At 35.1% G+C, this 72,089-nt stretch overlaps 3 protein-coding genes across 4 annotated transcripts; 2 read left to right on the top strand and 1 right to left on the bottom strand.

Moving 5' to 3' along the window:
- The first annotated feature begins 31,661 nt into the window (after positions 1-31,661).
- LOC122019975 (ABC transporter F family member 5-like) lies at positions 31,662-37,090 on the top strand. Its single transcript, XM_042577644.1, has 9 exons — positions 31,662-32,655; positions 33,380-33,721; positions 34,442-34,582; positions 34,739-34,918; positions 35,113-35,268; positions 35,858-35,959; positions 36,058-36,186; positions 36,475-36,579; positions 36,669-37,090. The coding sequence occupies exons 1-9, from the start codon at positions 31,774-31,776 to the stop codon at positions 36,762-36,764; spliced, it is 2,133 nt and encodes a 710-aa protein (XP_042433578.1). The 5' UTR covers positions 31,662-31,773; the 3' UTR covers positions 36,765-37,090.
- Positions 37,091-44,200: 7,110 nt separating this feature from the next.
- On the top strand, positions 44,201-49,922 carry LOC122020669. 2 transcript variants are annotated; one of them, XM_042578678.1, is made up of 3 exons: positions 44,228-44,579; positions 45,870-45,952; positions 47,249-49,922. In XM_042578678.1, exon 3 carries the CDS (start codon positions 47,629-47,631, stop codon positions 49,552-49,554), a length of 1,926 nt encoding a protein of 641 aa, XP_042434612.1. In that variant the 5' UTR covers positions 44,228-44,579; positions 45,870-45,952; positions 47,249-47,628; the 3' UTR covers positions 49,555-49,922. The 2 variants fall into 2 exon arrangements, with proteins under 2 accessions (XP_042434611.1, XP_042434612.1); XM_042578677.1 differs by lacking the exon at positions 45,870-45,952 and having other exon boundaries at positions 44,201-44,579.
- Positions 49,923-51,499: 1,577 nt separating this feature from the next.
- On the bottom strand, positions 51,500-53,931 carry LOC122020671 (probable serine/threonine-protein kinase PBL3). Its single transcript, XM_042578679.1, has 6 exons — positions 53,618-53,931; positions 52,858-53,228; positions 52,642-52,777; positions 52,358-52,494; positions 52,152-52,275; positions 51,500-52,075 (listed from the first exon to the last, which is right to left on the bottom strand). Exons 1-6 carry the CDS (start codon positions 53,679-53,681, stop codon positions 51,621-51,623), a joined length of 1,287 nt encoding a protein of 428 aa, XP_042434613.1. The 5' UTR covers positions 53,682-53,931; the 3' UTR covers positions 51,500-51,620.
- Between the last annotated feature and the right edge of the window lie 18,158 nt (positions 53,932-72,089).

Genomic DNA, 72,089 nt, shown 5'->3' with positions numbered 1-72,089 from the left:
ATACCTTGAAACTTCCTAAAATGTCACCTTTTGCCATGATTAGGTTAACTACCTATCCAAATAAGGTGGGCACACCCTAAACCATCTAGCGTGATGAAATCATGCTCCTAGGAACCCAAAACCTATTTGAGCTCATTGGGTTCACTAAATATTCACTAGGGATGACTTCCCTAGCAACCTTCCTAATGACCCTCCTAGGCTTTAAAGCCTTGGTCATTTGGGACTCATCAAGATCGACTCTAGGGGTGACTCCCCTTGTGACCTTGGTGATGGTCTTCCTAGCCCTAGGTCTTGTTCCATAATCGAATGGAACATTATGGTAAGTGGGCTTGACCACTTGAGACTTAGGTTTGTGACTCAAACCTCTCATGTCCTTGGGCTTTTGCTTTTGACCCTTAGACCATAGAGTTGACTTCTCCAAATTCTTATGAGTCTTTTCTAAGGTGTCAAGTCTTGACCTCAAGACTTGATTTTCCTTCTCTAATACCTCAAGTTTTAATTTGTCATTTTTCTTTGAGGTATTCCTAGGCATATGTCTAGTTGTTTTGGGATTCCTATCTAGGTTTTCCTTAACCTTAGATGAGTTAATTCTAGGGTTGGCATTTCTAGTATTATCCTTACCTAGACTAACATGTTTGGCACCTAAGCACATGTATCGGATTCTATGGTTATCATGCTTATCATCATTGGCAATTGCAATAAAGCTACTAGCATGTTTCTTATTAGAATTGCAATAATATGCCTTAAAGGGTACCTTAGGGTTTGTCTTAGCTCCCCCTATAAATGTGCTTGGTCTCTTGTCCTTGTGAGGTTGCCTCCCCCTCGGACATTGGATCCTATAATGTCCCCTTTGCTTGCATTGGAAGCACACCACGTGCTCCTTGCCCTTGCGTATCGGGACTCCGGCTTCCTTGACCTTTGGCGCCGATGGAGTCTTCCTAATCCTCTTTGGACATTTACTCTTGTAATGCCCATATTCCCTACACTCAAAGCACATTATATGTAATTTATTTGAAATTAAGTTGCTTGAGTTACCTAGGGTTGAGGATGGATATACGCTCTCTTCTTCATCCCTTCCGGAGGTAGAGACTTCTTCTTCTTGCTCCAATCTTGAAGAAGAACTCTTCTCCTCTTCTTCCTTAGATGTTGAGTAGCCCTCAACTTCTAATTCCATACCTCCATGATGTGAGCTACTTGGCTCACTTGACTCCTCTTCATGACTTGAATTGGAGCTCTCCTCATGGAACTTAGCCAAGTTGTTCCACAACTCCTTGGTATCGTTGTATCCACCTATCTTACGCAAGACATCATTAGGTAATGAAAATTCAAAGATTTTCATTACCTCGTCGTTGATCATGGATCGGTGGATTTGTTCCTTCGTCCACTTCTTCTTCTCAAGAGGTTCTCCTTCTTTATCCACCGGAGGAATAAAACCTACTTGTACACAATTCCAATTTACTAGGTTAGTCATAAGAAAATACTTCATTCTTACCTTCCAATACGCGAAGTCGTCGCGATCGTAGAAGGGTGGAATCGTGATGTCTTCTCCAAGTCGATCCATTCTCTAGCTTGTGCTCCCCCGGGTGTTAATCCGACGAAGAGCAACCTTGCTCTGATACCACTTGTTAAGACCTTCGGATGGCTAGAGAGGGAAGGTGTGAATAGCCGACCTCAAATTATCGTTTCTTCCTACAATTTAGGTTAGCGCAGCGGAAATATAATGTAGAAACGAAAGTGGAGAAGATCAAACCTCAAACACGATGATGTAACGAGGTTCGGAGATGATACTCCTACTCCTCGGCGTGTCCGTAAGGTGGACGAAGCCTATCAATCTGTCGGTGGATGAGACCCTGGATAACCGGCTAATATGAACTCCTTCTGGGTGGAGAAACCTCGCCACAATCTCTTTTGCAACAGCAATAAAGGAGTACAAGAAATAAAGCAAGAAACAATAGATAATATGAATGTAAATACACTCTACCAAGTTTGCTTGCCTTCTTCTCGACGACTGGAGTCCGTTGATGAAGCAGCAACTTCACGGATGATGCCAACAGCAGCTGATCAACCAGTCGAGGGAAGCTCACACGAAGCTTCAGCAAAGAGGAGCTCAGCAAAGCTCAAATCACAGTAAGGAGGAAGAGCAAGAATTGTTACTGTAGAGTCCCTCGACCTTGATATATATCCTGCACCTGCTGCACCTGTGAAGAAGACAAAGAGCAACACAGAAATCTAGCCGTTGTGTCGCAACGGCTAGGCCTGGACCGATCAGGCTCCACCCTGATCGGTCTGGGAGGCTCCTGATCGGTCCCCAGACCGATCCCCATACTTGTTCTCGTTTCTGATCGCTTCCTGATCGGTCTGTGGACCGATCAGTAGGCTTCTTGATCGGTCTACAGACCGATCAAATAACTCACAGTGACCTTGGTTACTGATCGGTCACCAGACCGATTAGATAAACCTGAGTATCACTAGATCGGTCTGCTGATCGATCCAATGCCCATGTGGATTTAGAGCTTCTCATCCCTAAATCCTAAGGCCTTCCTGGTCTTGAGAACGAGCTACCGAGCCCTCTCTGACCTAGTCTGGAGAACGAGCTACCGAACCCTCTCCGACTTCCATGTCCGGTCCAGAGAACGAGCTACCGAGCCCTCTCTGACCTAGTCCAGAGAACGAGCTACCGAGCCCTCTCCGACTTCCATGTCCGGTCCAGAGAACGAGCTACCGAGCCCTCTCTGACTTAGTCCGGAGAACGAGCTACCGAGCCCTCTCCGACTTCCACGTCCGGTCCAGAGAACGAGCTACCGAGCCCTCTCTGACCTAGTCCGGAGAACGAGCTACCGAGCCCTCTCCGACTTCATCCGGTCCAGAGAACGAGCTACCGAGCCCTCTCTGACCTAGTCCGGAGAACGAGCTGCCGAGCCCTCTCCGACTTCGTCTGGTCCAGAGAACGAGCTCCCGAGCCCTCTCTGACCTAGTCCGGAGAACGAGCTGCCGAGCCCTCTCCGACTTCCCATGCCAAGCTTCCATACTTGGACTTCTCCCGTGCCAAGCTCCCTGCTTGGACTTTTCCGTGCCAAGTCTCCATACTTGGACTTTTCCCGTGCCAAGCTCCCTACTTGGACTTTTCCGTGCCAAGTCTCCATACTTGGACTTTTCCCCGTGCCAAGTCTCCATACTTGGACTTTACCGAATCAAGTCAACTCAAGTCGGGTCAACCAGGTCAACCTTGACCGAAGGTTGCACCCACAATCTCTCAAGTTTGTATTCTTGTCAAACATCAAGATACAACTTTTCTATTCTCGTCAAACATCAAAATACAACTCGAGTCAGGTCAACTCGAGTCGGGTCAACCAGGTCAACCTTGACCTAAGGTTGCACCACCACTTAGAAGGTTCCACGCTTTGCAAGATTCGATCCGCGACATAAATAGAATTTTACATTTTTGATCCTATATTCCATAAAAGGAATATACATGTATCTAGATCAAAAATAAAATCCTAATAAAACTAAATACAGCTCCTGCTGTATTTTAATACAATCATGCACACACAGATAAATGCCCTTGACATGTCCAAGGGTCCAATCACACACATAATAACTAAAAGCCATAATAGTTGGATCCTGCATCCACAAAGTTAGCACATCCTACTATTAACCTGCCTAAATTATGTATGACATGTGCATAATTAAACTAATACCAAATACACAGAGGCAAAACCCTAGCTCTGATACCAATTGTTGGTTGCTACTCGAAAAGCCTAGAGGTTCCACTGTACAAAAATTTTGTACAAAGGTCTGAACCTTTTCCTAGCTACCATGTGTTCTTTTAAATTAAATTTTGGATCGCCTGCGGAACTTAACACGTTTGATCCAAAACTTAATCTATTCGTTCTTTTAGGTTTTGACTTGGGTCTCCTGCGGAACTTAACACGTTCGACCCAAATCACCTTAAGTTATTAATTCCATTAAATATTAATTTCCATAATCGGTTCCCAGTACTGACGTGGCGAGGCACATGACCTTCTTGGATATGGGAGCAACCACCACCGACTAGACAAAACCTTTTATAGAAAGCTAATATTTAATTTCCTAAAATAACTTTAGGTTAACCGAAAAGAACAATCAAATCACAAGGAAAAGAAAAAAATAAAAGAACACAACATCGAAAAACATATTCGAAATTCTAGAATCGTAAGCCTCTTGTATTTGGTATTATTTCCAAAAATAACTAGTATGATGCGGAAAGAAAAATTACTAGTTATACCTTTTAGAAAGACCTCTTGATCTTCTACCGTATTCCTCTTCTAACCTCGGACGTTGTGTGGGCAACGATCTTCCGAGATGAGAAACCACCAACCACCTTCTTCTCCTCCTAGCTAGGTTCGACCACAAAAAGCTTAACCAAGGATGAAGAACAAAACACCAACCAAGCTCCAAGAGATGCTAGCTTTCTCTCCTTCTTCTTCTTCTTCTTCTTCTCCAAGTAGTATCCGGCCGCCACAAGAGCTCCAAGCCTTTGAGAGTTTCGGCCACCACAAAGAGGGAGAGAGGAAGAGGATGGCCGGCCACTCCAAGGAATAAAAGAGGGAGAGAAATAATAGAGGTTGGGTATCATGAAGGCACCCTCACCCCTTCTTTTATATTCCTTGGCCTAGGCAAATTAGGAAATTTAATTTTAATAAAATTTCCTTAATTCCCTAGACATGATTTAATTGAGAAAAATAAAATAAAATTTCCTCAATTAATCTCTAATGGCCAGCCACATTAAAAGAGATAAATTAGACAAGTTTTAATCAACAATTAAAACTTCCTAATTTGTTTCCGGAAATTTTAAAATTAAAATTTATCTTTAAAAATCTCTTCATGGTTGATAAAAAGAAATTTCTATAATTTTAATTTTATCAACATGTGGATAATTTTTAAGAGAAAATAAAATATCTCACCAATCTACAAATAAGGAAAGAGATCTAATCTCTTTCTTTAATCTTTTATAGATCTTTTAGATATTTTAATTTTAATTCTCTTTAATAAATTATTTCTTCCACATAATAAAAATTAAAATTAAAATTCTTTTTTAATTTAATTTGGTCGGCCCCCACTAGCTTGGGTTCAAGCTAGGGCCGGCCACCCCAATTTATACCTAGGCCGGCCCTAGCTTGGTTCCCAAGCTAGCTTGGCCGGCCCCTTATTGGTGGGTATAGAAGGTGGGTATAGGTGAGTATAGTACTCTATAAATAAGAGGCTACGATAGGGACCGAGAGGAGGATTTGGTTTTGGTCTCCCGATAAAATTAAGCATCCCGTGTTCGCCCCGAACACACAACTTAATTTTATCAATAATAATTCATTCCACTAGAGAACTATTATTGAACTACCGCACCAATCCCAAATTATATTTTTTTGGGCTCCTTCTTATTATGAGTGTGTTAGTCTCCCCGTGTTTAAGATATCGAATGTCCACTAATTAAGTGAGTTACTGACAACTCATTTAATTAATATCTTAGTCCAAGAGTAGTACCACTCAACCTTATCATCATGTCGGACTAAGTCCACCTGCAGGGTTTAACATGACAATCCTTATGAGCTCCTTTTGAGGACATTATCAACCTAGTATCTCTAGGACACAGTTTCCTTCTATAATCAACAACACACACTATAAGTGATACTATTTCCCAACTTATCGGGTTTATTGATTCATCGAACTAAATCTCACCCATTGATAAATTAAAGAAATAAATATCAAATATATGTGCTTGTTATTATATTAGGATTAAGAGCACACACTTCCATAATAACTGAAGTCTTTGTTCCTTTATAAAGTCAGTATAAAAGAAACAACCTCAAATGGTCCTACTCAATACACTATGAGTGTACTAGTGTAATTATATAGTCAAGATAAACTAATACCTAATTACACTACGACCTTCTAATGGTTTGTTCCTTTCCATTTTGGCCGTGAGCTACTGTTTATAATTTATAAGGTACTGATAACATTATCTTCTGCATGTGACACCACATACTATGTTATCTACAATATAAATTAATTGAACAACTACAACTAAATGTAGACAATTTGACCAAATGTGATTCTTTATTCATAATGAATGTTTACAAAGCTTAGGCTTTCAGTATACACTCCAACATTTCGACCTGAATCCTGGCCAACAACACTGTTCCGGTGGGGAAATCAGAGATATACAAGTGTAAGTTGTATGGTTTAGAAGTGGTGGATTAAGATTGAGTCTTATGTTCAAAGGTTAAAGTATTATTTGCGTTTTTAGGATATTTTTGTGTTGTAGATGAGCAATCCCACCTTGCTGTAGCCACTGAATCCGGGCAGCAACCATCTCTTGGCAGTGGATCAATATTAGGGGTTGTGAGATTGAGGTAAGATACTTAATTGGGTTGAATTAGGTATGAGTTGGATTGTATAATTAGAGGTTTTATCTTTTAGGGTTTTGCCCTAAATAGTTTTTAAGGATTTTATTTAGCTATTCATTTGAGTTATAGCTAAATAAAAAAAAAATATATATTGGTGACACAGGACTTTGACGCGAGACGAGCATCTTGACGTCGGATTTGGATCGGATCGGACACGATCTTCTTATTGGAGGCGGGTACTTTGACTTACCTTTTTAGATATGTCATTTGATACGCATAGTAGTGTTTTTAACAAATAGTAATGATTATGTTTCTTATTTGCATCGGTTGGTCACGACCCGATACCTGTTACATGCTTATTTTGTGCACTTCATGTTAGTACCTACCTGATTATATATGCTTATAGGGGTAGTGACATAACCATGCTTTATTATGTTCAGGACCTAGGTTTTTATATCTTATCCGATCTGTGTACCTTTGATTTGATTCTTTGTCCTATGGTACACATTTTGTAGAGATGGATAGGTTTAGGATATTCCCATGCTTAGTATCATGCATCATCTCGTAATCAGCATGCTGTGCGATAGTCGACTCTATTATTGTTGAACACATCACCAGTTACATAGATCTGCATATACCATCACTCATGGGTTAGTGGTATGTCAGGCAGGTGTGTGCCAGTTATGCTGTTAGGCTCCGCTGATCCGGTGACTCAGCGTGGTAGTCGGCAGACAGTTCTTTTCTGTTAGGCTCCGCTGGTCTGGAGACGCAGCGTGGTAGCCGACAGATAGTTTGCTCTGTTTGGCTCCGTTGGTCTGCTCATGGGTAGTGTGACGCAGCGTGGTAGCCGGCAGGGATCCCTCCTCTGGACTTGCTCAGGGAGATGAGAGCATTGAGTTCCCCCCACGTATGATTTGGGGTAGGAGGATAGGTGTACTTTGACAGCATCCCGTCCACTTGGTCACTCATCAGGAGTAGTGATGGAAGAGTGCATTGTTGTCACAGCCGTACCCACTCGGTCTCACCATCGTGTATGAGACAGCTGGCTGGAGAGTAGGGGTGACTAGGACATGTCATTGGCATCATACGCATTGATACATTTATTGTTTGTGTTTGCTGCACTTGTATGCTACATATTGGATGTATGCATTTGTTTGACATGCATACAGGATTCCTATTCCTCTCTGTTGATTATCCATACACCAGGTCTTGGTTAGTACAGTTTTCTCCTGTTTATTTCAGTTGCATTTATCATTCTTATATCAGGAGACTGTACACATAATTAATGCTAGTTGTTATTTTCTTACTATGCATGTCAATATTACTCGCTGAGGAGTTGACTCACCCCATGGATATTTACTATTTTCATGTTGAGGCTGTCCGGAGGAGTTCCAGTCGTTAGTCCCCTGCAGATCGCGAGGATGTGTTTTTATCTTTTGGCTTTCTTATTGTACTTTTTAGACTTGTTCTAGTTTTGACACTTGGATATTGTATGGTTTACTTTATTGTCGATGGATTTTTATTCGATATGTTCTACTACATGTCTGCATGGATGGCAGAAGAGGTAAGATCGTTGTGATTTGTGTTTTATGGGTGTAGTGGAATAGGATATCAGTTTTGAGCTTTATGGGTGTAGTTGAGTAGGATTTTTGATTTGGTTTCCTTATTGTTGCATTTGTTTAGTTTTTACTATTAAACTACGTGGTGATTGCTTGTTTCTATATATATTGTTCCGGTCGTGTTGGCCGAGGTATCTGGATGATGTAGTAAGTTTCAGATTGTCACCTGTACAGGGGAGACGCTGCCGAAATTTCTTCTGCCGATATTCCCAGTAGCAACCAACAGTATCCCGGCCTGTGTGCGGATATCATATCCCAGTTTACGTGCCAATATCATATCTCGGCTTACGTGTCGATGTCATATCCCGACCTGCGTGCCGAGGTCGCATCCGGTTTCGTGCCACTACGTTCGACTCCGCGTCGCCAGACCCAACTCCACATCCGGCTCGCATTCATCTACTATTCCAAGTCACGACAACTCGGTCGGTGACACCACCAGCTCACCAATCCACCAAAAGGCGTCCCCTGAGCCAGGGTACGTTATCGTACTCACTCTCCATTCATTTTATTATTCTAGTATTAGTCTGTTACTTATATATTCATTGGATTTGCCTCGAGGATCAGGGTACCAGAGACCGGGGTGACCCGATTGCTGGCTGCAGGTAGCGTTGACTAGAGGACTTCTGACAACTTGATCAACATAGAAGTCATCTCAACATACCCCCCTCCGGGACATCGTGATTCGGTCAATATTCTATTCACCTCACCTGGCGGTGCGTCTGACTCAATTTCCCGACATGATCAAATATAATCATGAGAGATAGACGAATACATAGGAACTAGTTTCATGTCAATTTAAAGTCATTTGATCCATTAGTCGATTTTGGGCAAAATAGGTTGATGGATCAAACAATCTCGTATTGACATGAATCTAGCTCCTATATGTTTGTCTACCTCTCCTGATTATATTCATGCCCTCAAAAATCAATTTGACTCAATATATCGAGAGCAACAAATTTTTTTAATACGAATATGTTTGAAAAAAATAATTCGTGTTCAAAACATCATTGATATTAATATATTAGGTCAAATTGATATTTGAGGGCATATATATAATCAGAAGAACTAGCTGAATAAATATGATATAATTTTATGTCAATTCGAGGTCTATAAGTAAAATTTTTTAAACATGAATTAAAATTTTCAAATATTTTCATGTTCACAAAATCATTGTTCTCAATATATTAAGTCAAATTGACTTTTGAGTGTATGGATATAGTGAGGAGAGGTAAACAAACACATAGAAACTAATTTCATGTCAATCCGAGATCATTTAGTCTGTCAGCTAGTTTTACCCGTCCATTCGTTAGTTTTGGATAAAATCGACTGACGGATCAAATGATTTCAGATTGACATGAAACTAATTCTATGTATTCATCTATTTTTTATTATTATATCTACACACTCAAATATCAATTTGACTTAATATATTAAGAGAAATAATATTTTAAATATAAATATATTTAAAAAATATAATTTATATTAAAAAAATATTCTTCTTAACATATTTAATTAAATTAATATATTAAATTAAATTGATATATTTTTTTAATACGATTTCATTTCATTCCGATTTTCTCTGAAGTCGATGTCTGGCTTTCTGCATATGGGAGGGGCCTGCGTGTAAAAAACGGATGAGCTGTGAATATCTCTAGCTGTTGAAATTTGAAAATGACACAATTAACACAAAGGTCCAAATCAGGCCCAGAATTCTTCGACCGTGGCAGAGAGACGAGTCGTCGTCGACGTCTTTGGGCCCACTCGTTGTCTGCTTCTGAAATTTCCAACCAAGCAATGCAAGTTTGTGTTGCCGCCAGCCGCGGACAATTCTGACCATTCAATCGAGGAGGAAGCCCACACGGTCTGGATCAGTCGCTCAGCAGCAAAATTCTACGTGTACGTCCAAAACGACACCCAACTACTCTCCTCTGCCAATTGAAAAATTAGTCTTGAATACCAATTATCAGAAATTATTATTATTTTAAAATACGTAATATCTAAAATTATTCGGGGGCATGGGTGAATATGAGTCGGTGTAAGATTAAAAATTGAAAGATTTCTAGGACGCCTAATAATTGTACGTGAAAGAAGGTAGTGTTGATTGACATTGAAGTGTTTGGAAAATTGGCTTTTCGTAATTAATAAATTGAATGCAGGAATAATATCTCTGTTTATTTGAGTAACGAAGGATTGATATTAACTATCATACGATGGACTTTATCTTTAGAAGCTAGATATATCACCATCTTACTTGGACAAATCACTCGTACAACTGTATCCTTAAATGTTAAGGAGATAGATAACCCAATTGCAATGGTGTTATCGACAATATGACTGAGATCGATTCCTAATGGATATAGAATATCCCGCTGATTATCTTAATTTCTCTTTATATGTTGCTGTTGTTGAATGAAGTCCCTCGAACCATCAACTTGGCTTCTTTGAAGGAATCGTCATGATTTCATCTACTTTCACTGTCAACGAACATAAATATCCGAGTGTTAACTCATCAATTGCCGTGAATCATGTAGAGTTGATGAAACGTTAATAACAATTAATTTTACTATAAAATAAATTAAAAAATAAAATCAATTATCAATTAATTATTTAATCAGTTTTTTTTTAACATGCTACAGCTCAGAGATTAAAAGGATTAATTGATTTAAATGTTTTTCCCACCCGCTTTAACCTTGTAAATAATTCGCCTTTGTTTTTTTTCTCAACCCACAACAAGCAACATAAGTTAGATTTCTTATTGTGCTTTCATCATGATGTGTGTTTGGAGGGGGAGGGGGAGGGAGGGCCCCCTCCCCCATTTACCCTCCATTTCCATACACTTACACCTTTTACATTAAAAATTTGAATTTCACTATGTTTACTAACACTAAACTCTGACATATATTCGAAGAGAATAGGGGTAATTATCGGAGTAGAAAGAAAGACTACATAATTTTTTGTGAGTAATAATGCTCTATCAAAAGTCAATAAAAATTTGGATCCTAAAATTAAGTGGATATTCTCATAGGCCAGTGGAGCATGACCTATAATTGAGAAAACAAAATTGGAGAACTAAATGTGCCAGAATTGATATAGAAACAAAGTTGAACATTCTTGATAAATTTATTGCAAGAAAATTTTTGGTCATCAAATTGGATACGTTATGGAGTATTTGTCGTTTTAATTAGATGGGTCGGGAGAAAGAAAAAAAGAAATATTTCATCAATAGTCAAATTTGTTGCTTCACTATTTATAAAGGCACGTAGAGTGAGTTCATGTTCTTAAGACTGGCTATGTCAAACTCAAGTAAATTCAGTCTTGTTTCAAATACTGAGACTCGAGTTTTGAATAGTATTTGTACTCCCTTGGACAGTATAAACATTAAGAATAATAACTTGAAAGATTTGTTCTAAGTAGAGATTGCAACATTGCCTTTTGCAAAGTTTGTAATTTCTCTTTTTGTGATAGAGGCATAAAAACCACATATAAAACAAGGAATAGTATTTGTTCCTTCCTTAAGTAACCATTCATAAGAGCAAGTACTTTGATTAGATCTTAAGTTGGTTAAATTTTGTGGTATAAACTGATGATACATCAAGTCAAAATCCTCTGATTGTTCAAGTGTTCTTCTAAGTTTATTAGCTCAGTTTGACATGAAGGATGAGTCATGCCATATTTTTCTCCAATTCCAAAACGATGTTAGAGAAAAGAGTTAACTAATGTTTAATATGAAAAAGAAGGTATTTCTTCCATATCTCCAATAGGCATAATAGAGTAAATAAAAAAATGTATCAAATACATTTTATTATGCTCTACTAAGTCTAAATTTATATAGCCTACCATTTTTACTTCTTAAGTATAAAGATTGTTTCTATTTGAATAGACAAAAGGTTAATATCCAAGTTCATTATATGCAAGACATGTTATCATGTTGCATACATTTTCTTTGGTTTTTATTTCCTGATATGTTTATTTTTGTTAAGATAAGACTTTTTAGTCTTGCTCTTTCTCATATAATAATTTTTCTTTGGTTTCATTTTAGGTTTAGAAGTTCTCATAGGTCTTCTCTTTCTATGTTGACGTTGATTTAGAGACTCATATCGTTAGGGCATATAAATCTGACTACAAAAATCATATTGTTAAGTTTTCGATTGTCTCTAACTGAATATAACTACCTTTTTCTTTAAGTTTATTAATAATATGTTGTATCCTAACTCCTATGTTATCATAGAGTGCAAGAATATTCTAATCAATCTATGACTTATGAATTTCTTTTCCTAAGTCTCTAGGTAGTTTACTGAATAGCCTTTCTTCCAAGGTCAAGTTATAGTAATTCCTTGATATTGCCATAAGTGCTAAAATTTCATTACAGAAGGGCTTTATCCAATTCCAACTATAGAATTAGAGTTGTTCTAAGTCTTGCATTGCTTCTTTTTGTCTTATGTTTAATCTTGTATTTGCATCCCTAACTATTAACAATCTATGGATGACATTGTAGATAAAAAAATGCATGCGTGAATTGGGGGGGGGGGGGGGGGGGTGAATAATGCACGTTGCTTTTTCAATTTTTCATAAAATGAGAGTTAAAGCTATGGTTCAAAGCCTTCAACGACTTCTACTTTAAGGTTCACACTCACTGAGTACTTTTGTTGGATAATTCATTATAAACTCAAATATTATAATAATGTATGAAATTGAAAGTACAAATAAAAATAGTTATGCCAGTGACTTTTGTTAAAGCTTGGAAGTAATCGTCGAAGTAGTGTTTCGGCATCGTAGAGTAGTTTTTGGGGCAACACACAAGTATGAAAGTTATAGCAATTAATGATCTGAAGCTGTCGGTTGAAGCTTCTTTTATAGGCTTTTCCAGGCACTTGAACCACCTCCGGGCACCTCTATTGAAGTCTATCCGTTCCACCTTTATCATCGAGATTATCCATTTTCGGGCGGCAGGATCCCTTTCAGGTGTCTAGGTTGCTGATGTGGCTATACCTCGGTGAAGTTCTATCCAACTCGCCTCTATCCCTTCCCGGGCGCCTGGATCATTTCTGAGCTCCTGGTGTGGTATGAAATTCGAAATTTGGGAATCGTGTTTCTATACCCTATGCATATTGGAAGTTTAAGATTTGTTTTATAATTTAACAATTAAATCAAAGAAGTGTTCATATGATTTTTTTAAAAACAAACATGAGTATGGTCTTTAATCTAAGTATGCATTACAATCTAATCATTCAAATAAGATTCTTGAAGCATAATAAAGATAAACTATCAATTGATTGATTTATCTAATGTCAATTTAATATTTTTTATTTTGACATGCAAAATTATCTAATTTAAACATTCTAGATCATTTAAGCATAGTCTAAATAAAACTATTAACATATGCATCAATATATAAATTAATTAAAACATAAGAGAAAGCATACCTCCCAAACAACCTTTATTTGGGGATGACTCTAACTATTTCGGGTTTAGCAAAATAGTTCTTTTTTGTTTGTCTTGAATTTGTGCTTCCTCCATCTAATCAGTCCACGATCAGAGTCCCCTTTCCAACACTTGTGACAAAAGGTGATTCACCCTCTTTCCAACACTTGATTGTACTAGAGATCAAGTGTCATTTTTCATTGAGACAGTCATAACGACTTCCTCAAAGATGAGGAAATTGCTACCCAACCACCCCTTCACAAGGGGTTGCCAAAAGAGCCTTCAACAAGGGGCAACACCAACAAAGATATGCAAGAGAAGTGGGCAGCAACAATTCTTCATGGAGAAGAAAAATAAGTGACAAAGAGATGAATTTCTTTTGATGGAAGATATGAGAAGATCTCTATCTTTTTCTCTTGAGAGGGGGTGGAAACCTGAAAGAATACAACCTCTTGATAACTCCAAGGATGACTACTCTCCTTATATGTCATCAACTGTCCAAGAAAGATGAAGAGATATGTGTCTCTTCACATCTCCAAGGATAATGAAGAGATATGTCTCTTCACCTCTCTAAGGAAGATGAAGAGATTGTTTGTCTCTTCATCTCTCCAAGGAAGATGAAGAGATATGCGGCTATACAAATTAAACCTAGTCATTTTCTTTCTTTCATCTTTGCCCATTAGATATTAGAACTTTTCTAAAACCTAATAACATTAGTCCATCATAATCATATTAATGATAACATTTGATCATATCAAATTTTAGTTATCAATTCACTATTTGATTACATCAAACTTTATTCATCAAATTCAACTACTTGAATTTGACTTTCTCAACGAAAAATAGGAAAATTAATACTTGTGTGACCCTCAATGGTTTAAGGATATAGTTAGCAGTGGGTTTACAATTCTTTGTGATTCAGGACGATGTTCATCCTTTATTTGGGCTTACCCTTAATAGTATCATCCTATGATCAACTACTTTATTATAAGATGTCAAAACTGATTCTAATTAATATCCAACGAATCATGGTAAGAGCGTCTAGTAGCACCACCCCATGACTCCCTAGGTATCACTAAATATTGCTTATAAGAACTAATCGATTATAGTTAACGTATAGTTTGATCCTTTCATCTCATCTATCTTGATTGTATCTACAACTATTGGTACATCGAGAGTTGTATATTGATTCGACAAGCATATGATGTATCTTATAGCGACATCACAACTCTCAAGGCGTAGCGTAGACTATGTGCACACGACATCTCTAGCATAATGACCAAGGGTCGATTCTCAGAAATTGATGATCTGAGATTTACCCCACCATGTGTCTGATGTCTGTGTACCTACATTTATCTCCCTCTATATCCGTGGAGCCGACACTAGGGGGCCATTAAGATAACAGATTTATCTTTTTATAGTGACTAGGAAACTCCTTTTCTAAAGCACATCTTATAACCCTGATCAGAGACTTCATATATTCTAGAACAATACATTACATAGGATATCCACACCTATGTGTGTGTAGTGATTCCTCGACTGCAATACACTAACTCCCATATATTTCTTTACTACACCCAATTTCACCACCTAATGACCCTAAGGAGTCAGTAAATGAGTCAAAGTGCAGTCCCAACATATAGAGCCTCAGTATTGTCCCGGATTATAAGGACTACTAGTGTACAATCACAACTAAGGATTTATCCACTCAATAAATGATAACCACTTGAAAAATCCGTATGAAGGTTGTTTGATAAACTCATCGTATAAGCATCCATATATATGCTTGAACATCTTTATGTGCTTACCAATAAAACATGGTACATTACATCATAGATGCTAGTCTTTAACTTGAATGACCTTTTATCCTTATTTATTAGATGACCTAATTGACTAGGAATTTGTTTAGAATATCCAACGAATATTGATGTATTTCATAATAGTCATCATAAGTGTCGGTGCAGTAAATATCAATGATCAAACATAGGTTTTGATAAATAACAAATGAATTAAAGTTAGATATCGGGTTATCTAACCTTATTACCAAGTATGAAAGACTTGACTGTCTGGAGGACCTGATACTAGGCTAAAATATAACTAGATCTGCTGGACCTATAGTTGGTGGAAAGTCCAGATAGGTCAAGGAGTGATCCGATATCTGGCAGGAAGTCCGGTTAATTCTATGGTGCCAGATCGAGAAGCGCTAGAGGGGGGGGGGGTGAATAGCGCTCGTGGCTATTTTGCGCTTCGGAGTCGAAAATCGTTCGAGAGTTAAAGCAGCGGAAACAAAAAGACAATCACACAAGAACTCAAAGAGTTACTTGGTTTGGAGTCTGTGGCGACTTCTACTCTAAGGCCCACGATCGTTGATCACTTCCGGTGGACAACAACTATAAGCTCGTTAATGTGTTTACAAGATGAAGTACAATGATTAAAAGAAGCGACTAAATTATACCAACGACAGTAGGAAAAACTGAAGATTCGGAGCTCCGGGTCATCGGTGTCGATTCGCAGCACTTCTAGGTCGTCTCGTTGGCAGCACGTTGAAGAAAGGAAGCTTAGAACTTGATTTTCTGAGTTTTGCCTCGAGACCATCTTTTATACTGTGCTGAAGGCGCCTCAAGTCTGTCCAAGGCGCCTCCAGGCTGTCGAGTCGCACGCGTAGATCAGCACAGAACTGGTCACACCTTATCTGGTTTAAGGCGCCTTCAAGCCTCTTCAAGACGCCTTCAAGCCTTGGTCCAAGGCGCCTCCTGCTACGTCCGAGGCACCTCCAACTCCTCTGGACAGCTGACTTCGGCTTGCACCCGAAACGCCTCCAAGCTCCAGGGAGGCGCCTCGGATACTATTTATCCGAGGCTTAACTGTGGTTTTTTGTACTTGCAAGATGTGTTGCTCCAAAACAATAACCTACTCTGCAAGACAAATATTAGCACACATAAAATATAGTAAAGACAGTAAATGATAGTCTCCGAACTGTTCGGGTCTGACTTCAGATTTCCGATCGGAAACCCTAGGTCAATTCGATGCCTACTGTTCCCTCTACGGGGAACGCGTCCTCACCTACTCCGCTCAAGAGAGTTACCTGATGCCAGTCCAGTCCTCCAGACCGACTGGACTTTCTGCCTAGGGTTAGCACCCCCTAGGACCTAGGGTTATCACCCCTTAGGATTTTTCTCCATCTAGGGTTACCACCCCCTAGGACTTAAGGTTACCGCCCCTTAGGATTTTTCTCCACCTAGGGTTACCACCCCCTATGACCTAAGGTTGCCCCCCTTAGGTTTTTTCCTTCACCTAGGGTTACCACCCTAGGACCTAAGGTTACCACCCCCTAGAGTTTTCACCTTCACCTAGAGTTACCACCCCCTAGGACCTAGGGTTATCACCCCCTAGGGTTTTCACCTTGTCTAACCGCAGCTAGGACTTTTACCTAAGTATCACTTAGGACTTTCCTGCAAGCTCCATGAACATATTAGATAACAAATAATCTTAACTTTGAATCCCTTTGCCATTATCAAAACTAAAGTTCGATCATCGGATGCTTCCCGCACCAACAATCTCCTCCTTTTTTATTATGGCAACCGAAATTCAAAGTTAAGAAAAAAATGCAATAAAAAAAGGCATAACTAGCCTAAATTTAGCACAAGGAAAAAAAATAAGTTAGTCCAAGAGTTTTATAAATTTTGTAGAATGCTCCCCCTTAATAAAAGTTCTCCTTAAATTTATAAATTTTCAAACTTTCTTTAATTCAAACTTTCTTTAATTTCCTTTTGAATTTCTTCTATTTTCCCCCTTTGCCATATATCAAAAATAAATAAGTAAGAATGATCAATGACCTTAGCTTATTTTGAGAAACTTAACTTTTCAAAAAAGCTTAGAGAAGGAAAAATAGAGGGTTGACCAAAATTTGATAAGCACTTAGCTTTTTTTTTTTTTTTTTGAATTAATAATCATTGTAGAACCTTTAGCTAAGTGAGAGAATTTTTTTTTTTTTGAAAACATAACTTTTTCGTTTAAAACTAGCTAAGATAAAATTATATTGACTTTGAAAAGTAACTTAGCTAATTTTTTATATCAAAACATTTAATTAAACTTTGAACAAATACTTAGCAAATCTTGAAAAAACTTTTTGGAAAGATATTTAGTTAGATTTGAAATCTCTTTGAAAAATATTTAGCTGCTAAAACTTGAAATGCTTTTGAAAGTACTTAGTTTTGAAAGGTACTTAGCCAAAATTTGTGCAAACTTAGGTTAAGTTTTGAAAGATTGAAACAAACGATTTTCGAAAGGAAAATTTCAAAAATAGTAGGCTAAGTTTTGCAATTGGAGAGGCCTTTTTGAAAAAATATTTCGTAAATTTTTTTTAAAGCTTTTAAAAAGTTGGGTTAACTTAATTTTTGAAATAAAATTCAAAAAGACCTTTCATATGATGGCTCTAGAAGTTGAAAATAAATTTTTAAGAAATTGAAAATCCTTAAAGGCAATGGAGGAGTAATAAGCTTAAGACCCTAATGTCCAAGCATGAGCTGGGTTAAATAGATTGTAAATTATTCAATTTTCTTTTGCAAGGTATCAGAGCCCTAAAGCGCTAGCTGAGTCAATTTGCAGTGTTAATATTCTTAACCAACTATCTAACCCTTTAGCTACTGACTGAATGCCTAGGGGGCAACAATTTTCACTTGGTTAGTCAAGTTAAGTTAGTAATCCAGTTAGTTTTGACTAATACTAGATCATTTAACTTGATTAATGTAAAGTTGGTTTTTAACGCTCAGACTCACTATGATGCACAGAAATAAGTATTCTGGAGTCCAGGCTGAACCCTATGCATCTCACACCGTTTTAAGTTTTGCAAGCATAAACAAGTTAAGCTTAGTGTGCTTATGAGATGCTCTGGCTGAAACTAAGAGAACATGGTTTCTAGGGGAAATTCCTAGTCTAAGTCCAAATTTAAAAAACTAATAAAACTGAGATTTTGAAAATATTATTTTCCTAGAATATAATTTAAAAAAAAACATTTAAGATAGATGTAGGAAATTTGTTTGAAAATCAAGATCTATTCTACTCAATCACATTTCTATGTGTGCAGAATTAAGCAAAAGAAGACTGGTAAGTAGCTGAATGTTACTAAGCACAAGTACGACTGGTAAGCACAAAATAAGTAGAGTAACTGAGTACAACTAGACTGGAAGATGAAGGTGTCTGTGTCTAAAATCCAGGGTACAATGCATGAGATGATAGCGTCAAAGAGTGGGGTCATCAGCTGGAGGATCGTCAGTTGGAGGTGGTGCAAGAGGCTACTCGGATGCTGGCTGTCCCTGGCGACATATCTCACCTCGGAGAGAAGCGAATTTATCTAGGTCAGCCACTTAGGTTTGAGAGTTTAGATCATCCTGACCATGTATTTAAACTTAAGAAAGCCTTATATGGTCTTAAACAAGCACCTAGGGTATGGTATAGAAGGTGAACCTCTTACCTAATTTTCAAATGGTTCAACCAATGACAAATTGACCCAACTCTATTTTTCAAATCAATCAACCAAGATATTTTTATAGCTTAAGTATATGTAGTGTTGGTGCGGGTAGCACTAACGGTCTAACCCAAGTTTTGATGAATGACAAATAGGTTAAGTTAGTTATGTTGTTGTCTGACACTTTGATCAAGTGTGTAGGAAAAGTCCAGACAGGTCGACGGGCTGGCCGGATGTCTGGCACGAAGTCCAGCTAGGTCGACGGGCTGACCGGATAGCTGGCAAGAAGTCCAAGCGGGTCGACGGGCTGACCGGACGCTTGGCGAGAAGTCCAGCTAGGTCGACGGGCTGACCGGATAGCTGGCGAGAAGTCCAAGCGGGTCGACGGGCTGACCGGACGCTTGGCGAGAAGTCCAGCTAGGTCGACGGGCTGACCGGATAGCTGGCGAGAAGTCCAGACGGGTCGAAGGGCTGACCTCACTAGAGGGGAGTGACTGCGAGGACGCGTTCCCGGGAAGGGAACATTAGGCGTCGATCCGGCTTAGATCCATTTCGGATATCTAAGTCGAGATCGTGACTAGATTCCGGTCTTGGAAAGACGGAATCTAAGTCATACTCTTTGCTATTACTTTGTTGAACTTTAATTGTGCTAACAATCTGTTTTACAGGATATATATTTGCCTCCGGACTAACGTTTGTCTTGCAGGACGGATTCTGCGGGAAAAGGGTCCGGGCGCCGGAAGGAATCCAGCCGCCGGAAGGGATCCGGCGCCCGGAGGCAAACTTTATCCCAGTCGCCACGTGGAGCTCACCGGTTGGACTGCCACGTCTCACCAGGGCGAAGGGATCCGGCGCCCAAGCTTCATATAAAAGAAGGGCAGGGTGGAGCTTCATATCAACTAAGAATCCAAGATCTGCTGCTCTGCGTTGCGACGCCATGAAAAGCTCTCCGACTCAGTCTTGGTTTTGTTTCAATTCTATTGTCGGTATTTTCTTTATCTATCAATTCTTGTACTTAACTCCGTAATATTCGAATTGATAGTGATTGCCAACGAAAGTGGTCAAGGACCACGGGCCTTCGAGAGTCGTCACAGGCTCCGAACGAAGTAAAAACAACCGTGTTCGTTTACTTTTCCGCTGCGTTTAAACTCTTGTTTTTGAATCGATATTCACCCCTCTATCGAATCTAACGGTCCTACAAGTGGTATCGAGTACCGCTCTGATTTGGTGCAACCACCAATCGATAAAGAGGGGTTCTTTTAAAGAAAATTATATATCGTTCGTTTTTAAAATAAAACCTTACGCCTTTCGTTTTTCCCTCCAAAACTGGTTTTGAAAAATACATCGTCATCTTTTCACTATTATTTAGTATCGACAAAATATTACATTTTCAAAAATTTGAGATAATATTTTTTATTAATATTTTAATAATATTTTATTATTTAAAAAAAAATTTTGTAGTGAAATATTATTTTTTTTCAGCACTGCTAATCCAAGACCAAGTCTTGGGATTTTGTCTTTGTTTCATTGTGTGCAAGAACAATGTCTTTTCAAGAAGGATGGAACCCCAATGAACCACCACCGTACGATGAAGATTTCAACTACTGGAGGCGAAGAATGGAATGCTTCTTAGGAAGCGTAGATATCGATTATATGCTAATATTGAAAAAACCTTCTCACAACTCGGAGCTGAATAAAAACGTAAGTAAAATTATTTATAATATTTTACCTAACAATATTATATGCAGACTAGAAAAATACAAGAATGCATATGAGCTATGGACCCAGTTGATCAAGCTTCACGAGACGCCAATGGAGCTAGAAGATCAAGTTAAAGTCGAATCCGGACTCGAGTCAGATCCAACGGAGAAGCTTGCTGAATTAGGGGTTGCGCTCAAGGTTAGTAATAATTACCAAAACACCCTTGCTAGTAGTAGTTTAAAATATGTGCATGTTAATTTGGATATGTCTGAAAGTATATGTGAAAATAGTATACATGACAATACTTGCGAAAATACCCCTAGGATATTTTCTGATAAAATAAATATAATTAATTTAGAAAATACAGAAAATCTAAAAATAATCAATAAATCTAAAAATTCGAATTTAAACCTAAACAAATTTGAAAATTCGAACAAAAAGGATGACAAGGTCAATATTAATCTAGACATAATTAATAAATTATTTAATAATCTAGACAATATCAATCTAGAAAATTCTATCCAAACCCAAGATAATTTAATTAAAAAAAATTAAATTTTAATGATAAGACTTATTTAATAAATTCCACTAATTATATCAACTTAAAAGGTAAAGAAAATATAAGGATAAAATCAAACACTTTGATAAAATTAAAACGGAAGTTAACAAACTTAAAATTAAATGTTAAAGATAACATATTAAACAAAAATAATCTAGAAAATTCAAAATTAACAATTAATAAAAAGTTAAAAGATAAACCCTTAAAGAAATATAATTCAAACAATTTAATTAACTCAAAATTAAATAAAAACCTAAACTTTAAAAATAAGCTACTAAAGAAAGATAAGTCAATTAACCCAATAAAATTAAAAATGAAAGAAAATTTAAATATTAAATATACTCTTTTAAAGAAAGATAATTTGACCAATTTAATTAATTCAAAATTAAAAACTTAAATTTAAATTACAAATTAAACATTAAAACTTAACTAAAACTAACTCTAATTATACAAGAAATCTTAAAAATAAAAATCAACAATTTAGGGGGAGGCTCCAGAATAGCTGGCACCTCCAAAAATAATTTACCCGACAAGGGTAAAATAAGAGTAGACTACCTGGCAGGGTAGTTAGGAATAGAATAAACAGGGACAAAAAGTTTAACTTGACAAGTAGTACTGGTGAAGTTTTGGATGATAGTACGTTGGGGAAACTTGGGCATCACATGTCTAGAAAGATATGACTTCGATCTGGTGCATTTGGCCAAGTGGAACTGACCGAAGCTACCCCTTACGGATCCTAACTAGGTAGACCAAGGTTTGGTACTAAGCTCCGTGGATAGGACTATTTGGAAAACCTCGAAGGGTTGGTTACTTCTAATGATGTCCAGGTGACTCACCAAGCTTAGAAGTTTATCCGAAGAATGCCTATTTGTTGAGACCAAAGCTAAACCTGAATCTAACACAAGTTAAACCAAACTCTATAATTAAATCTAATTCATCTCACAAAATTATAGGATTCCCTGATTGATAATCTAGATCGGGTGAGATGAATAAGGATTAAATTAAATAATTTTCAAATTAAAATTAATTTTCAAATTTCAAATTAAATTAAAATTAATTAAAATTAAATTTCGAATTTCAAATTAAATTAAAATTAATTTTCAAATTTCAAATTAAATTAAATTTAATTAAAATTAAATTTCAAATTTCAAATTCAAATTATAATATCTTTAAAATCTATTTTAAAAATTCTTTAAAAACTATTTTAAAAAATTCTTTAAAAAACTATTTTAAAAAAATTCTTTAAAAACTATTTTAAAAATTCTTTAAAATCTATTTTAAAAATTCTTTAAAAAACTATTTTAAATTCTTTAAAAACTATTTTAAAAATTCTTTAAAATCTATTTTAAAAATTCTTTAAAAAACTATTTTAAAAATTCTTTAAAAACTATATTTAAAAATTATTTTCAAAATTCTTTAAAAACTATTTTAAAAATTCTTTAAAAACTATTTTAAAAATTCTTTAAAATCTATTTTAAAAATTCTTTAAAAACTATTTTTAAAATTCTTTAAAAACTATTTTTAAAATTCTTTAAAAACTATTTTTAAAATTCTTTAAAAACTATTTTAAAAATTCTTTAAAAACTATTTTAAAAATTCTTTAAAATCTATTTTAAAAATTCTTTAAAAACTATTTTTAAAATTCTTTAAAAACTATTTTTAAAATTCTTTAAAAACTATTTTTAAAATTCTTTAAGAATTATTTGAAAAATTCTTTAAAAAACTATTTGTAAAATTCTTTAAAAACTATTTTTAAAATTCTTTAAAAACTATTTTTAAATTTCTTTAAAAAACTATTTTTAAAATTCTTTAAAAACTATTTTTTAAAATTCTTTAAAAAACTTTTTAAAAATTCTTTAAAAACTCTTTAAAAAATTCTTTTAAAAATTATTTTAAAACATTTTAAAAATTATTTTAAAAACTCTTTTAAAAATCATTTTAAACTTTAAAAAATTATTTTAAAAATTATTTTAAAACATTTTAAAAACTATTTTAAAAATCATTTTAAACTTTAAAAAATTCTTTTAAAAAATTATTTTAAAACATTTTAAAAATTATTTTAAAAACTCTTTTAAAAAATCATTTAAAATTTTTTTTTAAAAATTATTTTAAAACATTTTTAAAAATTATTTTAAAAACTCTTTTAAAAATCATTTAATAAAAAAAAAAACTTTAAAAATTCTTTTAAAAACTTTTAAAAATTATTGTTATTTTAAAAATTATTTTAACTTAAAAATTATTTTAACTTAAAAATTATTTCAAAAATTATTTAAAAAAAAACTTTTAAAAATCATTTAAAAAATATTTTAAAAATCATTTTAAAACTATCTAAAAATTTTGTATCATTTTGAATGAAATTTTGTTAACTTAAAAATAGTAATAATAAATTATTTCTATAGATTATTTTCACTTTAAAAATTATTATTTTGACTTTAAACTCATTTTTAATCTTAAACATCATTTTAACCTTAAAATTAATTTTTAATTTGACTTAACTAAAAATTAAATCTTAAATTAAAAGTTAATATTGAAATTAAAATTAAAATTAAAATTTTTAACTTAGAACTTGAAATTAAACTTAAACTTAAATTAACCACTAATATTAATTTAAATCTAAAATCAAAACTGAATCAAACATATGTTAATTGACATAAAACATATTATAAAAATTATTTTAAATTCCTTTTAAATGCTGTTTTAGTAATCCCTTTAAAATTTTTTTTAATAATCATAATTATAACGAACACTTTCATTGACCAGCTCAATAAGTAATATGAAATTTAAATTATTTCACTAAGTATTAAATTATTAAATCAAGTGAAAACTAATCAATAAATTATTGATAATGCTTAACTGTTATTGAATTAATAAAATCTGATCTTATTTAACCTTAAACTAAAGTTAAGCACCTGAATCTAAAATTAATTAATAATTGATTAATCAAATTCAAATAAACAGTTATACCAAGGATACAGAGATAATAATATATGTATTACTAAATTAGACAAATGTGTTAGGGCTTTGAAATTTAACACAACCAAACCTTAGTATTAAAGGGGAGATATTAAATTAAGGGGAGTAATCAATTCAGGGGGAGGTTCAATTTCTTTTAAATCCCCTAGAAAAATTAATAAATAAGGAGGATTAATAAATTAAAGGAATATCAAATTAAAGGAATATCAAATTCAGGGGGAGGTTTATTTTTTAATTATCTCCTTAAGCGTTATTTTTTTAATCTTCTCTTTAAAATCTCTCTAGAAAATTCTACCTCATTTAAAAAAAAAAAAATTACTTTGAATATTTTTAGCAAATATTTTCAAACTTTTAAGTATCAAGTTCAGGGGGAGAAATTAATTAAAATTTTGTGTATTTGAAAAATACTTTTTTACATCTATTTTAAAACTAACTTATTTTTAAAACACCAGTTTTCAAAAAGTTAAATTTAACTAAGTTTAATCCCACCTAATTTTCAAACCTGAATTGAAAAATTAACTATTTCCAAAATTAGCCTTAAAAATTAATTTTGGCAAAAAATTTATTTCTTGAAAAGTTTAATTTTTGCTTTGTTTGAAAAATCGAAGTTGAAAAATTTACCTTTTTGAAAATTAAATGTTACTTAAACATAAAAAGTAAATTTGAAAAACCTGTCTTGAAAATTTCTACACGCTTGAAAAGTTAAACTTGATTAACTTTAACTTTTCAAAACTCAACTTGTCTACCCCAAGTCAACTTGACTATTTTTTAACTTGGTGTTAAAAATTGCACTTTTATCTTTCAAATTTTGAACCAAACTTAGTTATCTTTCAAAATTTGATTACCTGTTACAGTAAGTCTTCACTATGATTATTTACCTTTGTTCATTTTTTGATGAATGCCAAAGGGGGAGGAGGGTTAGGTGGTTAAGTTAGCTAAACCAATTTGAAAATACAAACTAACAAACTTAAAAACCACATAAATGCATGTTGTTTCTTGCATATGTTTTCACTAACTTAACCAGGTTGTCATTCCATCAAAAAGGGGGAGATTGTTGGTGCGGGTAGCACTAACGGTCTAACCCAAGTTTTGATGAATGACAAATAGGTTAAGTTAGTTATGTTGTTGTCTGACACTTTGATCAAGTGTGTAGGAAAAGTCCAGACAGGTCGACGGGCTGGCCGGATGTCTGGCACGAAGTCCAGCTAGGTCGACGGGCTGACCGGATAGCTGGCAAGAAGTCCAAGCGGGTCGACGGGCTGACCGGACGCTTGGCGAGAAGTCCAGCTAGGTCGACGGGCTGACCGGATAGCTGGCGAGAAGTCCAAGCGGGTCGACGGGCTGACCGGACGCTTGGCGAGAAGTCCAGCTAGGTCGACGGGCTGACCGGATAGCTGGCGAGAAGTCCAGACGGGTCGAAGGGCTGACCGGACGTCTGGCAGGTAAGTAAGGTAAGTCACTGGAGGGGAGTGACTGCGAGGACGCGTTCCCGGGAAGGGAACATTAGGCGTCGATCCGGCTTAGATCCATTTCGGATATCTAAGTCGAGATCGTGACTAGATTCCGGTCTCGGAAAGACGGAATCTAAGTCATACTCTTTGCTATTACTTTGTTGAACTTTAATTGTGCTAACAATCTATTTTACAGGATATATATTTGCCTCCGGACTAACGTTTGTCTTGCAGGACGGATTCTGCGGGAAAACAGGGTCCGGGCGCCCGGAAGGAATCCAGGCGCCCGGGAGGCAAACTTTATCCTGATTGCGCGTCGCCACGTGGAGCTCACTGGTTGGACCTGCCACGTCTCACCAGGGCGCCTGGAAGGGATCCGGGGCGCCCTGAGCTTCATATAAAAGAAGGGGCAAGGGTGGAGCTTCATATCAACTAAGAATCCAAGATCTGTTGCTCTGTGCTCTTGCGACGCTACGAAAAGCTCTCCGACTCAGTGCTGGTTTTGTTTCAATTCTATTGTCGGTATTTTCTTTATCTGTCAATTCTTGTACTTAACTCTGTAATATTCGAATTGATAGTGATTGCCCAACGAAAGTGGTCAAGGACCACGGGCCTTCGAGTAGGAGTCGTCACAGGCTCCGAACGAAGTAAAAAACAACTGTGTTCGTTTACTTTTCCGCTGCGTTTAAACTCTTGTTTTTTCGAATCGATATTCACCCCCCCTCTATCGAATCTAACGGTCCTACATGTAGATGATATAATCTTTGGGTCAATCAATTCAAAATTTTTACAAGAATTTATAACCCTAATGGAACAAGAATTTAAAATGAGCTTAGTAGGTAAACTAACTTACTTTTTAAGATTACAAATTCAACAAACAGATGAAGGCAATTACATTGATAAACAAAAATATATTAAGGAATTACTTAAAAAATTTGGAATGAAAAATACTAAAGAAATAAAGACACCTATGACAACTAACACAACCTTAGATGATGACCCAAATAGAAAATCAGTTGACTTAAAATATTATAGGAGTGTCATAGGTAGTCTTCTATACTTAACTGCAAGTCGACTTGATATTTTATTTGTAGTTAGTATGTGTGCTAGATACCAAACCTGTGCTAAAGAATCACATTTGACTAATGTCAAAAGAATTTTTAGATATCTCAAAGGAACATCAAATGTAGGAATATGGTATTATAGAATACCCAATTTTGAACTCATAGGCTACTCTGACTCAGACTGCGCTGTTTGTAAATTGGACCATAAAAGTATAAGTAGTGGGTGTCAACTACTTGACCCATCACTTGTCAGCTGGTTTAATAGGAAGCAACACTGTGTTGTCTTATCTACTACTGAGGTAGAATATATAGCTATAGGAGAATGTGTTGTCCAATTATTATGAATGATGCACACTTTAAAAGACTTCAATTTAAACTTTACAAATACAAAAGTACTAATTGATAATATCAGTTCAATTAATTTAACCAAAAGTTATGTGCATCATTCAAGAACTAAATACATCGAAATAAAACTTCACTTTATCAGGGATCATGTCATTAAGGGTGACATTGAACTCAAATACATTGAGTCCAAGTCAAACCTAGCTAACATATTCACTAAACCCCTCCATGAAAGTGAATTTAGTAACATACGTTGACAATTAGGAATATGCTTAATAGATTAGGACTCTTAATTTTAAAATTAATTTCAAAAATTATTTTTTTTAATTCTAGGGTAAAATTCTTTATTTATCTTTCGCAAAACTTCCCTTATTTTTAGGATTTTTAAAATTACTTTTAGTTGTAGTCTAGATCAAACCCTTAGAAAACATGCTTCTGTAGATCTAGGACTTAAGCATCTCACCAACACACTAGGTCTACCTTGTTTGTATATTGCTAAACTTAGAAAGGGGTGAGATGCATAGACAAATTACCTGGACTTAAGATGCTTATATCAGTGCATCAATACAAGTCTGGGTAGTAAATACCGAACTAACAGTAATTAGGTTAAGTTTTTCAGCTTAGTCAAACACTAACTGGATAAATTAACTTAACATGACTAACCAAGTAAAAATTACTATCTTCTGATAGTTAGTAAGTAACTAATGGTTAGACAGTCAAGGATAATTTTTAGTTACCTATTTTGAAATAATGTCAGGTTTAGGGGGAGGATTAATAACTAAAAAGTTGTTTTGAAAATTGCTTCATTTTTTTTACTACTAGCATTTTCAAAATTGTAAAGTTTGTAAACACTTCAACTTTATCGCCCTTAGTATTTTTAAATGATAGCTTGTAAATCAGTTTGACCACTATTTAAGTTTTTGAAATATTATTTTAAAAGACATTTTTGAAAAAAAAAATTTCAAATGTTTTCAAAAGTTATCTTAAAAAACCTAGCTATTTTTAAAATATTTCTTATTTTTATTTTTAAAAATAATTTTGATTTTTCTAACCTTAAAGTTATTTGTGCAAAAACTTTTATTTTGAAAACCTTATGAAAAATTTGTAGATTTTGAAAACCATTTCAAATTTTCTAATCTTTAAAGTTATTTTTACAAAAACTTAGAATTATCAAATTTTTGTATCTTTTGAAAATCTTATATTTTGAAAACTTTATAGATTTGGGAAACAATTTCAAAATCACCTTATTTTTGGAAATCCTGACATAAAGTTTTTACTTTTAAAAATCACTCTACAAGATGTCTTTAAAGATTCACTTCAAGTTAATTAACTTATTTTCTAAGCTATTTTTAACTCTCCTAAATAATCCTAAAAATTTTCTATTGTCAAAGTTTTTTTTGTTACTTTACTTAGCAATTTTTTTCCATTTATTGTCTATTCCTATTTTTTTTGATGAATGTTAAAGGGGGAGGGTTAGGCGGATTAAGTTAGCAAAATATCAAGCATAACATCAAAACAAGACTAACTTAAAAACATTAAAACAAGACTAATTAAAAACCATGTCATTTATTTTTGTATATTATTTTTTTCTAACTTAACCTAGGTTGTCATTGCATCAAAAAGGGGGAGATTGTTGGTACAGGTTGCACTAATGGTCTAACTCAGATTTTGATGAATGACAAAGTAAGTTAACTTGAGTTTAATGTAATCTAACGATTTAACTAAGTGTGCAGGAGAAGTCTAGATAGGTTGACGGGCTGACCGGATATCTGGCAAGAAATCTAGCTAGGTCGACGGGCTGAATGGATAGCTGGTATGAAGTCTAGATAGGTCGACGGGCTGACCGGATATCTGACACGAAGTCCAGCTTGGTCAACGGGCCGACCGGATAGCTAACATGAAGTCCATACAGGTAGACGGGCTAATCAGATGTTTGACAAAGCGGTAAGTTAAGGTAAGTCATTGGAGGAGAGTGACTTGGTGAGGACACATTCCCCGTTTGAGGGAACAGTAGGTGTCGGTCCAACTTAGATGCATTTGGGAAATCTAAGTTGAGATCTTGACTAAATTCTGGTCTCGAGGAGATAGAATCTAATTACTACTCTTGACTATAATTTTACTAACACTTATTTTGCAGGGTAATATAAGTTTTATTATCTCGGACTAACTTCATTTTGTAGGAAATAAAGGCTGCTGAAAAAGTTGGTTCGGGCGCTCGGAAGGGATCCAGGCGCCCGGAGTGGTCCAGGCGCCCAGCCAGAAGCGGTCCAGGTGCCCGGAATACCCAAAATCAATCTTGGAGCGTGTTTATTGGATGGCTGGCGTTATAGTCCAGACGCCCGAAACTGCCTATATAAGCAACCTTCTACCAGGAGCACAAAACACAACTTCTCTCTGCAACTGTTTTCTTGTGCGCTGCTCCAAAGACGCTCCTGCGACATTGTGAAGCTTCTCAGACAATCTGCGACTCAGTTTTTATTTTCCTTGTTGTCGGAAACTTTATTTTATAGTTCTTGTACTTATTGTGTAACTCTTTTGCGAACTATTAGTGGATTGTCCAATGAAAGCACTCTCATGTGCGGGCCTTGGAGTAGGAGTCGACGAAGGCTCCGAACCAAGTAAAACTTGGTGTGTTAACATTGTTTTCGTTATTATTTTCCGCTGCGTTCGATAACGATTTTTCAACGATCGCTATTCAGCCCCCCCTCCTCTAGCGCTCTTTTCGATCCAACAGTTCCATCCCCTCCCACCACCTCCACAACTTCAAGCATGCCGCCATCTCTCTTGTGCTGCTAGTCTACTTTGCCTTCGGTGTCGCCATCGACCACCTCCAAGAGCAAGCCACTGCCTTCGCGCAGTAGCTACTCATGTTCCATCTCCACTTCGGGGACCATTTGGGCATGGAGGGGCAATACCATTGGCTGTTGTAGGTTGTCATCGTCATCTCATTGGCCACTACCCTGCTTGGCCTTGCTTGCTTGAGAGGCTTCTTGCTCAATTTCATGAGGTCAGCTAGCACCGTGTTCCAGGGGGCGTGGTTCTGTTAGAACAAAAAAAATTAAGATATTTCCACAATGATATGATATTGTCCACTTTGAGTCTAAGCTCTTATGGTTTTATTTTTGGGTTCTACCCTAAAGTTCTTATACCAATAAGATATCTTTCTCTTATAAATCCATGATCTTTCTCATGTGTTTTCAATATGAGACTATGTTTACAACTTTACAACCCCAATAATCCTCCCTCAAACGAAGGACCACAGGGTCCCCTCAAATGGAAAGCCTATCTATTTGATGTTTGATTCTCGATCCACCAGGTCTTCCTGCCTCTCAGTCCAACCGATCTACCATGACTTCCTTGTCTAGTCGTAACTAGGACTTCCTGCCCCTCGGTCCAACCAAACTATTAGGACTTTCTTGTCTAGCCACAACTAGGACTTTTTGCCCCTCAGTCCTGTCCCTTGGTCCAATCGACCTAACTAGGACTTCTTGCATGATGTCTGTTCATCTTGATTCAGACATGGGAGTCCCCACTTCCTTCGCGAGGTTAATTTTTCACCCACATGACTCAATTGGACTATGACTCTTGTGCACATTCGACGAGTAGTTCTTCTGGCAGTCCATGGTCTGATACCAATTGTTAGGATCAAAAGAATTAAAATATTTCCATAATAGTATGATATTGTCACTTTAGGCCTAAGTCATCATGGTTTTATTTTTAGGCTCTATCCAAAAGTCCTCATACCAATAGAGATATCTTTCTCTTATAAATCTATGATCTTTTCTATGTGTTTTCAATGTGAGACTATATTTGTAACATTACAACCTTGCAATCCCAACAAGTTTAATATCTGATATAAAAATTAAATTAATTTTTTATGAAAAAAAGTTCCTTACAGAAGTAAGGACGACACAACCCAAATAATTCGGATTATGAAAGAAACAGTTACTTTATACTAATGACTCTGTTTTAATATTTTATAGAATAAATCATATTATTAGAAATTTTTTCATTAATCAACCAGGGTATAAATAATTAATATTTTTATAAAATAAATCATATTATTATTGAATAATATTATTTAATTATTTGACTGTAAATATTCATTTTATAAAATTTATAAGTACTCGTGTATTATACAATCGCTAATTTTTTTTTAAAATTTATTTCTATTTTAGCATCTTTTTTAAGTTTCAAATTCATTTCACTCTGGGCATCGAGCAGAAGATGATCTTCAATTATTTATCCTAATTCAAACTATAATTTAGAAGGACGATGTATCTAAAAAGATATCATAATTAATTATGATTATAATACTATAATTATTGATGATCCATTTCTTCGTCTACTTTATAAATGAACCTGGGATCTGGCCTCGTCACACTTGTTATGGAAGATGCCAGCTTGCTCTCCTGAAGCTACACGTGGCCGCGTGCAAGTGATTCACGATTTATCTCCCTCTCATACTAATCGCCACAATTAATAAAAATTTAAAATTAAATAACTCAATTGTTTATCTTTCATTGCGACCGCTGAGATCAATGTTCTCTGAGTTTAATTGCATCTGGTCCATTCAATTCTCCATCAATCGTAGAGGTATTTCTGTAATTAAGTTGCAGGATAGGGGTTATAGTTAGTTCATTTGTGAATTTGTCGAAGTTAAAAAATGGAAATTGCTTGGATAAAAACTATCTGCGTCGCCTGGTGATCTTGCGAGGGGCGGTGATTTCTCTCCCAGTGAACTCCGGCGGGGGAGAGTGCGAGAGGAGTTCCTCCCGACCGACCCAGCGCTGGAAATGGATCTCTCCATCACGCCTCAGTGTTTCAGTTTACGATCGGGGTTCCTCTCTGGCTCCCCTCTTTTGGACGCCGGAAAGGTCCGAATCCTGCCGCGGGCTTGGTCGTCCTCTACTTCTCCTCCTCTGAGTCGGCGGTTTGTCGTGTCGTTCTCGAAAATAAATAGCTTTGCTAGACCTAGGATCAGAAGATTCGGAATTCCCGCCCAAGCCTCCGCCGATACCGCTGTTGCTGAAGCGGATGTCGACCTCGAGTCCCTCTTCTCGGAGAGCGTTGTGGAGGATTCATCGAGGAATCAAGGGAAGAAGAAGTCGAATACTGGGGCGTCAAGCGTATCGTCGGGGGTTAGGTTAGAAAACATCTGCAAAAGCTTTAAAGGTGTGACATTGCTGAAGGACGTCAGCTGGGAGGTCAAGAGAGGGGAGAAAGTGGGCCTTGTTGGAGTTAACGGTGCCGGGAAAACTACCCAGTTGAGGATAATTGCTGGACTGGAGGAGCCAGACTCGGGGAATGTGATTAAGGCGAAGGAAAATATGAAGATTGCGTTCTTGAGCCAGGAGTTCGACGTTTGCCCTAGCAGGACAGTCAAGGAAGAATTTTTGAACGCATTTAAGGAAGAGATGGAGGTCTCGCAGAGGTTGGAAAAGGTACAGAAGGCGTTGGAGAGCTCGATAGAGGATCTGCCCTTGATGGGGAGGCTATTGGATGAATTGGATTTGCTCCAAAGAAGAGCTCAGGATCTAGACCTAGATGAAATAGATGTGAAAATTAGTAAGTTAATGCCCGAGCTTGGATTTGTGCCAGAGGATTCTGATCGGTTGGTAGTTTCATTCAGCAGTGGATGGCAGATGAGAATGTCTCTTGGGAAAATTCTACTTCAGGTAAGGGTGTCTATTTGTTGTGCATTTTTATTTTACTGGAAAAGGAAGCACATTTACTAAAGGAACTTGCTTCTTGAATAAATTCAACCTCTTGGATTTTTGATTTTCTCTTTGCTAAAATAAAAGTATATTATTAGTGTTAAAAATTGAATGCGAAGCTGTTCAGTGGTGTAAACTTGTTAAAGGTTATGTTTGGATGTTCTTGTTTATTGGCAGGTGAAATTTTGCTGTTATTTTGTATTGGTGAAGTTACACAGAGGACAAATTATCTTATCAGTCTGCTTATATTGAAAATTTACTTTTTGGTTGCTTTGAGCTTATCATGTTTCACATTTTTTCACACTTGTTTTTATAGTTGTACAAATTTTGATGCAAGTTCATAATTGCATATATATCTTTCTGATTGTTTGAATAGCATTCAAAACAATAAATGTTCTCTTAGGACTTGAGTTACTTGTCAAACTTCAGCTCAACTTGTCATAAAAGATCAGAAATCTCTATTGTATCGTTAGTTCAAGGTTGACTTGACACCCAATTGATTTTGTTTTTTCAGCTTACCTTTTGTCCTGCTTGATTGCGGTCACATACAATAATTTTTCCTCTGTGCTAAGTTCATAGTCAAACTATATTCATTTGCCTCATCAGTTGAATTATGCTCATTTTATTTTCTGTGAGTTTCATGTAGTACGCATTGTGGTTTATTTCCTATAAATTATGGTTGCAGGATCCAGACTTGCTGCTTCTTGATGAGCCTACAAATCACCTTGATCTAGATACAATTGAGTGGCTGGAAGTCTATTTGAACAAGCAAGATGTGCCTATGGTTATCATATCTCACGACAGAGCTTTCCTTGATCAGTTGTGCACAAAAATCGTGGAAACTGATATGGGAGTGTCCCGAACATTTGTGGGTAACTACTCTGAGTATGTGCTGGCAAAAGCAGCATGGGAGGAAGCTCAATATGCAGCATGGGAGAAGCAACAGAAACAGATTGAGCATACCAAGGACTTAATAAACAGATTAGGGGCTGGGGTTAATGCTGGTCGGGCATCTAGTGAAGAGAAGGTAACAAGGATCTTGTTTGTTTGTGTTACGTAATAAGTGTGAAATTCTAATATGTGGTTACTAGGGCTAATGGTTTAGTCCTACATGATATATTTAGTCATCAATGTTACATCAAGAGACATATATATATATAGCTGAACTCTATTATGGATACAACAGCAATATTACCCTTCCCAGCAAGTCCCCTTCTAGGATTTGAGTTTTGTTCTCGATATCCTATGGGAAGCTATGGGTTTTAATGTGACAACCCAGCCTTCCTCCACCTCCATGTGCCATAAAGTATAATTCTCTTCATAATTATTAATGATTTTGCTACATGAGATGTTTAGTCATCGTGTGTTATGTTTATATATGTGTGTAATTATTTTTTGGAACAGCAAATAACATGCTCATTATTGATTTGGTAGTCTAATATTATTTTACGTATTGATTGCTTTGATATAAAAAAGATAAGGCTAATAGTCATTATTGCATGAGAGAAACTCTTATGGCTACAATAGGCACATGCTGAAAAATATATGCTTTAGGATAGTAATTCTAATACATTAAATTAAACATGGAGACGACTTTGAATAAATCAGCTTTTTTAGAATTAGCAAGATGAGTATGCAGTTAAAGTTTCTAGTGTGTCTTCAAGCAGTAATTCCTAGCTTTACATCTAAATGCCCACTTGCTTATTTTGTGGCAATTTCTAACTGCTTCATTGTGATGTCACATCAGAAATTAGAGAAACTTCAAGAAGAAGGACAAATTGAGAAGCCTTTTCAAAGAAAGCAATTAAAAATTAGATTCCCTGAGCGCGGAAGAAGCGGGAGGATGGTCTTAACTATCAAGAATCTAAAATTTGGATATGATGATAAGGTAAGCAATATCACTTTGACATCTTCGTATAATGTGTGGCCACAAGGCAATGTTCTAGTAAGAAAGAGAAGTCACACCTATGCATGTCATGTACCATGGCACTTCAACTTTTTTTTTTATAATTTAATAACTGTTTTTCTGGATTTGATATGGCAGGTATTGTTTAATAACACAAATCTTTTGGTTGAGAGAGGTGAGAAAATAGCAATTCTTGGTCCAAATGGATGCGGAAAAAGTACTTTGCTTAAGCTAATTATGGGCTTGGAGAAGCCTCTAGGTGGAGATATTTTTCTTGGGGAGCATAATGTGTTGCCAAATTATTTTGAACAAAACCAGGTAGGTTTGATCTGACTTACTTCCTCCTTTTTCCCTTCTTTTCATCAGTTATGTGCAGTACATGTCCAATTTGCTTAATAGATTTATATGGATTGTGGAATTATTTTTGCTAAGTGGTCCTTGATAATTCCTTTATCTGACAATATTTTTTTCTTTGATATGTTGTTTATTGTTACCTCACAATTTCTCAACAGGCAGAAGCACTTGATCTTGGTAAAACTGTGCTTGAGACAGTTGAGGAAGCTGCAGAGGATTGGAGAATAGATGACATAAAGGGTCTCCTTGGTCGTTGTAACTTCAAATCAGACATGCTTGACAGAAAAGTTTCTCTTTTGAGTGGTGGAGAAAAGGTATGGCCTTGCAAACTCTCACTGGATTTGTTTTTGTACTCTTGCAAATTGTTTATGCTTATGCTAAATATCTTAAGCAGCTGATAGGCCTCTGTTGTTTCAGGTGGTAGTAAATCATGAAAATTTCCACCTTTTGAAAACCAATTTTTGACATGATGTTTTCAAAGCTTTTGAAAAATATTTTAACAGCATCAATTCCATTTTGTGTTAGCTTCTTGATATTCAGAATAAAATTAAGCAGCAAGGAGTTCACTGTTGTTTCAGTTGGTAGTCAAAATTTCTCACCTTTCCAGAACCAATATTAGTGTGATTTTTGGAAGGCTTTTAAATTCTTCTCCTATCACCTGACAATTAGAATCAAGGAAAGGCTCTTATTGTTGTAAAAGAGCACTGTTTCTTGCTACCATTGTCCTTTTGTTTTTCTATATTTGTTGTCTACTGACAACATGTCATATAATACAATGTTCTCTAAATATTGTTTTCCATTGACAATATGTCTATATATTCTTCATTATGTTATTTACGCATTCACAAGATGCCTCTACATATTAATGAAATCTTCTGACCGATGTTTACTTCCTTGTTTCAGGCACGACTTGCTTTTTGCAAATTTTTGGTAAAACCATCTACTTTGTTAGTTTTAGATGAACCTACCAATCATTTAGATATACCATCAAAAGAGATGCTAGAGGTATCTTTTCAACCTAGCATTTGATTTTCCTCTACTATGACTTATTGTTTGCAGTTATTAACTTGAAATCTGCTGAAAATTCTGTTATCATGTAACAGGAAGCTATATCTGAGTATCAAGGTACTGTCATCACTGTTTCACATGATCGTTACTTTATAAAACAGATTGTGAATAGAGTGGTGGAGGTGAAACATGGGCAATTGCAAGACTATGCTGGTGATTACAATGTAAATTTTTGTGCTTCAGATATTTATTCCAGCAGTTTACTTTTAGAAGGTTATATAAATGCTTTATCATATTTCTCAAAACTATTATTTGCTGATATTATGTGTTTTCTCAAAGGACCATGAAGAGTATCTTTGAATTTTTGATTTACACGTGATGATCATATCATTTAATTTTATCTTCTTCATGCAAATAGTTTATTTGCATTTTGTGATAAGGCTGATTACACTCTTTAGCTTAATTAAGGCCACATAAAAGCATTTATGAATTCCTATGTAATCTTCCAACAGTATTATCTGGACAAGAATCTTGAGGCTAGAGAAAGAGAACTAGAACGCGAGGCTGCTCTTGAAGAAAAAGCTCCGAAAATAAAAGCCAAATCTAAGATGTCGAAGGTGGAACTTTTATCAACTTTTCAATTAGAGAGGGAAATCGTTCTTGATGTTTTTCTGACACCATGATTGCCACCTTCCACTTTATACAGGAGGAGAAAGAAGCTAGAAAGAAGCAAAAGATGATGGCTTTTCAACAAGCAAAAGCAAAGTCTAAAGGATCGAAGAATGCAAAGCGCTGGAAGTGATGTCAACAAAGGAATGAAAATCATGTGCGGTGCTTGAACAACAATAACGTAGCTGATTCATGCACACAATACTATCAACACTATAATCAAAAAGGTCACATTTGTACATAATACATACACCTCTCAGCAATCGTATACTTGCCGTGGGGCTCATATAGTTGTCCTAAAATCACAGGTCGCCACCTTTCTTATCTGATTACTCCTTGTGCATCGTTAGCTATTACAATAAATGAAAAACTAGAGTTTTAGCTCATCTGTTGTAAGCTGTACATTGTATTAACATTCATTGAGATGCACTGGGCCTCCAGTTGCATGGGCTTTATAAACATTAGTTATATGCCCCATTTGAAGAGACATCTGTCATTTCTTGGAGCATGAGTTATGACTGCTCCTTTTGTGTACCATTTCATGTTGTACTGTAGTCGCCCACAATGCACTTTGTATAAATTTTATTCAGTTTAAGCATCTTGAATGAACAGTTTAGTTCACTGATACTCTTTTCTGAGAAAAGAAAAAGAAGAGGCATCGTATGTTTAAGCGACTATAGGCATGAATTTTTCTCTCTTCATGTCTCTGATGTTTTTTTCCCTTTCTCTTTTCTGTTATTGTTGAAATGCAAATATGTTGTTAACATGTGAATAGAAAGAGACTCCTTTGTGCCATTCTTTGAGTTTACTATATTTGCATTGGTGGTAACATTCCAAGAAGTTCCTTTTTAAAAAATATTCAGATCTTGCAAGATCTCAGGGAAATTGTTTAGGTCATGCAACATGGCGATTGCTAAATCAGTGTAAATATGGTTGTAGATGCTATAACAAATTCTTAACTATTTAACTCACTGCCATATAAGCAAGGCATGACACAAAGCAAGGTGGCCACTTCATCCAGAAGAAATGTCAGACATTGAGAAGAAAACTCAAACTTTTGCTGTGTAATGTTGCAAACAATCATGTGAGTCGCTTTACATGTTTCGTTATATTTTTAAGATTCTATTGCATAGTTGATTACTTCATTTTGTTAATGTTCATCAGCTTAGAATATTGTATTTCTAGCAAACCTGTTGAAGGTGATTTGTATTTGTGAGAATAATTATATACTGGCAAGTTGCTGAATCATATAACAAACAAGGACAACGTAGCATTTATCATTGATGTCGTATTCCTCTTGAGTAGGAGATTCCCATTATGAGAATTTTAATTAATTAAACAATTACCACAATATTTATCAGTTAAACAATTAGAACAGTTTGTTTTGCTTGTTTCTCTCTCTTTTATTATTTCTTTTTTTTTTTAACAAGTTGATGATATTTCAAAATGCAGATGAGACTTATTCAATTCTAAGTGCTGATGAAGACAGAAACATAAGATTGGCTCGTGCATGATTCCAAAGGCCAAAACAAGGGAAGGTTATAACCTACGAAGTCTACAATAAATTCTGAAAATATAAATTAAGTTTCGTTCAGTGTACAAGGCCAAGTTTCTGACCTGGACAAATGAACCGATAATTTGCAGTGTCCTAGAGCTGAAAACAAATCCAGGAATTCACCTGCAAAATTATTGTCATTCTGATTCATGGAACAGGAAAATGTTTGGTATCACAATCTCTCTACTTTTGAAAATTACTTGCTTCAATTAATTCATGAGTTGCTGCATTTCTCTTTTCTCTCTGAATGATTTCTTGTTGGCTTTATATATGATATGCCATGATCTGTTCTTGTCTTGACAGTTTTAAAGATTCCCTTTCTGTTAAAAGAGTCCTTTAAAATTATATTTAACACCATATTTGTTTTGTCGAATGGGAATTGATTATGTTTTTTTTTATCGGATCAATTATGCAACCATTTTTTAAGAGTTGAAAGAAGTATGCTAAGACTATTTTGTTAATCAAAGTTGTTCCTTCCAGTTAGGAATGGCCACATGGTTCCTTGTTTCAATTTCTTGTTAGTTATTCATTAATTGTAAGTGATGATAGAGCAACGAAGAGTAACAAACAAACTTGTATGTTATTCTAACTGGTCAAGTGGTCATTTTATTATTGTTTTATTTGACATTTTAGCAAGGGTACTTGAATACTTAAAGGAGGCAATTCAATTGAAAGTGATTAGTTAGTTGATTAGTCATAGTTAAGCGGCTTTAGTGAAAAATGCTTGACAATAATTTTGAATTTAATAAAAAAATAACATGAACAAACTTAAAAACCAAGAGTCCAATAAAGTTTATTAAGCATGAGATCCACCAAGCACTTTTGGTCAAAACTTGGTGCCTTGAAATATAAGAAAATGAAACTGGATCGATTTAGGGGACCAATCTAAAAGTGGAATTATTTGGCATGAATTCGAAGTCTATAAAAGACATCAAATATTTTTGACTAAATTTTTTTAATGATGATGAATCAATTGAAATGACATCTAGTCATTTGAAAGTTCAATAGATGGGCGAGTCTATTGATAATCATCAAACATCTTTGATAAAAGTGGTTAATATGATAAACATAATTAATCTCATTCACTAGTTTTGGGATGATCGATTTGTTCTTATGGAATTTTTTTCATCAGTTCCATTTGGAAGAAATATTTCTGCAAATGCGTTATAGCTGGGTCGAATCGTGGATGGTTATATGATAATCTAGATATCCCGCTGTTGCACTATAACTTTGGAGGCTTGATAAAAGTGGTTAATGACACTATAGTATCGAGATAAAGACAAATAAATATGGATTAACTAAAACCTAGGAGTGTAATGATACTAATTTAGTTTGAAATGAAGGTTTCTAAAGTTGCTAAATACTTTTGGTAAAAGATGTTGGATGACTATAGAGGATTCAAAATCTTAAAATATTAAGATGAGAACTTAGGAGTACAATAATGTTAATTTTGTTCAAAAAACCTAAGGCATTTAGGATTGCTAAATACTTTTAGCCAATAATGATTGGCTAATTTTGGATCTAGTTAGTTGATTTGAATTACTTCCAATCAACTGGTTAGTCAATTAATTTTCGTTAAATATATAAAAAGTATTTGATAGCTTTAAAAAACTTAAAATATGTAAAATCTATATAAAAAAAAACTCGGTGGAACCTAAGAGTATAATTATGTCTATTTGACATCAATTTAAAGGCTCTATGATTACCATTAATTTGAAGCCTTTTACAAGCATTAAAATGTAGATCCGTTATATTAACGATCCTCTAGTATCGATCCCATAGATATAGAGGAAGGTATATGTATGTACACAGGCATCAGACGCATGGTGAGGTAAACCTCAGATCGTCAATTCCTGAGAATCGACCCTTGATAATTACGCATGAGATGTCATACGTTCACCGTCTGTGCTACATCATGAGGACATTAGAGGCATTAAAATTTTTGGCTAAAGTGGTTGACTATAATGATGACATCATTTTTAATTGATTTATCAATTCACTAATAGTTTGGGTGGTAGCATGTCTTCCAAGTGGGTTTTAATGTCATGATTAATTTTTATTTCTTGATTTACTCCGTTCTAATGGTATGATATGGAATTGTCAGGGAGCCGCGGACGATGGATTTCACAGAAATGTCTTCCAAGTGAGGTTGCATGGAAGATATTTTAGAAAATATGTGAGCCCCTTTGTAAATTTCATAAGGTTATACAGCTTTTTACCAAACTCAATAGATAAGTTTTCAAAATACCTAAATCACATATCATAGTTTCAAAATTACCAAATCACGTACCTACTTCCCGTTTTACTCTCATCCTCAAATCAATTCTATTGGAAAAGCAAATCAGTTGAATTGATTTCATTCTGTTTGAAAAATCTATCAGTCAGTTTCGATCAAAATTGGTTGATGAACCTAGAGGTCTCGGAATGATATAAATCAATTTCTATATGTTCGTCTAGTTCTCCTAATTGTAAAAATGCTATCAAATATCAATTTGACGTAATATATTGAGAGCAGTGATTTTTTGAATATAAATTAGTTTTTCGGATACACTCGTATTCAAAAAACCACCGCTCTCAATATATTGCATCAAATTGAGGTCGAAATCGGCTGATGGACCTAGAGACCTTGAAATGACATGAAATCAGTTTTTATGTGTTCGTCTAGCGCTCCTGATTATAAAAATACTATCAAATATCAATTTGACGTAATATATTGAGAGCAGTGATTTTTTTTTTTTTTGAAACTATGACCAAATGAACATAAATAAAATCAATGTAGGTTCATTCGGTCAAAATCGATTGATGGATCTAGAGAGCTAGAATGAAATGAAACTAGATCCTATGAGTTATTCTAGTTCTTATGATTATATCAATTCTCTCAAACACTAATTTGACCCAATATATCGAGAGCAGTGATTTTTTTGAACACAAATTAATTTTTTAAATACATTCGTATTTTAAAAATATCTGCTCTTAATATATTGAGTCAAATTGATATTTGATAGCATTTTTACAATTAGGAGAACTTGACAAACAAATAAGAACTGATTTTATGTCATTTTGAGGCTCTAAATCTATCAATCAGTTTCGGTCAAATTAATATATTGAGTCAAATTGATATTTGATAACATTTAAAACACCACCGCTCTCAATATATTGCAGTTTCGGTCAAATTAATATATTGAGTCAAATTGATATTTGATAACATTTAAAACACCACCGCTCTCAATATATTGCATCAAATTGATATTTGATAGTATTTTTACAATTAGGAGCACTAGACAAACACATAGAAAATGATTTCATGTCATTTCAAGATCTCTAGGTCCATCAGCCGAAATCGGCTAATGGATTTAGACACCTTGAAATGATATGAAATCAGTTTCTATGTATTTGTTTAGTTCTCCTGATTGTAAAAATACTATCAAATATCAATTTGATGTAATATATTGAGAGAAATGATTTTTTTTTGAAACTATGACCAAATGTACGTAAATAAAATCAATGTAGGTTCATTCGGACAAAATCTATTGATGGATCTAGAGAGCTCGAAATGAAATGAAACTAGATCCTATGAGTTCTTCTAGTTCTTATGATTATATCAATTATCTCAAACATCAATTTGACTCAATATATTGAGAGCAGTAAGGATGTAATCGAGCCGAGCCGAGCCAAGCCGAACTCTTAAATGTTTGAGCTTGGCTCGTTTATAATCGAGTCGAGCTCGAGCTTTATTTAACAAATATATTCATGGCTCACGAACTTATTCGAGCTTTTATCGAACCTAAACGAACTTAATAAATATAAATCATAAATTTAAATATTCATTAAAAATTAAATTATATATTTAGAGAAAATTATAATATTATTATTAAAATTTATAATTTTATTCTAATAAATAAATTTAATATATTTGTCTATATTTTTAATAAGTAGAGTGTAAAATTTATAAATTCAATATCAAAATTATTATTATTTTTATTTAAAAGTTGCTTAATAGCTTAACGAACGTGTTCACGATCTAACGAGCCGAATATTGCGAAGCTTGAGGTTGGTTCGTTTATCTTAATAAGCCTCATTAAACGAGCTCAAACGAGCTTTTATCGAATCGAGCTTCGAATAGCTCGCGAGCGGCTTAGTTCATTTACATCCCTAGAGAGCAGTGATTTTTTGAACACGAATTAATTTTTTAAATACATTCATATTTAAAAAAACACTGCTTTTAATATATTCAATCAAATTGATATTTGATAGTATTTTTACAATCAGGAGAACTAGACAAACAAATAAGAACTGATTTCATGTCATTTCGAGGTCTCTAAGTCTATCAGTCGATTTCGGTCAAAATCGGCTGATGGACATAGAGACCTCGAAATGACATGAAATCAGTTCCTATGTGTGCGTCTAGTTCTCCCAATTATAAAAATATTATCAAATATCAATTTAATCAAATATATTAAGAGCAATAATTTTCAACATGAATTAGTTTTTTTTGAATACATTCGTATTTAAAAAAATCATTACTCTCAATATATTAGGTCAAATTAATGTTTGATAGCATTTTTATAATTAGGAGAATTAGACGAACACATAGGAATTGATTTCATGTCATTTCGAAGTCTTTAACTCTATCAGTCGATTTTGGTTAAAATTGACTGATACATTTTTTTCAAACACATAGAAAGAAATCAATTCAACTGAAATTTTCAGTCTAATTGATTTGAGGACGAGAGGTAAAATAGGAAGTGAATACATGATTTAATTATTTTAAAATTATAATATATAATTTAAATATTTTAAAAATTTATCTACTAGATTCGATAAAAAAAACCGCAAGTTATAAGTTGTTCTTTTGATATTTTAAAATTTTGAATGTTCCATCGTATCATATCTATGCAAGATTTTCTGAAACATGTGGATGGAGGCGAGAAAAGTGACTGAAAATTTTCATCAAACTAGAAGAATAATAGGATGTATTCCCTCTTCAGAAATTCAAAACGCTCCCAATGGACTCATCGCATCGCGACGTCAACTCATCCACCACGTGACGCGCAGAGAATGAACCATTCCGCCAACTCCAATTATTTGTAGTTACTAGATTAGGGCTAATTAAACTACTGAGTTTAAGTAAGGGTGAGCAAAAATTTAATAAAATTGAATTAATCGAATGCCTGAATTTAGAAATTTGTTTTGGTTAATTTAATTTTCCGAGTTTTTATTTTTAAAATTCAGTTTAATTTTAATTTAAAATTAATAATAAGGAACCATGATCGTCACGACAGGATAATTTAAGAATAATAATGAATGTCGTTACGAGAAAATGAGTATGCTAATTCTCTTATAATTATATCTCATTTTCTACTATTTGTCTGCTCTCGCTATCTTACTTAAGCATCAAAAAGATCTTACAAGACTAGATTGACATCCTCGGGCTTTGTGTTAACTTGAAAGAGAAATTCTTCTCCTCGGTACATAGAAAAAAAAGAAGCGCGTGGCTATTATCGTCTAAGAAACTATTCAGTCAAGAGCTTCAGAATTCTATAGTATGATATGCAAGATCAATTGACTATTAACAAGAGTTCGATTAATTGACACAATAATTAAATTAATAAATTTTACATCGATTTGATTCCATTTTAATAATAGAATTTAATTGGATGGATTTCTCTAAAAAGTTTAATCAGTTGGATTTTGATTTGTGCAGAATTCAGATAGGATCTTCTTACCCACTTTCCACGTTAGTCCTCCTACCGTTGTGAGCCCCACCAAAATAAATTGACAATTTTCTCATCGCAAACTTTTATCTTTAAAAAATTATACAATATTTTTTTGCTATTTTTAAAATTAGAGTTCAATCAGAAAAAAAAAACTAAATTCTTACTTTACTTTAACTAATATTTTTAAAACTAATATTTTTTTGCTATATTTAAAATTAGAGTTCAATCAGAATTAAATTATTACTTTACTTTAACTAGGCATATTATTTAGTTATTTTTGGCGGGTAGATGCGACGGCGCCAAGGGCCGCGTGCTTGTCGGTTGGCACCCACGGCGCATCGCGTCGTAAGCCGATGCGACTCGGGATCTCTCAGTTGATGACGTCATGCCCGACGGCCGAACGATGTGAATTGATGGAGGGACCATTTGTAGCCGACTCGAGTCTCTCCGTCGCACGCTCGCCTCCTTTAATTCCTCCCCTGCCTCGGTTGCGATCTCTCCTCGCGAGGAAAAAGGGGGAAAAAGTTGAGATCTTTCGGGGTTTCCTCTTCCGGGTCGCCACAAGCTCCTCTCTCTCTCTCTCCCACTCGCGCACGGGGGCATGAAGCCTCTTTGTTCTCCTCTTGATCTATTTGTCACTTTGTGGTTTCGTGGAGTACCTTCTTCTGATGGCCAGGTACTGAGCTTCTTGTTTTCTGGTGTCTTTTTTTCCCCCTTAACTCAAGCTGTTGTCTGATTAGTTTAGAAAGGGATCTGCTTAGGCGGTTCAGTTTTTCTCAAGTGATCGTTTTGATCCTCTTTTGCTTACGGTGATCTCTTAGTTAATAACTGATTTTAGTCTCAAAAGGGGTTTTTTATATGGATCGGGGGACGGTTGGGGCGGTAGTTTTACTTATTATGTTTTTGGTAGTTCCTGATGGAGGAAATTGATGGGGATTCAGATAAGAATACCTTTGTATATTGGTCGGAGTCAATTTTTTGCTCCTTTTCTAAGGCCATAAAAGGGGATTTTTGGATGATCTCCTTTTCTAAGGCCATAAAAGGCAATTATGTAGTCGGAAGTGGTTTTACCGTTTGATTAATTGTCATGCAGCTGGGGAATTATGATGTTTAAATTATTTTCTAGTATTGTAAACCATTAAGGAATACTGTCTCAAGAACAAAATTTTGAAATTTATATTCTCTACAGCAGCAATTGCATTTTTTTCACTCGTTATCAAATATTTAGCTGTAGAATCGTTTTGAACACCAACATGCTGTTACTTGAAATGAGACCATGCCAACTTGCCATATCCTTTATCTTGGTTATTATAGCTTGCTAGAGCTGTGAGATGTAAAGTTACTCTAATTTGGCATATTCATATATGATAGAATAGTGAACCCCTATATGATAATGTTGGAGGGGCTTTATCTTTCCTTTTAGCATTAGCGTCACTGACGGAGTTGACAAATTTTCCTTGTAATTTGATTGTTAACTTCTTTTGTTTTCTTTTATTATGGCCACAGTTCTTTGTATGCTCAAAGAATAGGCTTCAATCTCAACATCTTTTTGTTACTTATAGCCAAACATAAGATATGTACTGATGATTCAGGGTTATGAAACTGTATCTCTAAATGTATGTTTTTGATATCAATCTTAAATTTCAGTCATGCAACATCAATTTCAGTCAGCATCACTCATGTATCCATGTATCTTTAGTGTATATTCTTGATATCAATCTCAACATCTATTTTTTTTAAAAAAAAATTTGTAAGCATTCTGGTTCTTCCTTTGTATTCTTGCCATCACACTTCTGATATTTCTTTCTAACTTTGAAGCTCCTTGTTTCTTCGTTTGCCTTAGTTATTTAATATTCACCTTCCTCATCTCTAAGATAACTATATTGTTACCTTGTATCTTATTCTCCCCGTTCTACTTTTTAACATTGACTTATGCTCTCTCTTATTATTGGTACTACTTGCATAGGAAGACACCTTTCAAATAGGTATCAACCTGAAAAATGGGTAGCCAAATCAACTGTGCCAATCCTGGTGTTACTGTATCCTAAGGTGATGACTTTATATTTATTCACCGCAAAAAAAAAAAAAAAAAATCAATTGGTTGTTTAAGCAATATCATTGAGAAGCTAAATACCCAACTATTTTTCAATGTTTCAACTTTCAACATAATTTTCATGATACTTGCATTTCTTCTTTTGTTTTTTCTCAGAATTTGATGTATTGAGTGATTTTTTTTTCACAGTTGTTTCATGATACTTTACATAGGGGTGTCAATTCGGGTGGGTCGGGTTCGGGTTGGTTTGGGAATTTTTTTTTAAGTCTCAATCCGAACCCGAATCCGAATTCAACCCGAAACCCTGAAACATGAACCCGACCAACCCCGAACCTGACCCAAATAACTTGAAACTTGATTCAAAATGACTTTTTTTTGTGGTTATTTTCCCAATAAATCTTCACATTTATCTCAATATTTTATCATTATCATATTAACATTGATATTACTATACATAAAATCATTTTAATTTTTAAAATAAAATTTGATTTAACCCAAAAAAAACCCACTAAGTAAACCCTAAATTCGGGTCACCCGAACCCGACCCAACTTGACTCGAAAATTTTCAACCCAAATTCCCTCCAACCCGAACATGAAAATTCCCAACCTGAACCTGATTTTTTTTTCAGGTCGGGTCGGCGGGTCGGGTTCATTTTTGACACTCCTAATTTTACATAATACCCACTGTTATGTTTGCCTAATATCTGTTGCAGGTCTATCCATGTTGTAACCAGTCATCTATTATCACTTTTCGGCTGACATAAGATTTAATAACCTATGAGTAAAAGTAGATACCATTTTTCTTTTCCTCCGTTGGAGGGTAAATGCAAATTGTTTTCATTGTGCACCCAATTGCTTACTTTGGATATCTTCTGTGATTTTGTTCCTTTTAACCTACAAGACATAAGAAATAGAAGGAAGTACAAAAGGTCATGTTCATCAAAGCTTCATTAAGTTTTGTGCAAAGAAGTATAATTGTAATTTGATATCTGTTTTGATAGGTCATTGCAATTTCTATAAATCCTTAATAGTTCTAGACATCTCAAACATTTGTATCCGTGTATTTTAACTACTTGGCATGATCCTTTTAAGAGATTCTCTCAGTATTTTGGGCTTGTTAATGCTTGGTAGTCTTCAAACATTTGTGAGAGTACTGTTTGACAACTACTTGGAGCTCCGATTGATAAATTCTCAAACATTTTCCAACTTTGCAATTCAATTCTTTACTTGCAATGTCTATAAATATTATTTTCCTTTTTTGGTTTTTGAATCTCTATCTTTTACTACTGCAGCTCGAATTGTTATCCATCACTCTTGTCGAATAATCAATTCAGTAAGAGAAGCTAATAGGTTTTGGCAACTTCTTTGACAATGCCAACGCTTTCTATTGGCACATGCTCTGTATCCTAGTTCCCCTTTGCTTATAGGGCTTCAGTTGTATTAACTGATAAGTTATGGACAGAGCAGACACATCAGGCTTTGTCAGTGGTGGCAGTTGCAAGTTGACATTCCATGATTATTTTCATTTCACTTACTCTATTGCTCTTATAGTGAAAGCTTCAACGATGAACTAAAAGGATAGATAGTTTGGTGTACTCTGCCTCTGGGGCTTCCTTCTACAGCTTATTGTCATTCTAGCAAGCCTCAGTTTGCAACTTCTCTGTTTCTGGATATGGTGGATCTTGACTTGACAGATCTATCGAATAGAAAACAACCTTTCATGAGTCTCTTACTGAGTGAAGCAGGAAATTCTGTGAGAACTGACACAAGTGTTTGCTTGGGTGATACTACATTACGCTTGAACTCAAGCTATGAAATCAGCACAACTGTTGCATCAAAAAATTGTCTGAGTAATAACAATCTTTTTACTCCAGATGATGGTTGTGGTTTGGTTCTTGGACTTGGTCCAACTCCAGCTTCTTATAATTCAAGGATTGACATTGTAGGTGGAGTAAATATAACACACGAACTTGCCACTTTTAGCCAATGCCCAGGCTTGCAAACTGAAAGTGACATGTTAGAACTTGGGCTTTCAAGAAGAAATGTTGATGGATTAGTAGGCACGGTGAGTAACATTAATCTTTCTTCTAAACCCAGGCAAGTACACACCGAAAAACATAACATAATTCCAATTGTTGATGAGAGCTCAACGTCAGCTAAGAGAAACCCAGGTGGCTATATGCCAGCCCTCCTGTTTGCCCCAAGGTTGATGAATTCTAATTGTACTGGAGATGCTTCATTGTTCAATGATGCATTGAACTTCGAAGCTGTTTCAGTGGCTACTAATCACCAGACAATTGAGCATTTTTCTGCTCCTGACTCATCTGCTGGTACTATTTCACCCTCTCCCACTGTTGCTCAGAGAACTAATCATCCTAAGAAATGCATGTTCAAGGGTTGTTTTAAAGGTGCAAGGGGAGCATCAGGCTTCTGCATTGGCCATGGAGGTGGGCAGAGGTGCCAAAGATCTGGGTGCAACAAGGGTGCTGAGAGTAAGACGGTTTTCTGCAAAGCTCATGGAGGAGGCAGGAGATGCCAGACCCTTGGATGCACCAAGAGTGCTGAGGGTAAGACTGATCTCTGCATTGCTCATGGAGGTGGGCACCGTTGCACTGATCCGGGATGTTCTAAAGCGGCACGAGGTAAGTCAGGTTTGTGCATCAAGCATGGAGGGGGAAAGAGATGCACAGCTCAGGGGTGTACCAAAAGTGCTGAAGGGCAACCAGGATTGTGCATCTCCCATGGTGGAGGGCGTAGGTGTCAATATCCTGATTGTAACAAAGGTGCACAGGGGAGTACCACGTACTGCAAAGCTCATGGTGGTGGACGACGATGCATATTTCAGGGTTGCGGTAAAGGTGCTGAGGGAAGCACACCTCTTTGTAAGGGGCATGGTGGTGGCAAGCGATGCCTTTTTGAAGGAGGTGGGGTTTGCCCAAAAAGTGTTCATGGTGGGACCCAATTTTGTGTAGCTCACGGAGGGGGTAAAAGGTGTGTTGTTCCTGGTTGCACAAAGAGTGCTCGTGGCCGCACTGATTGTTGTGTGCGCCATGGTGGGGGAAAAAGATGCCACTTTGAGGGATGTGATAAGAGTGCACAGGGGAGGACAAACTTCTGCAAAGCTCATGGAGGAGGAAAGCGGTGCACATGGGCTTTGGGCTGTGACAAGTTTGCAAGGGGAAAAAATGGACTATGTGCAGCTCACAGTACCATTATGGCTGCCCAGCAGGAGAGCGAAGCTGGAAATACTGGCAGAATGATTGGTCCACACCTCTTTGAGGGTATTGTGTCGGCATCTATCACATCTGGAAGCAGCATCGACAACGATTATCCATCTGCTGGTCGTAGTTCTGTTTCTGACTGTGTCGAGTCACAATCAAATGGTAGGCTGAAGCATGTTAATATTCCGCCCCAGGTTCTGGTTCCCGTGTCTATGAAATCCCCTTTGTCGGTGTCGTTTGGTTTTGGTGGAGGTGTTGGGGAGAGCCAAGAGAAGGGTTTTGAATTCATCATTCCTGATGGAAGGGTTCATGGAGGGAATTTGTTATCTCTACTTGGAGGCAGCTTCAAGAATGCTGTTGATGCTAAGTTGGATTGATATCCTTGCTGATGGGAAGTCAAGTAGCCCTCAGTATACCTGCCAAGTAGGCTTAATAAAGGATTGTACTGGACAAAATGCTACAGTGTTTAGCTATGTATACTTTTGCATTTGAGTCTAATTGTTCCTGGCAAGACAATAATTTTGCATCCTGTGCCTCAATGCAAAGAGGTTGGTAAGTCTTCAACATTTTGTTTGGTTATTCAGTCCATGTACATTTGTTTTTTTCTTTTCAGTTGTGAGTTAGCAATTATATGCTCAATATATTTTTCTGTAGAATTGAGACTGAAAATTCCTCATTTCATGTGTAATGTTTGGACTTGGGAATCTACATGACCAGTTTTCTTTCAAGCATGTGGATTTTGTGACAGATTTACTTTTCTGACTTCACATATTTGATAAATTGTCTGTTCATGTTGATTTTAAGGGATAAATTCATGATATAATGCAATTGATGACAGGTTTATGAAGCCCAGTACTCATCTAACTAATATCCTAATATCATCAATATTCTAAGAATTAAGCTACTAAACTTAATCAACATCCATGTGTAGGGTTTTGATATTCATATGGATCCTTCTTTAGCAATTTGTCTGTTTGCCCTGTTCTTTCTTTTCTTCACTACTGGGATTGACCTCTTAGTTTTAGTTGGAAATTGCAAGTTTTTGTAGATTTTTTTTTAAAAAAAAATTGGATGTTACAAATTTTACTGATAAGTAGGTATACAAATTTGATTCTAATGGATTGCACATCTCAAAAGTAAGCTCACTTAGAATGAATCTGATGGCAACTGACAATCTATAGAACAATTGAATGGTGACTAAGGTTCCTCTGTATCTCACACTTGAAAATTACCATTCCATAGGACCAAATTTGCCACGGGATTGTGTGCTAATGATATTTGCTAATTTTCCATTATGATTTTTAAGATCACATTTATATGAAGATGAGAATTAGGTGTGGGGGAAAAATATTGAAAATTTGGTATACAGTATTTATCATACCGAAATATATCGATTTTACGGTATATTGAAAATTTCGGTACGGTATTATACCATACCGAATTTATTGTATTGGTATAAGATTTATATCAAAATTTTTAGTATACTGTACTGATACCGAAATTTTACTATAAACGATATGAAATTGATACCATACTGAAAATTTGGTATACTGAAAATTTGGTATATTGAAATTCCGGTACGGTATCGGTATGAATTTTTTTATACTGATTTTTTTTTATACCGAACCATCCTTAAACGGAAGAAGAGAGTTGTAGAGATGAGGATGGAAAAGTTGAGGGTAGACATACAAATATGAACATGATAAGAAATAAAAATATTAGAGAGAAAGTTGAGATCATACCTATTGAAGAAAAATTCTGAGAGACATGTTTGATATGATATAGACGACCAATAAATATTTCAGTTAGGTGATGTGAAATTATAATAAATATGTAAATTAAATAAGAAAGAGAAAGACTAAGGACTTACTTAACAATAATAAAATAAAATAAAATTCATTTAAATATAAATGATGATATAATAAAGGAGTTTAAAATATAGAAGGATTCATATGGTCGACCTCATCTCATGAAATAAGACTTAATTGTTGAGCTAGGCGATTTATGAATTTGCAGATTTATCCTTGTTAATCCAATCCATTGAGGTTGGTGATATGAGCAAATCAGATTGGCTAGGTCAAGCTCGTGAGGGACAGACAACCTAAGTGAAGTGACAAATGAGGTAGAAAGATAGAACAAGAGAGTTGAGCAAGATATAGAATCTGGTAATTATTTTACCAATATTCTTGTATTATTATTGTGCATTTTGTTTCAAGTAATTATATTCATATTATGTTGATCAAATACCATTTCATCAAATGCTTGATGTAAGACTAAGAAAAACCTGGAAAAAATGATAGAAAATCAAATCAGTAACACCTCTTTTAATGTATCATAATAATCACATTACTCGCATTAGCATTTATCATCTAATTCGAATCCTCCATCACAACCCCATCCAACACACTTAAAATTACTAGTTGAAATGAACTAGTTGTTTCCCTTAGTGTACTAGAGGTGTCTGCGGATGCGATGGCAACGGGGATCCAACTGCTGCTGCGTGCAAAGACAGAAGGTTACAATTCATCGGCGATTTGGCGATGACATTGGCAGTCTTATACCGATCTTCTGGCAGGGGAAAGACTGCAGCCTTCGGATCTTGCAGTTGTTCCAGCAAGGCCAACACATCAGACATCCGAGGACGGAGTTTGGCATCCTGTGAGATGCATTGCAAAGCAAGCATCGAAACTGCATGGGCTCCTTTCTTCAGGTACTGGCCTTCCAGCCTTGTGTCCATGATCCGGTATAGTTTCCGCTTGTCCCCCAAACAAGGCTTTGCCCATTCGACGAGGTTCTGCTCGATGCCCATCTTTGATTCGTTAATGGCGCGGCATCCCGACAACAGCTCCAACAATACGACTCCAAAGCTATAGACATCTGCTTTCACTGAGAGTCTACCTGCAATTGTAACTCGTGATTGAACAAGTGAAGAAATCTGAGTAAATAAGACATTTTAATCAAATAGCCAACCAACCTGTAGCAATATATTCAGGAGCTGCATAACCATGAGTACCTATGACTTGAGTCGATACGTGTGTTTTATCGCCGGTTGGTCCAGCTTTTGCCAAGCCAAAATCTGATAGCTTCGCGTTAAACTCCTGCACGATAAGTAACGAAAAAAACTTCAATCTACCCCTTATTTTATGCCCCCAACCTTATAAACAATTCGCGACGACGTACCGAGTCAAGGAGAATATTTGATGCCTTGAAATCTCGATATATAACTTGAGATTCAGCATCATGCAAAAAAGTGAGTCCTCTAGCAGCTCCAATTGCAACCTTGATCCTAGTCGCCCAAGGTAGCGGCCGAGCGCCTCCTGGAAGAAGCATCCATGATTCAAAACAGTAGAAATGGGTTATCAGTTTCATGCTAGGTAGATCTCTAGATAGGTATTATGGTTAATCTAAAACAAGATCGATATGGAAGTATCATGACACATATACATAGTGGACTGCTTGCTTACTTCTAAACAGGTGATTTTCCAAGCTGCCTTTAGACATGAACTCATAGACGAGAAGTTTGTTGTCCCCCTCTGAACAATAACCGATGAGCTTAACCAAATTGGGGTGGTGAAGCTGGCCTAGGTAATCAACCTCTGTCTGCAACCATTTGACACAGAGAAGCCTAAGCAAAGATTTTAAGCATAGGGAAGAAGGCAAAGTAGGAGGAGGAGACGAACCAGCCATTCCTTGTGGCCTTGGAAGCTTTGAGGTTTGAGCTTCTTGACAGCAACAACCATTCCACAGCCTGGTTTTGAAGCAGAGAACGTTTGCTCATCGATCCAACCTTTGTAAACATAACCGAATCCTCCTTCTCCAAGTAGATTGTCGTGTCGAAAGTTCCTGGTGGCATTCCTCAATTCGTTGAATGTGAAGTTCTTCAACTGCGAGGATGATAATATTTCACCTTCAGATCTTGGCGTAGGAAGAGTCATGCTGCTCGGTTTGTCAGTGAAGGATTGTCCAGAATGAGTCGAGGGGATTGAGTATGATGTCCGACTCGAGGAGACTGAGAACAAACTTCTCTTACTGCTGGCGGCTTTTGAAGAATCTGTTCATCGTGAAAGATGGGGAAAATGAGTAGGAAATCCTCTTTTATTACAGCTAGCACAAAATGCAGAAAATAATTATGAACATCATAGAAATAACTGCCAAATCATAGAATCCTTTGAAGATGGAAAGCAGATGGGGAACATCAAATTTTGCTTCGTATATCAGAAACCTGATCGAACAGCTTTTCACTCCATAAAGGATCCCTTCCTCGAATCAAAATTAGAAATCGAATACAAATCCTCTAAGAAAAAGAATCAACAACTAAGGAAGAAATCCAAAGGAGGAGGGAAAAACCAAGGTCATCGCCACTAATTTAAACAACAACAACAAAGAAAACCCCTGCAAAATCAAGCACAACTACATCCACCGAAAAATAAAAAAACTCACACGAGGCGTCTCGCGGGGAGTGGGCGCTCTCGATCCGCGGCGAAGGATTCAGGCAGTTTCCCATCTGCTCCTTCCCCACGCATCCACAAAACCTCCAGACTCAGCAAGAAAAAGCACGAAATAGGGAACCCAGAGGTCGGCCTTTTCCTCCTAACCCGCTTCTCCGCAGTGAATCGGAAGCGGAAGCGGAAGCGGAAGCGGAGGAGCGAGTGCGGGCGGATGGCGTTTCTATAGCGATCGGAGTGGAACGAGGAGGCGAAGCTCAGGAAGAAGACGAAGAAGAAGAATACGGGTTTGGTGGCAGCGTTACGGAGGCCGATACGCCATCCCCGTTATATAAAGGTGATTTAACCATTTTGAAAGCGACATGGAATCTTTTTAATATGAGTGAAAATTTAAAAGTTAATAATTAAAACATCACCGTATCATATATAATATCTCTATTCTTATACAGTTGGCTTACCTATGCAATAGTTGATACATATTAAAATAAATGAATTTAAGTTGATAAAAATAGTACGATGGTTAAATCAATTAAAGATAGTGATGGATTTAGGGAGAGCGAGGGTGTGTTTGAGTATCTCTTTATTTTCGGAAAATTCTATTTATATGTTGCAATTTGAAGGACAATGAGAAGGAAGATAAGCTCCAGTTTCTTTCTTTAAATATATATTTTTTTTTGTCTGGATCTGGATCCGTATTAAAGATGATTAAAAATAATTTCTGTAAAAGTTATTTAACAATCGCTACCAAAGTGTAGCACGATGTAATAATTATTTACTCTGTTAAGATAATTTTAAGTAATTTTTGATAATAAATTATATAAAAAAAAGTATTATTCTATAGTATTATTGATTAAATTAAATTTTTAAAAACTAATTTATTTTTAACACGTTTCAACAGTTGTGATATAATATAACTAGAGTAAAAATATTTTTAGAATAAGGTTTTTTTTAAAATAAAAATAAAATTCATTTAACTAAAATAATAATTATACTTTAATGAAAATAACAAAAAAGGTCTTTTTAGTTTTTACCCTTTTGATATTAGACTCCTTACTATTTCAGTTTTTTATAAATTTATTTATTAGTTTCATATTCTCCTATTATTTTAATTATAGTTTATCCAACAAATTTGAAAATTCAATTTTCACTCTAAAGTACAATATTCTTTTTTTGAAATTTAATTTTTTTTTCACGAGGGATCTAAATTGTATTTTAGTCTATGATTTAAAGATCTTCTCGTGCATTAAATAATTTTGATTTTCATGACCCTATATTTTTCATAGTTTAAGCATTGGAGTTTCGTACAATTAATTTTAGAGATATATTAGGGTTGTTAAAAATACAGTAAAAATTTTCTGGTCTGTAAATTACGAATCAAGGGATGATCCCTTGCATGAGAACTTTTGATTTGGATTGACTCTACATTTAAATAGATAGGGTCCATCTAAATCAAGGGTCTTCATGTAAGGGATCATCCCTGGTCCGTAATTTACGGACCAGAGGATCCAATTCGATCTGATGACCCAATCTAAGTTGATCTAAAAAATATTAGGTTTGAATTGGATATTTTTGGATTTAGGTCAGGTTCAGATTGGAGTATTTTCGGATACAAAATTTTCGGATTAGATCGAATTGAATTTCGGTTGATTCGGGTTAACCTGGATTGATCTAAATATAAGATTTAGTGATTTTTTTTAGTTAAATTGAATTTTATTTAAAAAATTAAGATATTTTTATATATATTAATATTAATATTGGTATGATAATAATAGAATGAGATAAAAATGAAAAATTATAGAAAAATAATTTTAAAAAATCATTTTGAATTAGATTTTCAGATTGTCCAGTTGAATTTGGATGGATTAGATTGATCGAATTCAAATTTAAATTAAAAGATTTTATATTAAATTTAAATTCAGGTCGAACTCAGATGGTGTTTAAGATTGAGTTTAAAAAACAATTCAACTTGACCTGAATCTGATTCCATCTATCTGAATTGACTCTCTTAAGATATATGATTTTTTTTTAATTCGTCTGGTGAATAAATCCAAAATACAACTTATATATACTTTCAAAATATTTATTTTAAAAAAAAAATAAATTCAAGTACTCTTGTCTCCACTGCATCCAATCCATGGAAGCTTCCATAAGCATTGCATGTGCTGAGGTCAGAATGATGTCAGGCTGAATTTGGAAATGATTAATTCCTTAATATATTATTTCGATTCAAACATGTGCGTGATCTAGGGTTAATTCGATCCTTGCAATATCCCAACCTTTCACAATGAGATGATAGAACTCACTATTTAAGTGTGAGTTTCATCATCCCAATATGAAAGGTTGGGACACTATCTGTACAGATAGGGTGAAATTTATCGTGATCTAGAAAAATTAATGTGCTCATACTAATTCAACTACGTAGAAATATAATTTTGAAGAGCTTTCACTCTCATCTTGACTTTAAAATTTTCTATTCGAAATGGTTGAATAAATAATTTAATGAACAATCGATAAAATTAAATTTGGGTACATCGATGCTCAAAGAGATTGTAGCGATTTTTATTTTTTTAAAAAAAATTAATTATGTTCCTTCTAGATATTTTTTATAGTCCATTTGCAGATTATATAAAGAAAGATAAATTATGAAATCAACTTATAACTCGGATTAGAAAATGAGAGAAATTTTTTTCAAAAGATACGCGTTCGTCGAAAATTGATTCTTTTTTCATTATAATAAATCTATTAACTTCTAATTAACTTAGCACCCCATGGGATTTGATGTTCAACTAGATATCCTTTAGAGATAATCAATAAAATTAACTGAGATTATCATTTTTTGATGCATAACCAGATACACCACATGATGGGATGCATCATGTATCGACTCACAAGTTGCATATTGATTCTAGTTCCAACTATTTGTCCAGGAATTTCTTCCCTGCAGAATTTTTTTTTTTAATTAAAACAAAACATAAAAATGCTAAAAGTGAAGATTAAAGAAACATTTAAAACTTGACAAAAAGACTAGTTTCATTCTCGGATTCTCAAAGCACTGGAGGAAAGAAAGAGAGAATGAAAGAAAAAAAAAACAATATGTGAGTCGGAGGATGATTATTGACCTTTCAAAATCAAAGGATGGAGGAAGTTTCTTAGAAGCAATACGTGAGTCGGAGAGTCGAGACAAAGACAGGGATAAGATACCTTGTCTCCATTCCTTTTAATCGCTTTGCAATGATCCACTTCATTTAGTGGGATGGGCTTGGGCAAATGTGTTCTAGAAATTCTAACATTGTCTACATGCTTTTTTTTGTTTTTTTTTTCTCTATAGTTGATCCCAGAAAATGGCGTAGTAAGGATTTTTAATTGGGGTGTGAATTTAATAAATTTAAAAACTTAATACAACATAAAATTAAATTATCTAACTCTAAAATTTTTTTAAAAAAACTTAAAAATATACGATGATATTTTTTAAAATTCCAAACATTAGTGTAAGTCAATTTTCACATTCCAAAAATCTAAATTTTAAATTTAAAAGGTTGAGCATACATTTAAATTCAAAATTTTCAATTTTAATAATTGGTTTTAGTTGAAATAATGATATGTTGATCTTTATAATTTATGTATGACTTGAAGTCGAAGAATCATTTATGATCTTATTTCCTCATAATATTTAGCATTCGTATATGAGACTTTCATTCCTATTTAAATAACCGTCCTAATTACCAATCTAATAAAATAAAATTTATATTTATAGCTCTTCTTTAATTAATGAAACATGGAAAAAGAAAGGAACAACTTATTCTTGTTGTTGTTGTTGTTGTTGTTATGATTGACTGTTCTAGTAAAATATTATGGATTGTCAGACTACTAGCCAACGAACTTGCTGATGCGTGCTTTCTTCGAAGACTGCTAGTGGCTGGGATGAGCAAGCTTGATGCACGCTCGAAAAGATACTTAGATTGGTTGTAGGATGGATCTCTTTTCAAAGACTTATCTTAGCTTATCTGCTGGGTGGACTTATCTTGCCTCTGCTTTAATTCATGTTGACTTAGTTTAGATATATGTAGTATTTGACTTCTGCTACTTCTGTAGTATTTTGGATCTTGATTTATTTGTTTTATTATGCTTGTTGTTGATGTTTTGCTTTATATGACTTACAATTTACCTTTTATCTTTTATGGTTTGATCTAAACTTTGTTTATAATTATAAATAAATTATCAATTTATCTACTTGATTTATTTTTTAATATATAAACTTTCATTCCTTTATTTACTCTATATTTCTAACTCACCACATTTTGATATATGAAAAAGGAGGAAAAAGGTAAGGGTTAAAATTTGATTAAAAATATTAACTTTCCAAATTCATTCCTTATATGATTAGGAGGAGTAATAATTAAGGGGAGTTATATTTTATTCATTATATTTATGTACGACTGCACTAATCCTAGTTTGTTTATTTCATACATTCGATACAAATTTAAATTCCAACATACGTTTTAATTATTATTTATAAACTTTAACTTACTTTCCATATTATCAAAAGGAGGAGATTACTAGTTTTGGGCGCATAATATTTAACTTAGAGTTTTGATATATGACTAAAATTAAAGTTAGATCAATTGTGCCAAGTTTGCATGTGTAGGATACTTGACAAGTATTAAAGTTCTGGTTGTGAACCAGACAATGACCAAGTCCTAGTGAATCTAGGCATCAAAAGTTCTGATTGGGAGTCAGACATGAGCTAAGTCTTAGTTGAGACCAATTAGACAAATTTCTAGCTGGAGGTTAGGTAACTAAGTCCAAGTGATTAAGGCTTGACAGACAAATTCCTAGCTGGAGGCTAGGCGAATCAAATTCAAGTGGAGTAAGCTGGGAGCTAAAGGCTTGACAAACAAGTCCAAGTGGAAGTAGCTGGGTGTTGTGATTTAGCAACTCAATCAAGATAAGTCAGCTAGAGGTTGAACATCTAGACCAAACATAAATATAAGTAGCTTTATATTTTATATCATACTTATTATGTGTAACAACTGTATGGAAGCATGTTCGACGGTTCTAGCCGGATGGAGTTCGAGGGCAATTAGCTGATGATAACTCTAGACGAAAGAATTTCAGAGGATCCAGGCAACCGTATATGGTCCAGGCAACCAGGGGATATAGATGACTGAAGCAGCTTCTAGGTGACCGGGAGATGACATTATCAGCAATCAGAGCAAGGCGATCAAGATGAAGTTGGACCCCTGCCCAGGCGACCATAAGCTATACGAGTGACCGGAGAGCTTCATTAATGTTATCTTACAGATAGAATTTCTAGCCATGTCAACACTGATACAAGCAACCAAGAGGACTCCATGCGATCGGAGGAGTTTTATACAAAGACTTTTGAGGTAGAGCTTGGAAATCACTTATTCACACAAAATTCATTCTTGTTCTAGTGATTCTTCACCTTTTGTGCTAGGACATGTTGCAACACACACTTCATTTCTGATCGGCAACACCTAGAGTAATATTTTTTTTATTTATTTTAGTATTGTCTTATTTGTTTTATTGCACCTAAACTTTTTATATTCTTTTTTTTTAAGATTTCTTTGCCTAAGAGAAATTAAAAATAAGAATAACATTTTATAACTCTTGTATGTTTATATTTTTGGTTTAATTAATCAACTTGCATTTAGACTGTTAGCTAAATCTATTGCATGTTTTATTATCTTTGCCTTACTTAATTGAATCAGTCTAAGTTTAATTTATTTCTGTTGTACTTACTTTAATTGATTCAACTACTTTAATTACAATCTGCTCATTTTTTAAAATTCTTAACGTTATTCACCCTCCTCTAGCGTCGAATTCGATCCTACAAATTCATCTTGTACTATCATACAATTTCACTAATGAGCAAAATAACCAAATCGTATTAATGTGATCTAACCAAAAGTTCTTTGTACTGAGCGCAAAGGGTAACTTAACTTTTTTCTAGTTTTCAACTTCGAATACAATTTTGAAGAGCTTTCACTCTCATCTAGACTTTAAACTCTTCTATTCAAAATGGTTGAATAAATGAATTTAATGAACGATCGATGAAATTAAATTGGTCACATCGATGCTCAAAGAGATGCACCAAGTGAAGGGAAGTATCATGTATCGACTAACAAGTTGCTATTTATACGATTAATTCTAGTTCCAACTATTTGTCCTGGAATTTCTTCCCTGGAGATTTTTTTTTAAAAAAATTTTAAAACAAAACTTTAAAAATGCTAAAAGTGAAGATTAAAGAAACATTTAATAGAACAGTAAATTGACAAAAAGACTAGTGTTTGATTCTCGGATTCTGATAGCACTGAGAAGGAAAGAAAGGAAAAAAGGGAGGATGATTATTGACCTTTCAAAATCAAAGGATATATGGAGGAAGTTACTTAGAAGCAATACGAGCATCAAATCTAGACATCCATCCACAAAGAAACTTCTACCTAAATAATGCACGCCAAGACTATGCTATGTGAGTCGGAGAGTCGGGACAAGGACGGGGATAAGATATACCCATCTCCTTTCCTTTTAATCGCATTGCAATGGCCCACCTCATTTAGTGGGATATTTCTAATCTAATGGTATTTATTTTGCTTTCATCTCGGCTTTGGCAAATGTGTTCTAGAATTTCAACATTTTCCACATGTTTTTTACAAACATTATGTCAAAAGTCACCACTTAATCTCAATGCCTCAACTTGGACTAAGTTGACAAAAAATAACTATGTTCATCCCAGTGTCCTCGTCAATTCATCCCAAAACTAACACGGAGAAATCTCAACTTGGACTAAGATTCTATGAATCATGCTGGAATTCGATTCTAAGACAATATAATTTCACACTGATCGAACTACTAAATTACAGTTTGTCAACTTGGGAAACATATGGACAACATTAATGATGTTATTGAAACATTTATCAATATTCTCTAGAATCTTTAAACTCTTACCATTTCATTACTCCACTCTTGATGGAACAGTGATGCTGCCAAAAATTTATTACTAGAGGTTAGAAAATGATATTTTGAAGGACAATTTTTTTTTAAAATTTTTAAATTTTGGAAAAAGAGAGGTTCAAAGTCTTTGTCGGTTGTGTCTGTGACTAGGAAGCAAACAAGAGACTGTCAATTTCCATGACTGTGCTGCACATCTGCAATGGAAGAAAAATTATCATGGCTCGTCTTCTTTGATGATTAGGACAGCACCCTCTTTATAAGGGTAATGGGGTAGCCCAGAAGATGGTGACTTCGACAGCTCCAGGTAACCACCATTATTAATATTTTAAGTCCAGTCCAAACGCCTTAAATTATATAAATTGTCAAAAAAAAAAAAAAATGCCCTGTCAGATATTTTATCCCTAAAATGGTTGTTACAGTGTGCGTAGGATTTAGAGGGTTAAATAAAACAGAATAAATGAGAAATGGCTAATATTTCTACATCAAAGTGAGGTGAAGGAATAATTGTATAAAAATTTAAATTTTAAATTATTTTTTTTTAACTAAAAAACTATTTGTTTCGTTAAAATATATATATTGTGAACAAAATAACTATTCTTTTGAACTAATTGCACCATAAGTTTATTGGTTGCTAACAAACTTACTATTCTTGTGAACAAACATGATTCCGAGCTCATCCAAGTAAAAAGTTCTCATGCTTTATCTCTCTGGTGGTCAAAGATGAAGCAATTACCTTAGTAATTCCTTCCAGATAGCCCCTCATATATTAGAATGAGATAATTAAGGGAACTTAATTAGTCTTAGCTCAGTGGTTTTCCTAACTAGTGGACATAAAATAATCAAAAATAGCCACTTTAAGATATGATCTCTTCCACTTCAATTTGATAAATCCTAGGGGATAAAAACGACAGATGTATTGAGACAGATGACTGTAAGAACAAGTTTAATCACTAATGGCTAGGAGATTCCTGTAATGATAATTTTCTGATGAAAACTTGTACAGAGCTTTGTGTAGATTAGTTTTTAATCACCAAATGGCCAGGAGAACATATTTGCAAGTTTAGACTAGTCAGGTTGTAACCAAGGCTTGAAACATCAAGCTTATTGTACCGTTTGAAACGGATAGTATTTACCGTTCTGGGACAGGATCGACATCGATACCTTAAGTATCGGCACTGTGACTGCAAGCTAGTCATGACCTCGCGGTGGCCTTGCACGATCACGGAAAGTGCCTCGACCCTACGATTGGCCCTTCACGGGAGCGTGAAGGATGCGGTGGCCCTTAGCAGGGCGTGGAGGATGTTGCTGTTGGAAGATTGTTAGTGCAATCATCCTCGGATTAAGGTTGACTAGTTGATTAAGCTCGAGTGGATTCGGATTTAAGTTTTGATTTTTGGACAATATATTTTAGACAATATATTTTAGACAATATGTGAAAAGTGGTCAAGTAGGTCAAGGTTGACCGGATACTTGACAGTGTGTGAGAGAGAAGTCAAGTAGATCATGGAAGACCGGATACTTGACTGAGAAAGTCCTAATTGGAGGTTAGACAAAACAAAATCCTAACTCAAGGGTTAGGAAAAGCAAAGTTCAAGTGGATCAAGGAAAAACGCATGTTGGCAAAGGAAAATTCTAATTGCAATCAGACAAAGCAAAGTCTAAGTGGATCAAGGAGGACCACACGTTAGCAAAGAGAAGTCTTAACTGCGGTTAGGCAAAGGAAAGTCCAAGTGGATCAAAGAGAATCATACGTTAGCAAAGGAAAGTTCAAATGAATCAAGGAGGACCGCAACAAGGGAAATTTCTAACTGAGGTTAGGCAAGAGGAATATCCTAGTGGGTCAAGGAGGACTGCACTTAGTGATCGAAAGTCCAACGGAAAGTTGACAAAGAGAAAGCTGAAGTGAGTGTTGACCGAACACTTAGCAGTCATAAGTCCAACAAAGAGTTGGCATGAAACGAGGAAGTTTCGACATAGTAAATTTCTGAAAGCCATAACTTTTGACTTGAATATTGAAATGAGATGATCCCATATACGAAATGAAGCTCGTTTAGAGCTCTACACATTTTAATACTTACCAATTGATTAGGTAATTGATTGGGGGGCAATTGATCAGGTAATCGATTGGTTGACGAAGTACAGTACAGAAAGTGTCTTGATCGATTGGGTAATCGATCAAGATCTTCTTCAATCGATTGGGTAATTGATTGGGAGAGTTTGTGAGCGAAAAGTGAGCTTTTGAATCGATTAGGTGATCAATTAAAGCATCCAATCGATCATGTGATCGATTGAGAGAATTTCTTCACGATGAACAATGAGTTTTCCAATTAATTAGGTAATCGGTTGGGAGGAGAAACTCACGACAAATAGTGGACTTCTTAATCAACTAGGTGATCGATTGAAGTCGTGTGATCGATTGGCTAATCAAGTGAAAGAAGAACAGAGCTGTTGTGAGATTTGGACGGTTAGATTTGCTCAGATCTGATGTGATAATCGATTGGGGGTAAGACTAACCAATTGGGAGCTTAATCCATGAATATAAAGGTGTTTACAAGGATTCAAATGAACATCTTCTTCCCTACACTTCACCACCGGTTCTTGGAAGACTCTAAGAAAATTGCTATATTTTTGAGTCTACAAGAGACATTTTAAACAACAAAAGATCAAGAAAGGAAGGTTCTCATTTGTATTGTTTATTTACATCTTGTTTTCATTGTATTCTTGTATGTGGTTTCTCCATCTCCGGATTGTTTATAAGAATGAGTGTTTTTCATAGTGGAATGTATGTATTGTATAGATCTTTGGATCAGTCACCTCAAGGGGTGGATACCAAGCATCCTAATATTAGCAATTGCTTTGAGTTTTTCGCTGTAAATCATTATCATCGAAAAGTATCCTAACAGTTGTTGGATCCCGTGGTAGTTTTGATATGATCAACCAAGTTGGTTAGGTCCTGCTTTGTGTTTGATCCCTGTGTCTGAGTGTGCAGGAGCTTAGGAGCGTAGGAAGTCGAGCGGAAGACGCAGCTAGCGAGAAGGACGACACGGGAAAGGAGCTGACGGGCTCGGTGCGTCCGAAGGATGAGAGAGCTGCGGAAGAGTACTCCGGTGGACGTGAAAAGCGTGCGCGGCGTTTGAGGGACGTTAAGTCGGGACAGAAGGCTGCTCGAGGAGAAGGCCAGGAATTAGGTTCGGGTGAGCCTTATTCCGGATGGCCAGAATCACCCAAAAGAACGGAGCATCAGAAGCCCACGCAAAAGAGCTGGAAAAAGGAGCTGTGCTGGAAAATCCAGCTCAAGGCGCCTTCAACAGTCTTGAAGGCGCCTTCAACAGTCTTGAAGGCACCTTCAACTTGAAGGCGCCTTTAAGACTTGTTCAAGGCGCCTTCAACAGTCAAAGTTGACCGTTTGCGCAGCGGATAAAGTTTTATCCGCTAACCGAGCTGGAGGCGTCTTGAACCCAGTTGGAGGTGCCTTGGACTCTCGGGATAAGATTTCCAGGACCTATATAAAGGCCCCTGGAGCTAGGAAAGAAACAACAACTCAAGCAATCAACTGTGTATTCTTTCCTAGCAATAGTTCTAAGCTTCCAAAGTGTAAAAGGTTTCTCCGCCTTCAGCAAAGGAGATTTTTCTACTGAGCTTTTTCTACTGCCCTGGATTAACAACCTCCTTGGTTGTAACCAGGTTAAATCTTGTCTACTACTTAATTTCTATTTCCTTGTTTTAATTTTACTATTGCTTTTCTGAGTTGATATCCGAGGAGGGTATAGTTTGTTTTTGATTTCAGCAATTCACCCCCCTCTTGCCGGCCTCCACTGCACCTACAATTGGTATCAGAGCCAGACCGCTCAGAAGGACTAACCGCCGACTGACGCACAACGATCAAAACGATGGCCGGAGACAGTGACTATCCACTTGCATTCGAGGGGGAGTTTGCTTTATGGAAGCAAAAGATGGAGGTATACCTTAACTCTGATTTTTCTATTTATTTAATAATGAAATCTGGTTATGAAGCACCAAAGAAAGCAAACGAAGAAGAGCTCGAGAAATACCTCTGGAACGAGAAGCAACGTGACGAGTTTATGGCAAATGCACGGGCTGAATTTCATCTTCTAACTACAATACCAAATGAAGATCTCGACAAAGTCGGAGAGTACAATAGCGCAAAAGAACTTTGGGAAAAGTTCTTAAAACTCCATGAAAGACAAATTGAAGTTGAATCCGACTCCTCGATGGACACTGATCCGACGTCAGAAGATTCCGAAACTGAGGTAAGTGCCGAGACAGAACCAGTAACCGAACTCCAACTTGAAGACCTAGAATGCTCATCACAAATGAGCATCGATGAAGGGGGAGAAACATCAGAAGATGAAAACAACTCAACAGGGAAGAATCAACTGCCGACAAGGTAAGTCAGGTATGGTCTCCACCTCTTGGCAAATTAATTATTTCAATTGAAATATTGCCGAAAGGTTTTCGTGAATTACAAATTATTTCATCGAAAGAATATTTTAAATTAAAAAATGAAAAACTATTAAAGAATATTGAGTTAAAAGACACAATTTGTCAATTAAAAGATTTTGACAAATTAACAATAGAAAATGTATAATTTTTTGCATGCTCAATATTTTTTCCATAATTCTAAAAAACTGTGAATTAAGAACTTATCAGAAGTTAAAATGAAAATTTAAAAATCATAATATTTGATCTTAGTTGAAATATTAGACTTAGCGCTTTCAGAGAATAAAATTAAACAATAAATTTCTTTTTAAAGCTTTGTCAAGGAAGTGGTTGTTGCTTCAATAACCAAGAAGGCCTAGTGTCTCGCCATGACCTAGAAGCTTAAATATTGAAATAAAATGTTTAATTAACTTTCTGAAAAAAACATTAAAATCTAGAATTAAATAATGCTTTGAGAGTTTATCAAACATTTTTTTAAAAAAATAAACAAAAAATTTCTTTTACTTAGAAATTTTTCTTGAAAATTCTAAATTAAATTTCTTTTTCATTTTAGTTAGAAATTGTTTTTACTGAAGAAATTCTAAACTTCATTTGACTTAGAAATTTTTTTTTGGGAACATTCAAAAATTTAGTTTACTTAGAATTTTGGAAAATTCAGTTTAACTAAGAATTTTTTTTTTGCTTCGAAATTTTTTCTGAAAATTCAATTTAACTTAGAAAATTTTCTTTCTAAAATTCATTATTGCTCAAAATTTCTTTTACTTTAATAATTTGTTTAATATTCTGTTATTTGTACCTCATTTTTGCTGTGATCAAAGGGGGAGAAAAAGGTACAAGTTTAGGGGAAGTTAGGAAAATTAAAATTAATTTTTTTTTAAACCGTGTTGCAATTTTATTTATTGCAAATTTATACTTAATTATGTTAGTTTAGTAATTTCCTTTAAAATTACTATTTATGTCTATTTTAACCCTAACTTGAATTTGGGTTGATGCACATTAAAAAGGGGGAGATTGTTGGACCCCGTGGTAGTTTTGGTGTGATCAACCAAGTTGGTTAGGTCCTGCTTTGTGTTTGATCCTTGTGTCTGAGTGTGCAGGAGCTCAGGAGCGCAGGAAGTCGAGTGGAAGACGCAGCTAGCGAGAAGGACGACACGGGAAGGGAGCCGACGGGCTCGGTGCGTCCGAAGGACGAGAGAGCTGCGGAAGAGTACTCCGGTGGGCGTGAAGAGCGTGCGCGGCGTTCGAGGGACGTTAAGCCGGGACGGAAGGCTGCTCGAGGAGAAGACCGGGAATTGGGTTCGGGTGAGCCCTATTCCGGATGGCCAGAATCACCCAAAAGAACGAAGCATCAGAAGCTCACGCAAAGGAGCTGGAAAAAGGAGCTGTGCTGGAAAATCTAGCTCAAGGCGCCTTCAACACACTACAAAAAAAACACCCATATAGGGACGTTTTTTTTTTTACTTTTAAGAGCAGCTTTCAACCACTCCTACATTTTTACCAACGGTTTGAAAACCGCTCCTCTTGTCGTTGTCCCTATATCCTATCGAAGCGGTTTTCATAACCGTTGGTAAAAATTAAAAAACCGCTCTTATTATACTTTATAGGTATGGTTTGAAATCGATTCAAACCACTTCTATAGCTATATATTCAGGAGTGGTTCAAACCGCTCTTACAACGATGGATATAGGAGCAATTTCATCCTACAGGTAGACTCGTCGACCTCCGACTCTTAACCGAGTCAATGGGTCAAGTGCCCGTTGACCCTATTTTTATTTTTATTTTCTTTTAAAGTTGGAAAAGAAATTAGTTGTTACTAGGATTCGAACCTAGGTCTCCTAAATTATAACCTAATATCCTAACCAACTAGACTACAGTTATTAATGTTTTTATATGCTAGTTAATTATTTAATAACTAGTCAATAATTTCTTTTGTTATATTGTTATTCTTAGTAATTAGGAGAAGATTAAAAGACATATTTATTCATTTATTTATAATATTGATAGATAATTTTATATGCTAGTTAATTATTAAATAATTAATTAATAATTTTCTTTTACTATATGTTTATTCTTAATAAGTCCAATAATGTCAGGTTTAGTAAACGATTTTGATTACCTATGGGAATATAAGACTAAGATGATCTATGGAAAGGACTTTGGTTTTAGTTGATGCTGAAAAGTGAAAGAAAAAAATTTAGGTTAGCTTGCTATTAGAGGCTAATAAAAGCAAAAATTTAAGAGAAAAAAATAATAAGGTTAATATGTTTTAAAAATAATGGTTATATATAAATAATAATAATATTTAATAATATTCTGATCATAAATAATCTAATATTATTTTTTTAAATTTTTAAATAAATAATTTTTTAATAAATGTCATTATAAAATATTTATAAAAAATATCAAAGTTATATTCTAGTAGTGCGAATTGGAAGATGGATAAAACCGAATAAAGAAAGAGACAGATTTTTCAGAGTGAGATTTAGGATTTTGGAGTTGAATAGAGGAAGAAGAAAAGTTTATGACGTGAGATCTAGGTTCGGAGTTGAATAGAAAAAGAGGAAATATTTTTGACATGAGATTTAGAATTTCGGAGATAGATAGAGGAAGATGAAGGTATGGAGGTTGCGTGCGATGCCGGGAATGAAAGTTATGTGTTTAGGGAAAAAATATTAAGGACAAAAATTTAAGGAAAATACATATAAGAAAAGAAAGGAAATTGATATATATAAAATTAAGAATTTTTTTTAAACAAAAATAAAAATAAGAAAAGAATGAAAACCGATATAAATAAAATTAAAATTTTATAAGTTATTTAAAGAATAATTTATTTGACTAATAAATATTTATATTAAATAAATAAATTTAAATTTGAGATGTACAAAATAAAATTACATTAAGTAAATTGTATACTTAAATTGTTATTTTTTAAAAAAATATTGATCAATTTTAACTTCGATAAGAGTGGTTTACAAAATGACTGCTAAAAGTGTATTGTTTGATAACTGTTATTAGAAATTAGAGCAATAGAAACAGTTAGTCGTAGCGTTTAACATAGAACCGCTGCTAAATGTACCCAATATCAGTAGTTTCAAGATTGCTTTTAATAGTTGAATCATTAAGAGTGGTTTTAGCAGCGGTTTATTCAAATCGGTGTTAGAAATATTCAACAAGAGCGGTTGCAAAACCGTTCTAAAAATGTAAGGCATTAGAAACGATTTAATTCAAACTATTTCTATTGTTTGATTTTCAAGAGCGGTGTTAAAACCGCTCCTAATAAACCGCTCCTATACGGGTATTTTTTTTGTAGTGACAGTCTTGAAGGCGCCTTCAAGTTGAAAGCGCCTTCAAGGCTTGTTCAATGCACCTTCAACAGTCAAAGTTGACCGTTTACGCAGCGGATAAAGTTTTATCCGCTGACCGAGCTGGAGGCGCCTTGAACCCAGTTGGAGGCGCCTTGGACTCTCGGGATAAGATTTTCAGGACCTATATAAAGGCCCCTGGAGCTAGGAAAGAAACAACTCAAGCAATCAACTGTGTACTCTTTCCTAACAATAGTTCTAAGCTTCCAAAGTGTAAAAGACTTCTCCGCTTTCAGCAAAGGAGATTTTTCTACTGAGTTTTTTCTACTACCCTGGATTAACAACCTCCTTGGTTGTAACCAGCTTAAATCCTGTCTACTACTTAATTTCTATTTCTTTGCTTGTTTTAATTTTATTATTACTTTTCTGAGTTGATATCCGAGGAGGGTATAGTTTGTTTTTGATTCCAACAATTCACCTCCCCTCTTGCCGGCCTCCGCTGCACCTATAACAGTTGTGACCCCGCAACAACCTTCTACGAAGGCGTAGAGGACGTCTCAACCCCATAACATCCTTCCGCAAGGCCCAAATAATGCCATGACCCCATGCAGGGTGAGGGTATTTATTTTTAAAAATAATTTTTATAAAAATTTAATAGACATTATCTTATACATCTCAAAATATAACATTAATATGCACTTATATTTAAATATTAAAAAATATTAAAATCATATCAGATACGATAAAATATTGATCATCAAATAAGGCATCCACAAAGAAAGTAGCTTACAAGCAATATGACCATCAAATCAAGGCATCAAAGTTATTCGTAAAGAAGCTTCTACTAGCATTGAGCTTCAAATTTGGATATCATACGTCAACTAAAAAACAAAATAAATAAACAAATAATAAAGTATGAGCATCAAATCAACGCATCCATAAAGAAACTTCTACCTAATGCGTGCCAAGCTATGTGATAGGAGAGTCGGACAAGAACAGGGATAAGATACCCATCTCCTTTTAATTGCATTGCAATGTGTAATGGTCCCCTTCATTTAGTGGGATAGTCTAGTCTAATGTATTTATTTTGCTTTCCCCTCAGCTTTGGCATGATTATAAAATATCTCGTTGAATGTTTGATTTTTTTCCGCAAAGGGTCGCCGCACTAGACACAATACCCCATAGAGATAAATTACAGTTGCCCCCTCCCAGCACAGCAGAATGATTAAAGATAAGCAGTATGCTCACCCTCCTAGATTCAATTATCAAACAGGACAATTTCATGCCAGTCGTGCTCAACTACTGAATTACCGTTTGTCAACTTGGTTAAATATACAGACGACATTGATGTCATCGAAACATTTAACAATATTCTCTAGAATCTTTAAACTTATCATTTCATTACTCCACTCTTGATGGAGCAGTGATGTTGCCAAGAATTTATTGCTAAGGGTTAGAAAATGATATTTTGAAGGACATTTTTTTTTTTTTTTGGAAAAAGAGAGGTTCAAAGTCTTTGTCGGTTGTGTTTGTGACTAGGAAACAAACAAGAGACTGTCGATCTCCATGACTGTGCTTCACGTCTCCAATGGAAGAAATACCATGGCTTGTTGGATGACTAGGACAGCATCGTGTTCATAAGGGCAGTGCAATAGCCCAGAAGATGGTGACTTTGACAGGCTCAGGTAACCACCATCATATATTTTAAGTCCAGTCCAATATATAATTATTTTATCACCAATGATTCTCTGATCTTGAGACTGCTGGACTCGACCCGGGCCGCGTTCGATTTGGTTACCCAATGAAAGGTCCCCATTAATGGTTAAACTGACAGTTAACCGTTGAAATCAACTGTGTATTTTTTTATTTTCCTTGGATTAGTTTTTTTTTCCTGTTAATGATTGGGATGATTTGATATTTATTTTTATCAATAACTATGATTTAATGTATGTTATTTTTCAAATTCTATAAATAGACAGCTTATTTTATTATTTTCACAATATCTTCTCTACTCTAATATCTCAATTCCGAAATCTCGATAACTTTCAACTTCAATTCTCTAATTAAAATGGGAGGACTTTCATCATCTCAATTTCGAAGGGATAAAGAAATAGTCAATCCGAATATGAATCTCGATAATATTGAACTAGAGTAAATTTCAACACCTGAGATACAATGAAGTACCAATACTTCTAAAGTTCAAGATATTTCTTTAAAATCATCTATTTTTACTTAAATATTTTGAGAATGTCACTTCCATCTGAAAAAATACTTGCAAAATATAAGTATTATAAAGCCTCCTACAAATTCCAATTGGGTGGCAGCTATTGGTCATTGAAAGGACACATCCAAACGAAACACCCAACCAAATGTGGAATAAAATATTCTCAAACATAATTGTCTAATTTTCCTCGACTTGCAGAGATATTGATTCAAATTTATTTACGTATTCTACTAATAAATTAAGAGAATCATTAGCTTAAATTTATTTCTATAGAATATCTTCCTTTTAGTTTTAATCTAAATGCACATTTGAAGTTTTTTTTTGTCATGTCACTTAATCTATCAGCTAAATGTGTTCCCTGAACAATACTTACTCGTACAATTTAAAGATTAGTAAGTCAAGGAAAAAAAAAGATTTACTTAAAGAGTTGTCATTTAAACATATTTTTTTTTATGTTATGATATTTGAAGTGTTGTGTTAAAACTATAACAATGTTCAATGAATGAATTTATTATGATATTTGGAGTGATAATTAACAAATACATTTTATATATATATATATATATATATATATATATATATATATATATATATGACCTGCCATTGGATTGAAAACTTTAGAAAAATTCAAAAACATTTGTTATGTTTAATTTTAAAATTTTTGATGAATCATATAATAATGTTCATAATATCTCTCAATTATTATATTTAATTGTAAAAAATATGGATTAACTTCTAAAATATTTTTAATATCACTCGATAATGATAGTTCTATAATGTAAGTATTAAAGAGGTACGCACGCTTCCGAATTTACCCTGGTGGCAAATGAAAGTTTTCTGTGGGACCTATTCAATCACCTTTAAGACATAGTCGGTTCAAAGAATTGAATATCTAGGCAGATTTCACGAAAGATATGATCTGGACAGATTGTGAACCTGGACGTGAAGCCAGACAAATTCCTAGTTTCTTTCCCACGTAAACAGACAAATAGTTATTCATAACTTTTAAATGCCAAGAATATATCATTGAAGCTTCCATCATGAGGTTATATACTTATATGGACACATTACTTTCATTGGCAATGTTGTAAGTTTTTTTTTTCTTATTGATAGTTGATATGGCAAATAACGTGAGGTCCCCGAAGTCAGGAAAGTCAATTGATATGACGGTCATAGTCAAGGAGAGGTCAACACTCGTGGCTAGCACAGTCACTTGTCTATGCCAAGTAGTCTAGTCGATCAGACTGCTGGTTCGATCACCTGAGTCTATCAAGATCAATTAAACCTCAAGTTGTATCAGTGTCATTCAGAGTTGAGTCGGGTGCTTTTGCCGAGTGACCTAGCCGATCGGACCGGGGATCCGATCGGACATGTTAGGCACACGACCCGATCAAACCTGACCAGATCGGACTCTTTGGCCAAAAAGAGAGGTTTTGTCCTTGAGAGCGACATCATTCCTTAATCCGAGCCGACCACGTCTACAAACGAGATCTGATCGGGCTATA

The sequence above is a fragment of the Zingiber officinale genome, chromosome 9A (assembly GCF_018446385.1).
Source record: "Zingiber officinale cultivar Zhangliang chromosome 9A, Zo_v1.1, whole genome shotgun sequence".
Classification (NCBI taxonomy): domain Eukaryota; kingdom Viridiplantae; phylum Streptophyta; class Magnoliopsida; order Zingiberales; family Zingiberaceae; genus Zingiber; species Zingiber officinale.
This window is presented reverse-complemented; position numbering and strand designations above follow the sequence as displayed.

What these genes read in the sequence shown, in the direction of transcription:
- LOC122019975 (XM_042577644.1), top strand. Translation starts at nt 31,774, where the DNA reads ATGGATCTCTCCATCACGCCTCAGTGTTTCAGTTTACGATCGGGGTTC. An exon ending in ATTATTTTGAACAAAACCAG is followed by an intron (nt 34,919 to 35,112) that starts GTAGGTTTGATC and finishes ATTTCTCAACAG; the next exon opens with GCAGAAGCACTTGATCTTGG. An exon ending in CATCAAAAGAGATGCTAGAG is followed by an intron (nt 35,960 to 36,057) that starts GTATCTTTTCAA and finishes ATCATGTAACAG; the next exon opens with GAAGCTATATCTGAGTATCA.
- LOC122020669 (XM_042578677.1), top strand. Translation starts at nt 47,629, where the DNA reads ATGGTGGATCTTGACTTGACAGATCTATCGAATAGAAAACAACCTTTC.
- LOC122020671 (XM_042578679.1), bottom strand. Translation starts at nt 53,681, where the DNA reads ATGGGAAACTGCCTGAATCCTTCGCCGCGGATCGAGAGCGCCCACTCC. An exon ending in GGAAAATCACCTGTTTAGAA is followed by an intron (nt 52,495 to 52,641) that starts GTAAGCAAGCAG and finishes TGCTTCTTCCAG; the next exon opens with GAGGCGCTCGGCCGCTACCT. An exon ending in TCCTGAATATATTGCTACAG is followed by an intron (nt 52,076 to 52,151) that starts GTTGGTTGGCTA and finishes TTACAATTGCAG; the next exon opens with GTAGACTCTCAGTGAAAGCA.